Genomic DNA, 72,089 nt, shown 5'->3' on the forward strand with positions numbered 1-72,089 from the left:
GTCATATGTTTTCCTATTTATTTTTTATATTATAAACTTATAATAACAAAACACTGATCTAGTACAAACCTAAACATTTTTTTATTTGTTTTGGTGCATCAGAGCATTTTGTGTCAAAGAAGTATATAGCAAGATGGCAGCAATTTGCCTCACTGTAAATAATCGTCATTTCAGAGGAAAGATAGAAGAATCACACTCTCCCCTTTTATATCACAACATGTGAATCTCTTCATCTGTTTACAGCTGTAATCTTAAGTACATTTATTAGTTCAGGTTCATAAAGTTCACAGGGAAAGATGCAAGAATTCTTTAAACATGCAAGGATGTTGGGTCACCTGACACAACCAGTTAAACCAGTAAGATCCCATAAAATGATTATACCCAGTGGAGTCTAATGATCAGAAAGAGCTCAAGCTGATTTGTGGAAGAGCTCCCCAGGATGAATCCAACTCTCAATAGTATTATATCTTCTCTGCAGAGAAATGGAACATGTATTAATTCTTTAATTGCTGCTTTGACTATTGCTGGACAACAGCTGTTCTCTTCTTATACATTTGGATGTCCCTGTCAGGTGGGAAAGAACTTCTATTATGGTTCTGCTTTTTTAGTCATTCCAACCTTGATTCTTCTGCTTGTTGGCTATGCTCTGAGAAGTCAAACATGGACAATCACTAATGAATACTGCTGCAAATGTGGCTCTCGACACCAGAAAGTCAGCCCCTTGGAGCGCAAGCTGGCTTGCCTTCGATTCTTTGGCATCACTGGAAGGGCACTTGTTGCTCCATTGACATGGCTGGCAGCGAACTTGCTAACAGGTAATTACTATGAATGTGCTGCAAGTGAATTCACATCTGTGGACCAATACCCGGTGTTTGACAATGTCAGTGCTGACAAACGGGAAGAAATGCTGGCTGAGTTTCCATGTTTCACATCAACTGAGTCTGAAGATATGACCCTGGTAAGAGATGACATAGCCCTTCTGCACAGATACCAGTCTCAGGTAAGTTCTTATTTTTTCTTTTCCTCTTATGCTGTCCTAGGCTAGCCATGTTACTTGGAAATATTTTAAATTCTTCCATTTATCATATATTCTCATCATAGAGTACAAACTAGGTACCATTCATTAAAGTGATTCCTACTGAATATCTAGTGAGGGAATTTGGCTTTGGAGTTCTTAGACCTGGGTTAGAACCTTGCTTGACCATTTTTTTTCTCTTTTTGGGTCACCCCCGGCGATGCACAGGGGTTACTCCTGGCTCATGCACTCAGGAGTTACTCCTGGTGATGTTTGGGGGACCATATGGGTTGCTGGGAACTGAACCCAGGTCGGCCGCATGCAAGGCAAACACCCTACCTGCTGTGCTATTGCTTTAGCCCAGCTTTGTCATTTATTAGCCTGGAAAATTTTGAGTAAATCGTGTCATTAATATGAGCATTACTTTCCTCAAGTGCAAAATTAAAATATATTAACAATATCCACTTCGCAGTTTTGGTAAAAAAATAAAAAGCAGAGCTAAAACATATTTGGATACTCCACCCCCTGCTGAGTTATCTATTTTTTTCTTCTTACCCAAATGTTTCACCTCACCCTTGCTTCTTTTGCTTTGATTTTGGAGAGATGTGGGGAAGTTTCAGACACATCTAGCTGTACTCATGGTTTACTCCTGCCTCTTTGCTCAGAGATCATGCCTGACAGTGCTCAAGGGACCATATATGGTGCATGCAAGGCAAGCACCTTATTCCTATATTATGTCTCCAACCCTTTGTTTACTTTTTTAAGTAAATGCTTGCTGTAAACTCTTAATAAATAAACAAATAAAGTGATCAATACTGTTCCAAAAATCTATATTTAAAGGAATGAATGAAAAGTATTGTGGGGGCTGGAGTGATAGTACAGAGGGTAGGGTGTTTGCTTTGCACGTGGCTGACCACCGTTCAATCACTGGCATTCCATATGGTCCCCTGAGCACTCCCAGGAGTGATTCCTTAGTGTAGAGCCAGGAGTAACCCTTGAGCATCAGGCGTGATCCTAAAAGCTAAGGAAAAAAATGTAAAAGTATTGTAGTTACTTTTATAATATTATTAAATGTGTATTCTTCAACATGTATTCTTAAACAAGTATTCTTTAAAAAAATCCAATGAATATTAGAAGCTTAGTTACAATTAATAAATAAACTTCAAGTATGGTTCTAAACTTAGTGTTTATAAACCAGTTTTTTGTGAGATACCTTGGTAGGTAAGGAGGAAAGAGGGCTGAACGAATTTGAATTTGCATGTCAAAATTTAAAGTTATAAAAGTTAATTTTTGTCCATAGAAAAGCATCAGCCTTTATTTATTTCTCCAAGGAATTTTTGAGAAAAACACATTTTCAAGTCACTTGATACAGTAAAAGCTTGTTATTTGGGGCTGCAGAGATAGTACAGTAGGTAAGGCACTTACCTTGTACATGGTCGACCTGGATTCAATCCCCTTTATCCCATAAGCCCCCCCCCCCCACACACACACAAGACTCTCAGGAATGATCTCTGCATGTATAACCAGGAGTAAGTGCTGAATGTGGCCCCAAAACAAGAAAGAAAAAAGCAAAACAAAAATAAAGTTTGTTATTTGGACATTCCACTCTTAAATTTCCCATGTCTTCGTTGCGTGTGTAATTCCTTTCTTTCACTTCAGGGGGCTCTTTGTTCTTTGTGGAGGAGCTCGTGCTCTCTCTTGAGCACCTTTTCTTTTCTTTGATTTTAAATCAAATTCCTTATTTCACACACATATTCTTTTTTGGGGGGAGTAGTAGCACTTTTGGCAGTTCTTGGGGCTTACTTCTGACTATATACTGAGGAATTCCCTCCATCATCCCTGGCCAGTACTTGGGTCAGCCATACGCAAAGCAAGCGCATAAATTCCTGTATCATCTCTCAGGTTTCACAAACTTGTCATTTTTAAACCACCTATTGAAAAGTCATACATTTATTTGTTTTCATAGAGGTTTTAAGTTACCAAATTTAGAAGTTAGCTATTCATTTCATTAAAAAAACTTAGCAGAAAATCACAGAATATTGAAATTTTGCAAAGTTAGACATTCCATTAAGATTGAAGTTGTCTCAATGTTTTTATGCACTAGTCCTAAATAAAATTCAGACAGATGACTTCTGTGAAGATAGGTGAAAAGTAAAGAAAATAAAGTGGATGACAATTTTACTTTTGAAAGAAGTTCTTCTTTAGTATATATCAAGATGTTATGATCAATGATAAATTTATAAGATTTTTATAATGTCAAAATAAAATGCTTTTTAAATATACTCACAGATTTCAGTAAATGCTTGAAAATTTAGACAGGTTTTCAGTTAAGTGCCATTAGTCAATGGATTTCTTGGTATAGTGATTTTAAAAAACTGAGTTTTATTGAGATATTTATCATATACTATATAAAAATTTCATATAGACTCTAACACTTATAATCTAAGAGGTATGCAATTTTTATTCTATTTTATAGATGAGGAAATGAATCTCAGAGACTCTGTATAGCAGAGTTCTTTGGTCACAAGATATTGAAAGATCACGCTATTTCCATTTTACCAGGATACTTTTTTGCAGCTAACTGTACTTCAATCTCTATTTAGATTTGGCAGCTGTGGAATATATCAAAAATTTCACATCTGCATCTCCATAGGCAAGCACCCTATATAACATATGATTGGAGGTCAATCTGGGGCTTCAGAAATGATAGCTGACAAATTAATGAGTATCTGAGGTGGTCTTAATTCTATGTGCTGGTCTCTACTATGCTACCCTGTGATGAATCACTCTGTAGGCTTTTCTTCCCATAGAGTGCAGCATCCCTGCTTTGCACACATGGGTAATGGCTGACCTGTAGTGAGTCACAAACTGTATAAAAGACCTTCACCTCCCAGACTGTGATTGCATACTGCTGGCTTTGCTAAATATGTAGAACCCGTCTCTTTATTAAACCTGCTAAATGGTTAAAAGAATGATTCAGGTTTTTTAATTGGAAACTGAATAGTTACAAACAAAATAAAGTCTAGCTCATTTCCCACTCAAAGTATATTTCAAAGCAAACTCGCAAACTCATCAGCAAATGACTGAAGGGGAAGGGAGATGAAAAGGAAAGCAGTCAGGTACAATTTGTTTAGTTATGTGAAAGTCTGATCACTGACTTCCTTCTGAGGTCACAAAAAAGCAAGGAGCAATTCAGGAAAACATGTCAATAAATACTTGTTGGCACATCATTGAGGTACCTTAGGAAGCCACTATTATTATATATAATTTATCATATAATTTGCTTCACCATCATTATCAAATAATTATTAAGTGCTAAAAGAATTCATGAACCTATATCTGAGTGTTGGAAAGTAAGGTTGAATTAAAAGTTAAGAAGATAATGTGTGTACCTTATGCAACAGTAATTGATAGGTGATCATACCTGTGACTCCCAGCACAACACATAGAATCCAGTCCGAGTTAACCAAACATTCAAAATTCTTTGTAACCCAGAACCCATGTTTAAATGGTTGGGTCTACACCCTTCATCACACCTACATGCATATATGCTCACCAGCACCTTGTAAATATGTTAGACTAGAAAGGAAAATTTTTTCCCAATTATTAGCTTTCAGGTTTTTAAAATTTTTTATTAATCACTGTGATGTACAGTTACAAACTTATGAACTTTTGTGTTTGCATTTCACTCATACAGTGATCGTTTATCCATCCCTCCACCAGTGCCCATTCACCTCCATCAATGATCCCAGTATCCCTCTCACCACCCCCACCCCTAGTTTTCAGTTTTGTAGGAAACCCTAATGCCATAATTATATCTTGACTGTTCAATGCATTGACATTCTCTGTTTTCTTTTAAAAAATTATATGAAGATGCTGGGCTGGATTTTGATCACCTTGGCAACTGTTGCTATCCTTATCTCCCGCTGTGTGGCAAGGTGCTGTACTCCCTTCACCTCCCTGCAGTATTACTACTGGGACAACCACCTCCACAATGAGCAGGAGCTCTTTCAACAGGCTGCAGAGCAGCACTCGCGATTCCTCATCAGAAAGCGTATCCAGAAACTATTTGGTTTTGTCCCTGGAGATAAAGAAGTCAAACACATCCGTATTCCTTCTTGTCAGGACTGGAAAGATATGTCAGCACCCAGTCTTCTCTGCATGGGTGAGGACTTTCAAGGTCATTATAGCTTCTTAAGAGACAGGGTGGATGAAGAGAATGAAGAAGACAAATCAGAAGGCATTGAATTAAAAGGAATGTAATAACACTTGATCACATACTGTTCACAATTCAAGTTGCTTAACAGATTATTTTATGATGGAATTTAAATATGTTAATATTTTTCTCTCTTTAGTTATTTGTATATATAAATTCATTCAAAAGTTCTATTTTCAAAATGAATTTGACAATTATGTCAATTTTTCTCTCCTTAAAATTTTCACTAATGCTCTATTAATGTCTATTTTAAACAATATGATATTTGAAATTGCATAGAAATCTGAATTTGGCTCTATTACTTATTAGCCATGTGAAAATTACTATTTTTGAATGCTATTTTAGTATTTGCGTGTAAGAGCTACTTGATAGGGCTGCTGAGGATTAAATGTGGTAATATAAGCAAAGTAGCCATTACAGTATCATTAAGAAGTTAGTAAATGTTACTCTCTGCATTTCTCTTTGCTTACCATGTCTACTACAGGGATGACCTACTTTTCCAGTCACCCCCTAAATAACAACCAAAAGCTTTTTACTTCTTGCATTTATCTAGATACCTGACATTTTAGGAATAGGGACAAAAAGCTAAACTGACAACATGTAAAGAGAAATTCCATACATGGTTTGTATCATCTTATCATACTTAAGAGAAGATGATGGAATATTATATCATTAATATAATACATTTTATTTGTAGCACCTCCATATAGGATTATTTTTATAGCCACAACATAAGGAGTTTATTCCACAAAGCTGCCTTTCTACACTCCACCTCAATAGCATGGTGTGTCTTTTATTACTGATTGGCATCTTTCTACTCAAAATCTATTTGGAGAAGCAAGACTGCCACCTTTATCTGCTTATCATTATCTATAACTTAAAAAAAGCCAAACAACTGACATTTTCCTGTGCGAATTTTTATATAGGGTCTTGTGTCTGATTTTGAACATTTTCCTTTAAGCAACTGGTATATTGAACAAGAAGCAAGATTAGGGCTTTTTTTTTTTTTAGCAAAACAATAACTGTTTACTGGGCAATGGCTCATAGTTAAATTCACTCAAAAGTCAATTTTAAGAAGTCACTTTACTGACTATATAAAATGCAATCAGTTACATGTTTATCTAGTTTTGCATAATGTTAATAGAAAAGAAAAAATTATGAAATCTACTTTTTTGGTGAAGGGGGCACAACCTGCATATGCTCAGGTGTTATTTTCAGCTCTGCACTCAGGAATTTCTCCTTGTGGTGCTCAGAGGACTTTATGGGATGCCAGGATCAAACCTGGGTGTGCCTTCTGCAAGGCAAATGCCCTGCCGATTGTACTATTGCTCTGGCCTCATGAAACCTACTTCAAAAAAAAAATGAGACGACACAAACTGTATTAATTTGTTAAGAGATCTTTCTTCCTTTCAGTTATTTATTGGGTAGCTCTGTAGCACTGTTATTTCCTCTATAAAACTATAAAATAGTGATGATAACTTGCTCACTAGGAGGCAAGGTACTGAATCAAATAAATGAATAAGGTCCCTTCTAAATCTTATTATTTATTTTCATATATTTGTAGGTCAATGTGTTTTGGAATGGTGGTAGTCCCAGGTTGATTCTAATAATAAAAGAATATGACTGAGGGTCAGGGATGTGGCCCAGTGATAAAGGGCTTGCCTACTATGTGTGAGGTCCTGAGTTCAATACCTGGTACCATACACACAAAACCACATAGTTTGATTCTGAGCCTCCAATAAAAAAAAAAAAAAAAAAACCCTCTGATATTTCACTGTTTTTGTTTTGGGGCACACCTGGCTATTCTTAGGGCTTACTCCTGGGTCATTCCTAGGGATGCAAGGGGAACCATATGCAGTGCAGGGTAATCAAACCAGGGTTGGCTGCATGTAAGGTAAACACCTTAACCTCTGTATAGTATCTCCAGCCCTGATATTTCTCCCTCTTAAAAAAATGTCAATATACTTTTTCAAGTGGTCAAGGAAAGCTTTACAATGTTACCACCTAAGTACTGACATATATTACAAAAGGAATATTTATTTTTCAGAAGAGGAAGCTTAACTAGCAACAACAGCTTAGTAACCCCTTAGACAAGAACTTAATGTCCCCATGATGAGATACAACAATGTTGACAAATTTTCTTCTACAGAACAATTTTTTTGACTATTACATTAACCATTTAATCGTAACAAGCAATATAAATTATTGTGGGGCCTGCTATAGAGTCGGGTTTAAAGGGTGGTTGGGAAAACGAAGACAATGGTGGAGGGAAGGTGACAGTAGTGGTGGGATTGGTGTTGAAATATTTAATGCTTGTAACAAATCATCATGAAAAACTTTGTAAACCATGGTGCTTAAATAAAGTGGGGAAAATACAATAAAAACAAAATAAAATAAATAAAAAGAAAACTGTGAAAAGGAACGAGGGTCCTAGTTTGGCTCTGATTTAAATAAACTGTGTAGATTCATAGCCATGGATTAGGGTACTGCTTGTTGCTTTCATCATTTTGTCCCAGGGTTAGGATCCCCCCTTCCCCCCTCCCCTGACACACACACACACACACACACACACACACACACTACTTCCTGCTATGCAAACTGTTCGTTTCTTCACCTCCACATACCTCACAGTGAGCATATAATGACATGGTAATCCTAGTCCCCTAGCTACACAAGAACACACACAAAAAATTCACCTCTAGACTGCAAAAGTCACAACAGGAAAGTCACGCAGAACCCTACTAGGCTTAATAAATGAAGATGGTAGCCCAGAAGGTTCAACCAGCAACAAGGAGCTACATCATCTCTTTGATAAGCACTTTAGAGGGGAAATGTTGATGATATATAAGCTCAAAGAAACAATGGAACAGGTTTCCAATAAAGCATGAGGCTATGAGAGCAGAAAAGAAGAAACTATAAACAGAAATGACACAACTGATAAAATTAGTAGGTGAAATGGAAACTTCACTGGAAGGCCTTACCAGCAGAGAAACAGCAGCTGAGGAAAGATTCATGAGCTCCAAGATGAGATGCAGAAAAGCTGCAGACAACAGCAGAAGATGGAAAAGAGCCAGGGTCACTGTGTGATGCTGGGGTGAACGGTGTGGGTGTATATGTTGTCCTGGAATTGGAGTTGGAACTAAGCCTTTTGGTATTTCTATGACCGCCCAGCAAAATTGTTTTTCTCTACTAACCACCACTAGGGGCTAGAGTGATAGCACAGTGGGTATGGTGTTTGCCTTGTACACGGCTGACCCGGGTTCGATTCCCAACATCCCATATGGTCCCTTGAGCACCGCCAGGAGTAATTCTTGAGAGCAAAGCCAGGAGTAACCCCTGAGCATCGCTGGGTGTGACCCAAAAATTAAAAAAAAAATTGGACTGGAGCAATAGCACAGCAGGTAGGGCGTTTGCACGTGGCCAACCCAGGTTCGATTCCTCCGTCCCTCTGGGAGAGCCTGGCAAGCTACTGAGAGTATCACGCCAGCAGGGCAGAGCCTGGCAAGCTACCTGTGGCATATTCGATATGCCAAAAACAGTAACAACAAGTCTCACAATGGAGACGTTACTGGTGCCCACTCAAACAAAATCAACAGTGCTACAACCACCAATAACTTCTCTAATCTCTGTATACCAGAACTTCAATATTGCTTTCTCTGCTGCCCCCTAGTGGTACAGAGATGGTGATCCCTAGTGGTAAAAATATGTAATGCTTACTCTAAGCCAGTTACTTGAAGCCAATTATTCGAATTATGCCTTACAACAAATAAGTAAATAAAGTCATGTATTGTAAATAATTTGTTAAAATTAAATTTAAAAACAAAATATTAAAAAAAATATTGAACCAAAGCTGTTAAGGTGTTTAACAATCCGGACTCAATTTTCAGCACCCCAGGTGGTTCCCCAAGCTCTGCCAGGAGTGATCCCTGAGTGCAAAGCCTGAGTAATTCCTGAGCACCTTCATGCCTGGCCAAACACCACTCTGTCCCCCACCCCTGACAAATAAAATTTAAAACACCCCGGACATATGAAGAAATTTCGTTTAAAGTCATACAGAAATGAATGACTTTCCCATTCATATAATTATTTCAGAGCCAGGAGTAATTCTGAGTGGTTCCAGGTATAACCCATCCCTCCCTTCCCCCAAAACTAATAAAACAAAATATGAAGAAATTTTGTGTAAAGTCATACTCAAATGAAATGCTACCCTATTTATGTAATTAGTTAGCTGGAGAGCTGTTGAATCATGGGGCATAACTGAAATCAGATCCAGCCTTATTGTCTACGGCCATACCACCCTGAACGCGCCCGATCTCGTCAGATCCAGCCTTATCCTTCAAACTGAGTCCCCATTTTATCGATGAAGTTACTGAGATATGAAGAAGCCAAGCAATGTGCTTGTAGTGGTGGTACCAGAAACCTGTGTTTCAGTCTGATTTATGACTGCGCTCTACAGCAGAGCTTCAGAACACAACAATGAAGCACTTTACCCCAGGGCCTTGGATATGTGAAGACTGTTGCACTCCTATTAAAGAGAATTACAATATTTGTGTTCCAACAACAAAGGGCTGTGTCACAGCTGTATACTTCACTTTTCACTTCCGCTGTACCTGAACACAAAAATTTGTTAGCAAAGTGATTTGCCCATTTTACCTAGGGTATAACTTTGGACCCGAGCTACTCATAGACTAACTAGCTATTTAGATACATAGATTGCCCATGTACCACAGGCATTCTCATTAAGCATGAAGGGAGTGTGCAACATCACTATGTAGTCTGCAAGTTTGTTCTGAATAGGTCCAAGAGAAAGGACCAAAATCAGGACCAGGTAAAGTCTCCCATCACTCATATGGCTCATATAAGTCAGTCTCTCTTACGTAGCCAGAAAAACTGTGCATATATACAAATACAAGCTCACATTCTTCAAAATTTCCATATTAAGGCAGTCTAAATAATGGCCTCCTCGAAGATTTTTGTGTACTAATCTCTGAAATTTGTGGATGCAATCTTAGTTTATATGGCACAACAGCCAAAGCAGATATGGAAAAACTAAGTATCTGGAAATGGAGAAACTACCGTGGTTTGTAATCAGAGTCACTGAGGTAAAATGATCAGAGAAGAAAAATGTTGAGTGAGTGATGCATGAGAAATGCAGTTATGGCTTTGAAGATGAAGGATCTAGTCCAGGAATGCAGGCAACCTCTAGAAACAGGAAAGGGCAAGAAACAACTCTCTCCTAGAGCCCCCAGAAGGAACATAGTCTGCAAGGTACCTTCCCTTGACCCACTGAGGCCTGTCTGACCTTTGTCAGAATAGTTGGAAACCTATTCACAAGGTTACAGAACTATAAAATAGTGCATTTATATTGCTTTAAGTCAATAAATTTGTTACAGGGGCAAGAGGAAACCAATACACTTGCCAAACTTATAAACCCACGAGCCATTCAAGAGTGAAACACTGTAAAATTATGACTCTTTCATAATAATTTTTATCACATGCATTCTATGATTCTGTATACAATGGCCAAGGAAGAAATCTTGCTTCTGGAAAATACATTGTAATAGAATATATTACAAATACATAAAGTACTTGTTTTCTGATACTTTTTTTTTTTTCTCTTTGGGTCACATCTGGCAATGCACAGGGGTCACTCCTGGCTCTGAACTCAGGAATTACCCCTGGTGGTGCTCAGGGGACCATATGGGATGCTGGGAATCAAACCGGCGTCGGCCATGTGCAAGGCAAACACCCTACCCGCTGTGCTATCACTCCAGCCCCAGATACATTGTTTTAAATGAAGAATGTTGAATATATTTTATATGTACAAATGTTTCAGCCAAAACTACAAATAACATTTAAATATATTTTTCTTTTGTAGTTGGATAGAACTAAATGACTTATAGAGTCATCCAAATGGGTTTTTCTGCAGTTTTGCATATATAAAAATTAATCCAGGCATTGTCTTAAAGGAAAACCTTGTACTGCATATGGTCTCATAATCTCATGGATTCTTCTGTAGCTTCTCCTTTTCTGAGTCCACCCTTCTCTGAGTGGGTCCCTGGATTTCAGCATCTGGGTGGTGACTCAAGTTTATCTTTTTCAAAGAGCTCTGGATTTGTATCTCAAAGGATACCAATGCCTGTGGGCTACACTGCAGAGCTAGGTGATCCTGCTACACTCCACATCAAATTTAATTCATTCTACCATTAAAACATATCCAGGGGCCGGAGCGATAGCACAGCGGGTAGGGCATTTGCCTTGCACGTGGCCGACCTGGGTTCGATCCCCGGCATCCCATATGGTCCCCCAAGCACCGCCAGGAGTAATTCCTGAGTGCAAAGCCAGGAGTAACCCCTGAGCATCGCTGGGTGTGACCCAAAAAGCAAATATATATATATATATATATATATATATATATATATATATATAAAACATATCCGGATCTGATCTAAGTTGACTTTATCTTTTTAATTTTAAATCTCTGAATGGTTTCCATGCTTTCAGACTTTGTACTTCTTAAATACATTCAAACTCAGTAGCTGGTGTGGTCTTCCTAGAGTAATAGTAAACCATGATATGTAAACTATGCTCCACTCCTCACTTCTGTATACCATTTCACTATGCCATCAGTCATGATGGCTTTGAGATACCAAGTTTTTAGTCACCTCAAGACCTTTGCAGTGACTGTCCCTTCTGCAGAGAACCTCTCTTCTGGGTAACAAATTATTGATCCTTCTGAACTGATAATGCACAGAAAAACGGACACTTTATTTCTGCAATTCACTGTCACTGTCATCCCGTTGCTCCAGGTCGGCCACGTGCAAGGCAAATGCCTTACCCTCTGTGCTATATATTTGTTTCTGTTTGCAGGGACCACATGTGGAGGAGCTCAGGGCTTGCTCCTGGCTCTGCATGCAAGGATCACTTCTAGTGGTTTGGAGGACCGTCAGAAGTTGGGTAGCTAGGGGTCTATCCCAGTCAGCTTGAGCACGGAAAAAGGACCTACCTGCTGTACTATGGCTCCAGACCCACTTCATTCATTTTAAATTAAATCATTACTGTTGGGTGAACTAGCACTTTCTCAACCTAAACGTTTGTTTCCTCATATCAACCCTTAGTACTTAAAAAACATGTTCTCAGTACCAAAGTAGATAAATAGTGAATATGTTCATTTTAATATTATATTTTGCTGTAAATTAGCAATGTTTTCCAATATAAGGTCAAAATAACTTATGGTCCACTGGGCATCTTCATTTTAATAAGAGAACATTTAAGAGCTTTCATCGTTAGTGAGCTTTTTACTATAAAGCTTTCCCCAACTACACAAGTGACACTATCTTTAAGCGAGAAAAAAAATAATTCAAAGAAAAAAATTAAATTGTCAAATGAGCTTTTTTCTTTATCTCCCACAACCATGTTAGTTTACAATAAACATAATCTAAATGCCTAATAATTTTCCCATACAAGTACATTTATTTGGCCAGAATCTTCGCTTTTGCTATTATAGCCCCTTGAACTGTTTGTAACTAAGTTGCGACGAACACGGAGGCGACAATGTATTCTTTTCTCAATTTTATTCCCTTAAGTCAAAGCTTTTACACTTGACCAAATGTCCCACCAAACTCTCCACCCTCTTTACCCCCCATTCACAGACATCTTTGGCTCTCTGTCCAGTTGCGTTGACTTTACAAATTCAAAAAAGGGAAGCCCAAATAAAGATCTCAAACTAGAATCCAGAACTTTAACAATCCAGGATTTCTGACTGGCTATAATTCTCTGATTGGCTATTAAGTCATTGGGCCGATCGTTTTGGGCCGACCCCGTGAACAATCTTCCGCGCCCACCGGACTCTACACAGGTCTCTCGCCCAACTCCCGTGGACCCCAAGCTGCGAGGCTCGGGAACGGCTAGTAGCCACCCGACAGCGACCACCACCCGACCCTCAGACCAATTTCGCGGCACCTCCCAGGAGCCAAAGAGCCACAAGGCGGAAGTCGGGATCCACGAAATTCGCTCGAGCCTCGAGCATCCAGCGGCTAGTGCCGCTGTCCCCACCCGGGCCAGCGAGGCGGGCCTCCAGCCCAGACCAGTCGAGTGACGATGCTGTGCTGAAGGGGCTTCTCAGCTTCAGGTCCCACAAAGTCAGCAACCCCATCGTAGGTGTCTGCAGCGAATGCCGGACGGCGGATCGGCACCACGCCGGCGAATCCCAAGCGGGCGTGGTACAGGCAGCATATCAGTGACTCCGTAGCCAGACCTAAGAAGCCGAGCACAGAATTAGGGAGCCGGCGCAGGCCGGCGCGGGGCTGTTGCTCAGCAGGCCCGGCCAGGCTTTGGGCCCCGGGCCTTTTTGCCCGGGACTGTGCGCCTGCGCCCGGCCGGCCGCCGCCTGCTCTCCCGGAGCGGCCCCGGCCCCTGCTGCAAGCGCGCCGCCTGCGTGTCTGGACGATCCATGGGCAGCAGCCAGGGCCAGGATGACAGATTACGTCGAGGAGCAACGCAACGAGCTAGAGGCTCTGGAGTCCATCTACCCCGACTCCTTCACAGGTGACTTCCGCGGCCGCGGTCCTGGGTTGGAGCAGCCGCCGCCCTCGGGCTCCCGAGCCGGGATGGAGAAGGAGTAGTGGATAGCGAGGCCGCGTGGCAGTCTCGGCCACCATCCTCTTGTCAAGTTCTTCCACCCAGCTAGTAATTCCGCAGCTGTTTCCCTTTTTCCGCCTATGTCCCGAAAGCTGAGTCTGGGAGAGGTCGTGGAGGTCCAGGGAAAGTTGGGCCTGGGATGAGTCTGGGGCACTTGGAGGTGTGTGCAACTTACAAGCAGCCCGGGGAAAGGGGGGGAGGGGGACGTGAAATTGACAATTAGCTGTTCCTCCCGGAGGCTAGCACTCTCCCGAGACTCAGAGGGTGTTAGTTCTTCACATTTTCACCCCTAAAGAGACTTTTTTTTTCTTCTTACGTGGGGATTTTTAGAATTTGTGGGATTCAGCATGCAGTCTTCAGAGTTGCCCCGAATCAGTTTGAGTATGACTTTGACCCAGAAGTTTGCCGATTTCTTTCTTTCTTTTTTTCCCCCCAACCCCATCATTTTGTAGACTTCCTAGTGACCGTTGAATTCCCACTTCACTTTCATTATAGAGTCGCAGGTTTTTAGACAGGAAGAGATAGGTAGACATCAACCAGCCTGAACATCACTTGCTGGGTAATGGAACCTGGAGGGTACGTGGCTTGCTTTGGGTCCACCTGCACGCAGGTTAGCGACATGGTTGGTACCCGAGTTACTTCTTTACCTTCCGGCCTAGTGGAATTTGGATTCTCCTTCCACCTGGGATGAAAGGAGCAAAAATTACTTGTTAAATTTGGGCGCGTGTCAGATAAATTAGTAGATCTTAAAGGAAGAGTTCTGGATGAAGCTCTGACGCAAGCGGTTCCGAAAATGCTGCAAGATAACGATGTTAATGTGACTTCTCTTGTTGCTTCCAGTTTTTGGTAAATGATCAAATAAAGCCAAGAATAGTGAGTAGAGCCTGGCTTTGTGAGACTCACATTCCCCATTTCTTCCTTAGAATGTTCATTATGCTTGTCAGAAAGCAGAGAATATGACGTTATTTAAATTCATAAATTCCAGCCACTCTCCTCATCATTGTTTAGTTGAGCTTGATTTTTTTTTTTTTTGGTTCCATCTTTTCACCATTGCAACGGTAGCAAATTTTGTTCTGCTTTGCCAACAGGCAGATGTCTCTCAGCTACCCCCGTATAGCTCCAGTCCTGTTCATGTTCTCTCTCACCAGCAGTACAGCTGTGCTGTGAGGATATTAAGGGGATGAGTGAAGAGGGGTTTTAAGTGTCATTAACTGGGTGAGTGTGTATGGAGTCTGGCTCCCTTCTCTACCTTTGCTTAATACTAATGTCTAAGTCAAATAGAGGGTTGTTTGTTGGATATATTTAAATCGTGACACTCAGTCCTTTCTATCCTTTGGAAGTGTAAAAGGCATGAACACTGTAGGCAGTCAATAAAGCGTAAGATAAGCTGGTTTTCTTCATTTAATACTATGCATGTAAACACTTGTAAAAGTGATCCTTTTGTGTTGTTTTGTTTTGGGGCACACCTCTGCATTCAGGAATCACTCCTGGGGGGCTCTGGGGACTATCTGGGATGCTGGGGATCTCGCCTGGGTGGAAGACATGTGAGGCAGGTGCCCTGTTCTGCTGGCTCAGGCCCCAAAAGTGATCATTTTAAACTCAGTTCTGTGCTTCTTCCCAATTGTAGTAGGCTCTGATATGGTTCAGTGCTCTTGTCAGATGAATGGCCTTGTTGCTGAGCCAGGATCATAAAATAGAATTCATAAATCTTTGACACAATCTGCAGTATCAGTAACCCATCCGTGTCTAATTCTTATCAGCATTCCTTCACTTTTGGCAATACATAAAATGAGGTGTTTTAGTTTATACTTTTGCTACTTGCCTTGCTCTCCTTGATCATGTTCATTCTGAAACCTCCTGGAAGAGGCAACGTTTTTTGGAAAAAAGTGTTTCATGTTCGATAGTTTGAAATCTTGAGGTTTACAAGAGCTTGTTTCAGTTTGCCAAGGAACCCCAATTGATAGTTTTCTAACCTCATTTTGAATCAGATCTTTTTTTTTTTCTTTTTGGGTCACACCTGGTGATGCACAGGGGTTACTCCTGGCTCTGCACTCAGGAATTACCCCTGGCCGTGCTCAGGGGACCATATGGGATGCTGAGATTTGAACCCGGGTCGGCCGCGTGCAAGGCAAACGCCCTACCCGCTGTGCTATCTCTCCAGCCCCTTGAATCAGATCTTATATTAGATTTGGTAAATGCTTAGAATTGTTGGTGAAGGAAATAGTTACACTTCATAGAGGAGGGTAGGTAGCTGAGTTCTTGATAGAGCAATAGAGCTGACTTTGTGGCTTTGTAATCATCCTCTTATAGTTGCTGAAGAAATAATCCAGCCAGCCCTTAGCCATAGGCACTAAGATGTAGCCCAGCCCTAGAATTGATTGTCTTATTTGCAAAGAATTTTTGGTCCAATGTCACTTTTTTTTTTTTTTGGTGAAATGTAACAAGTCGTAGTACAGTTTATTTTTTATTTTTATTTTTGGGAGGGGGGATGCATACCTGGCTGTACTCAGGGCTTAGTCCAGGCTCTATACTACTCAGGGATCACTCCTGGCGATACTCGGGGGACCAAATAGAGTGCTGAGGATCAGACTGGATGGACTGTGTGCAAGGCAAGCACCCCACCTGCTATATTATCTCTCCAGACCAATGCAATTTGTTTATTTATTTATTTATTTATAGAACTTCAAATCATCCTAAAAACTAGTTTTACAAAATATGAAAGGACTCAACAGATACTACGGTCTCCTTTAGTAGTGCTTCACAGTCCTACTGAGTGGTATAATTTGGTTTTCCCATCTCTGTATCAAAATCTTTGACTATTTTGTGTAGTCAAAGTTGTGCAGTTGGAGCAAATTGGTTGCTAATCAAGCTTACTCTAAGCCAAGTTTCTTTAACTATGTTTGGTCTTTCATAGTGGGGCAACATATGTATTTCTTTGTTTCAGTATATTAAAGTAACAACCTGCAGGGATTAGGAGTTACATCGCATCTTACAGAGACAAAGGTCAATTTATGCACAGTAGTTCTTCAGGACAACCTTAATGTTATTTGTGTATCCCTTTGGGTATTTTTCAACTACTATCTTCATTATCTCTTTTCTTGACAAAATCATATTTTATAGTTTGCTATCTTTTGCCCTTAATGTAAGCCAACACTTCAGTTTCCTCTAGTTCTTTCTCTTATGCCATTTCACTATTTATCTTTGATCAACACTCAGGAATTAGTTTTTCTTTTTTTGTTTTGTTTTGTGGCCTCCCTCACCCATCGATGCCCAGAGCTTATTTCTGACTCTGCTCAGGAATTAACTCCTGGTGGTGCTTGAGAGACCTTTTGGGATGCCGGGGATCGAACCAGGGTCAGCTGTGTGCAAGGTAGGCAGGCACCCGATCCTCTCTACTATGCCTCTGGTCCCAGGAGTCATTAGTTTTCAAGTATAGTTGAATAAATTTATCATTTCTTTTAAAATCGCTTCCAAACTTTGGAATACAGTTCTTTTTTTATTTTTGTTAAATTGGAATATACAGTGACAACAACCCACAAACCAGTGATGTTAAGAGGATAAAGGATGGTGGTAGCACTCTGTTCCAGGAATTCCTTGTGAGTACAGGCGGCTATTTGATCTCTGTCTTTAAGATACAAGACTTGCTCTTCAAACTCTAGCTTTCCCTTGAACATGTTCCTTACTTGCTTTTTTCTCTGACTCTTTGCTTGATTTTTTTTCTGATTTTTCTAATCTAGAGAATCACGTATTCTCTTTTTAACATGTATTCCTCTCTATTCTTCTTTCACATCTTTCTAAGTAAATTTCATTCAGTAAGAACACAGAAATAAAAATACATACATGCATACATATATGCACATCATATATGATAACATATGCATATATATGTATGCTCCCATATACATATATATGTATGTATATATATGTATGTATGTTCACCCTCTTGGTCAAGAAGGATATATTTCCAGATTATAGGATAGAAAAAAGAATGGAAGAGAAGAGTGGGAGATAAAATAGATAAATAATTTACAATGTGGGAACCCCTCAATGGAGTTTTGTGTATTATGCAGCTGGAACATAGGGACAGGAGAAGGCCTTAGTTGTTTTGTAGAACTGAGGGGTAATATGGAGAAACCAAGTGAGTGGAACTAGGGGAAGAACACAGCACGTACAGAAATTTGACTGAGCAAAATTTGTTCAAAGAACTATTACTTGGTATTGCTAGAAACAATAGAGAAGTGAAAGTCGTGGAAGATGAGACTTGGACAAGTAAGTAGGGCCAGATCACAGAGGGCTTGGTTGGAAGTTACATGTATCTTTTGGACCATTGGTTTTTTTGTCTTCACCCCTGCCCCCCTCCCAACACACACACACACAGGTTTAGACAGTGCACACTGCAGACATTGTCACATTAAATCCAGATTTCAGTATCTGGGGTGGTGTCGTAGGCTTCTGGTTATGGATGTTTTTAGTTGGCTATAATGACCCCATCTCTTTCTTTTTTTTTTTTTGTTTTAATTTCTATTAAAAACACCTTAACGTACAGAATTGTTCATTATACAGTTGTTTCAAGCATTTAGTGCTCCCAACACCACCAGTGTGACTTCCCCCCATCAGTATCACCAGTTTCCTTTCCAATCCCAACCTGCCCCCTTAAGCACATAACAAATTTAATTTACATCGTTTATCCCAACAAAACTTTAAGAAATAGTAAATAGAATGGTCAGAAAATAAATTCGTAAGAGCCAATTTGTGATTATTGTATAATTTGGAACTATGTAAATAAAATTAAAACCATTTAATACTGTATATTAGAATACCTATTCTCATTTGCATAATGTTTTCAAAACTGGAGTCTAAAGTATATTACATTGAATTTTATATTATATTTGGATCTCATTATGGTAATCATATTTCACCTGTCATTAATAAAACTTTAAAGCTATTCTGTATTAATATATTGTAGAGTTTACATGGGCTGGAGTGATAGCACAGTGGTTGGGCGTTCTCCTTTCATGCTGCCGACCGTGTTCGATTCCTCCGCCCCTCTCAGAGAGCCCGGCAAGCTACCGAGAGTATGAAGCCCGCACGGCAGAGCCTGGCAAGCTACTCGTGTGTATTGGATATGCCAAAAACAGTAACAATAAGTATCTCAATGAGAGACGTTACTGGTGCCCACTCAAACAAATCAATGAGCAATGGGATGACAGTGACAGAGTTTATATGAAATTGGTAAGGCTTACTTAAGTAAATTTTTCCCTTACACATTATATAAAACTGATTACAAAGTTGTTTATGACGATTTGTTACAGGCACTCAGTACTCCTACACCAATCCCACCACCATTATACCTTCCCTCCACCATTGTTTACAATTTTCCCAATCACCCCGTAAGCCTGCCCCTATAGCAGGTCCTCATAATTTATTTTATATTGCTTATTATCAATAATTTGCCAACAGAACTATCAAAACATGCTTTCTTAGAAGAAAATTAATGTAAATTGTATCTCTCCATGGAGACATTAAGTCCTTGTATGAGAGATTACTAAGATGTTGTTTTAGGTTAAGCCTTCTTGTTTATGTTTTGTTAATTAAGATTAGTTGGCTCCTACATTATATCCCATCCAACCTGGTGTGCTATTACTGGTTTATCAGTGTTATAGAGTTTGAGGTGTCCAGGAAGTCTGGAATTTTTAATGGGTGGTACATTTGGAGTTAAAATTTCAGTTGGGTGGTGGCTTTGGGGTATAGACATGACTACTGGGATTCCTGGAAGTACAAGGAGGTGGGGGTAGGTAGCCCATTCCCACATTGAGAAACCTGGAGATTTCAGTCACAGAACCTGCATATCTGAATTTTCAGCAGCTTAATTTGTTGGTGGTTAGTTTTGAGACAGTGGAGTCTGGCCAAGGGCATGGCAGTGGTTTTGGAGTGTGGAGCAACTGGCTGCGGGTGGAGGGGCTTTTTGGGTGGGCACTGGGCTAACCTGCCCCCGTGGGCTCTCCTGCCCCCGTCGGGACAAAACACCTCTCTCTTACAACCAACCCCAATAGCACTGTGCATAAAGAGCTCCTTCTATAGGCTAGTCATGATGTGACAAAATCTGCTAGAAAAATATCTGTGGTGCGAGGCATTGGGCAGGATTGCGTGGGATGGAGAAAATTATTTCTTGTTGAAACTCTGCTTTTGGCTTCCATTAACCCTGTTGTCTCTAGAGGATGTTTGTAACTCCCATTACTCCTAATTTAGTCTGGGTGCTTTTTCCTTTTACTTTGTTTTCCAGATTTAGGATTACTTTTAGAGCCAGATGAGCTTCTATTTCTGTTTTCTCTTGGGCTTCCTTATAGCTTTTGTTATTGCTTCTCTCTGTAGTGCTCCTTGCCCATTTTTGATTGCATACTTTCTACGGAAATTACCCACTGTCCTTCAGATATATCATAGCTGGGGATTTTTGTATGTGTGTGTTTGTGTGTATGTGCATGTTTTCTTTGTGTGGATGTGGTTATGTATGTACGTACATGTATGTAACTATGTTTGGGCCATACCTGGCTCTGCTCAGAGCTTACTCCTGGTTCTGTGCTCAGGGGACCATATGGGGACCATATGCAGTACCAGGGATTGAACCTGTGTTGGCTGTGTGCAAGGCAAGTACCTTACCCTTTGTACTCTCTCTGACCCTGTGCACCAATATTTTAATTTTTCTATGAACTCTATATAAAACTATATCAGTTCAGCTAGTTACTAGGTAGATAGACTTGAGAAAATTATTTCAAAACTCTTTTATCTCAGGTTGAACTTTTATAAAACCAGGATATTATATTTTATTGGTTACAAGGCATTTTTGCATTTTAACATCTGAAATATCCATTTGTTCTTATAATTGATAATGTGACAGTTTCCTTTTCCTTACATGTCCTGACTTTCATAAACTTGGGTTCACTTTATTCTTCAACTCAAATTTGGCAAGATGCAGTACTCACAAAATCATGGACTTAGTTAGAAAATTAAAGGCTCTTGACGCAAATACACAGTACAGTGCAGTCACAGAATAATTAATAAATGTTAGCTGTTTTTATTGGGTATAGGTGGCCCCCAAGCTTGATGTTTTATGGACCTATAGAATTTGGTAGTACTTTGTCATGTTGTTGAACCAAACTTTTATTTTTATAGTTGTACTGCTTAGACCTTCATGACATGCAAGCATTATTGTTGGGCTTGGAAAAAAAAAAAAACAGGGACTGAATTGATCAAATATAGACACATTGATTAAAAGATAATCCCAATCAGAATTATAAAAGATGTATCATAATCACATTTCAGGGAGTTTTCAGCATGAGCTGCCCCCTTTCTATCCTTTCCCCTCCCCGCATGCTGTGAGTGCATGCTTTGCATGCAGGAGGCCTGGGCTTAGTCTCTGACACTGTATGCTTCCTTGAGCATTGCCCAGTGTGACCCCTGAACACTGCCAGGTGTGACTCGAAAGAAAAAGGAGTCCAGTGAGTCTTTTCCTGGTAAACTCGTTTCTAGTAGTACCAGATAGTACATTGCTTCAAGTAAATGTAAACCACTTAAAACTAAAGGCCTGTATTTTGAAAACTTGATAGATGATGAATATCTATTGACTTTAGAAGCTCTTGAGTATGAAAAGCTGAGTCATTTTTATGGTGAAACTTTCCATTCTTCAAAGGACATTTCCATCAAAGGGCTGGAGATGTACTTAGTGGTAGGAACAGATGCTCTGTAGGTAAGAAGCCAGAGTTTGCTCTCTGGCATACTAAAACCAAAAGGGGAATTAATTATTTTAGTTGATTTGGTAAAACTCAAAGAGGGTTTTTTTTTTTTCTTTTTTCTTTTTGGGTCACACCTGGCAATGCACAGGGGTTACTCCTGGCTCTGCACTCAGGAATTACCCCTGGCCGTGCTCAGGGGACCATATGGGATGCTGGGATTTGAACCCGGGTCGGCCGCGTGCAAGGCAAACGCCCTACCCGCTGTGCTATCTCTCCAGCCCCCTCAAAGAGGGTTTTTTAACTCTAGTATTTCTTTCCAGATTAAAGAAAAACCTAGGTTAAAGTAGAAATATGGAGGCTTTTTTGTTTGTCTTTTGGACCACCATACCTTCTGGAATTCTACTACTTCTGGCTCCTGTTTCAGAGTTGCTCCTGGCCCTGCTTGGGGGACTGCGTAATGCTGGGGGTTGTACCTGGGCCTCCTGCATGAAAAGCTTTGAGCTCTCACCTTGGCCCTTGTCAATGAATGTTTTTATCATTTGAATGAACTATTAAATCTGTATAGAAATGGAAATACAGGCTAGAGGTGAATTTCTAAGACTGCTTAGTAATTTTGCTAATAAGGGAAAGCATGTGCTTAGGAAATATTTTTATAACTGTGTGTATTTCCTTGCAGTATTATCAGAAAATCCACCCAGCTTCACTATAACTGTGGCATCTGAGGCTGGAGAAAATGATGAAAGTAAGTTTAATCCAAAGTACTTCCTTGAGGGTTTTCTTAATTTTACTCTCCCAGGAATTATACTTGTTCTGCTGCTGTTCTCTTGACTATTGAGATGTCAAGGTGCTCAAGTTTTGATAAGACTCTGTAGGGACTTGATTGAGCCAATGGTAATATTTTTCCTATGTCTAATATTCAGTACCTTTCATTCACTTTAAGGAGGGTTCTAAAAAAATATGACTTGAACTGGAGAGTTAGCTCAGAGTGCTACTGTACATGCTTTGCTTGCTGGAGGCTAGGTGTTTATAAGGTCCCTCAGAGCACTGTTGGGAAGGACCCTGAGCACTGGGCTGGGAATGAGTCCCTAAGCCCCCCTGGGTGTAGCTTCAAGGACAAAAAAGCAAAACAAAACAGATGAAAGAGAATGACTTTTGTCTCTTCTTTCTTAGACTTGTAATGTGCTTAGGTACTGATAAGTACTGAGATATTTATATGCTTGAAGTGATTTTTGGTTTTCCCCTAGTTTACTTTCACTTATTTTTATGGTACTTGTTGTTTATGTTGCTGGTTATCTGGTTCCATTGTAACATGTTTTTTCTTTGCAGGAAAATTTATTTTGGTACTTTCCATTGACATATTTTGAGTTAATTACTAGTTTAGCATGGTGATGACCTCTCTGTAATTTGCATTTTAACATGTTCACATCACAATCTTTTATCTTTAGCTGTCCAAACTACACTCAAGTTTACATATAGTGAAAAATACCCAGATGAAGCCCCCCTTTATGAAATATTCTCCCAGGAAAATCTAGAAGATAATGATGTCTCAGACATTTTAAAATTATTAGAATTACAGGTAAGTAAATATATTTTATGTTTTATAATGTATATTTTGTTGGTTATCTATATTACATGAATTTTAAGAGCAGGAAAAGTTTGTTACATATTTAACCATATTTACAAATAATTCATTCTGTATACACACATATGTATGTACACACATGAAGCATTTATTTTTATTTTTGTTTCCAACTGTTACTTTAAAATTTTAGTAAGTGGGCTCACTCAGTTGTATAGAGCACTTAAATTGCATGTTTGAGGTCCTTGGTTTAATTTACAGTACCGAAAAAATTACCCTCGTGATTTTTGGTGAATTAATTTTTTTTAAATTTTTGCTTTTTGGGTCACATGCGGCCATGCACAGGGGTTACTCCTGGCTCTGCACTCAGGAATTACTCCTGGCGGTGCTCAGGAGACCATATGGGATGCTGGGATTCAAACCCTGGTCGGCTGCCTGCAAGGCAAACGCCCCACCCGCTGTGCTATTGCTCCAGCCCCTGGTGAATTAATTTTGATAGAGGGGCCCTGTAAAAAACTAAAGCACGCCAAAGGGTGTGTGCACTCGCTGGCTCCCTGGGCGGTTCTGTCTCACCACCCGTGTTCGGTGCTCTGGAACCGCTGTGTGTGGCTGTTGGTCAAGGGCAGGCGATGGAAGGAAGAAGGCCAAACTGGTTGCTTGATCAGTTTATTTCATTCTCTCTCTCTCTCTGCTTCTCTCCTGGTTCTGCATCTCTCTCTGGATCTGTGGATCTGGCTCCCCAACCCCCTCTTACAGCCTAGTTAAATTCCCCCCCCCCCCCCCCCCCCGCATGAGGGCTTTGGGCATACACAATCTATAGGGGTAAGGTTCCTTTCCCTCAGGGGATGCTTCTCCAAGGACTGATTCTCTTTCAGCTAGAGGATCCACCCAAAGGCGAAGTCCCATGAGTGTGTTACTCTTCTCCTCATCCAGCAAACATATAAGCATTCATAATATTAATCATTTTGTATGGACACAATAAGAAATGCATTAAAGCTTATAGAATTGCTCTCCTGGGGCCATCTCGATCTCAGACTATAGTGCTCAGGCCTGATCAGTCTTTCCTATCCCTAGCAGGGTCCTAGTCTCGTCATTACTTTTGGATCATGACAGCATTTGTCTATGATCAAGCTCTTAACTTATAGTTAAGAATTAGGCACTTTGGCCAGGCCTATCTCGATGCCAGGGTAGCACATAACTCACCACTTGCCCTGGATCTGTCCCGTCCCTCGTCAGGACCCTGATTTTGGGGTGGGAGGAACTAAGGGCAACTGAGGCTTAAGTGGAGAAAGCAGATACCCGAGAATGAGTAATATTCGAAGCCAGTTAAGTCCCAAGTTACAAAAGCATAATATTGTCTTCTTGTGTCTATACAAAAAGGACATTGCTTTAAAGTAAATTATTCAAAAGGCATAAGGAGAGGAGAAAGGCAATATTAACTTATAAGTTCACTATCCTAGGAAGGTCTGACTTTACAAATTAGCAGAGTCATTTTTAGGGGAAAGCTGATTAACTCTTTTGGAGAAGAGAGCTTAGAGAAGTGGTTACAGATAAACAAAGGGATGGGAGTGACTCGGGAACACATTGATGGGTGTGACTGGGGTAAGCTTAGACTCCAGAAAAACAGGGATGAGCTCCTTGTGGCAAGGGGGGGAATGGACAAAGTAATGTCATCCTACAGGGCCCCAGGAATAGACTTGAGGTAAGGCAAGTGCTTTGCATATGGCTGCAGTCACCATAACCATGGTTTGCATTGCTGCTATCACATAGGTTCCCCCAAACACTGCCCAGAGTTCTCCTGAGTATAGAGTTGGAACTAGTCCCTGAGCACTGCTGGATGTGGCCCAGGAGCCCCTTCAAAAAATATAGTTTCTTTTCGTAGTTTTCTATCTGTGCAGTAATGGTGTCTCTGTACAAAAATAATTCCTGGACAATGGGAACAAAACCATCCATGTATAATTTTTTTGGATGGTGGATGTTGCTCAGGCAGTTCTCTGGAAACCCCAGGATCACTCCCAGTGAGACTCAGCCAATGGGTCTAGATTGCTGCTGGTGCTGAGTATGCAGTGGTGCCCCTGGATCCAGACACATACAAAGCATATACCCCTGACTGCTGAGTTAGTTCCCCAGTCTATTATATAATTCTTTGAACACTCTTTTATTTTACTGCCTTTAAATCCGTACAGAGGTGTTTCGATTGATCTCTACTATCTGGCATAGAGACAATCAGATACCTTTTGAATAATTGAATAAATTATTGATGGTTATATTAGCACAGTGATCTCTGGAATTTGGTTTGCTGGGTTAAAGTGTATGCATACTAAGGGATTTTATATGCAGTGCCAAATTGAACTACAAACTTGGTTGTGCCAAGTTATGATTTTTCTATTGTCATTTGTTTGTCCGTATTTGCTAGCACTAGAAAGTTTTATTTAGAATGAAAAACATGTCAAGATAAAGATAGTCATATTATGAAATTTTGTTTTTATGGAAATGTTTTGGTATGATTTCTAGTTGTGTAGCCCCCGAATGAATCTTATTTTTGCTTTTCTGTCAGAACAGTAAACTTTTAGAAAAGAGATTATACTGAGATTTGTTTTCTGAAATATAACAAGCGTTCAGGTATGTGACTGTGACAGATACCATTGCACTTACATAAATTTTATATTATGGTGAGGAATATGATTAGTGAACTGGAAGTCATTTATTTATAAGGAAAATAGGGTGGCGTCGATACTATGTGAGTGGACTTAGATTTGAGGTATTGTGGTAGTTTTCAGGAAGCTGAGATCTGAAGAAAGAGTTTGCCAGACAATAAAGGGAGTAGAAGCATTTCATAGTAAAGATCCAGCTTATCAAAGAGTGAAAGTTGAGGGAAAAGAAGAGATTAGTATTTTCCCTTTTTTTGTGGGCGCAGAGGAGTTGCCCACTACATGCAGTGTTCAGAAGTTACTCCTGGCTCTGCACTTAGAAATTACTCCTGTAGAAATTAGTCCTGGGGGGGCTTGGGGGAACATACAGAATGCTGGGATCAAACCTGGGTCTACTGCCTGAGAGGCAAGAGCCCTAACTGCTGTACTATTGCCTCGTTCTTGAGTCTTACTTCCTTCTAGAACTTCTCATCATACTAAGAACTTAAGCTTAGAATTTGAGATTGGTGATAATGTGTGATAGAATTAAATAAATTACTTCCAAATAATATATTCTTTTTAAATAAAAAGATGAGCTTATTCCTGATTAAGGTAGTTTTAAGGAAGAGATCCACTAGACTAGTCTTATAAGTATATTGAATGGTTAGAGAAATTGATATCAGGAGCAACAGATCAGAGTTTTTGTTTTTTGTTTGTTTTTGGCTCTTCTGGGGATTGAACCCAAGGTCCAATGCACGCAAAGCATGTTCCATACTTTTGAGTCACATTTTGGCCCCAAGACCAGACGTTTAAGAAAAGCACTTAGGAATTTCTTATAATATTCCAAGTTGAAGATCTTGGTCTCCAGGGTAAAGGTAATAGCATAGTTGATAGTGAACAGTAAACTAATTTAAATGGTAGTTGAGAATAGATAAAAGGCTGTGATGTGAATGTTCAATCTAAGTGGATGATGGTATGGTTCTCTGTGGAGACAATGATGAATCCAGTGTGATGGTATATACAAGGCACTGAATAGTGGGCACTTTCAATATGTTTTGGTACTCAGGAGAGGAGGCTTTTTAAAAAATCATACTTAGGATAGCTATCTTAGTTCGTAGGGAAGTCCCTTTGAAGGTTTTGGGGCCTAATTTGAAACTTAATACTCATTGAGGGGACCCTCTGCGCCTAAAAACTTTGATTCCAGAGATCTAACACATTCGGGCATCCAGCGCAGCATCTAATAGCAATGCACTGGGACTGAGAACTGGGCTACAACTCTGTGCTACCAGGGGGTGGATTTTTTTCCTCCCCACCCTGTCTTCCTGCACGGAAAACAGCGGGTTGGCGGCACCCACGTGGTAGGCGCCATCTTCTGAGACTCCAAACCCAGAGGTATTCGGTTTTTACTTTTGGGGCTTCCAGGAACTCATGGGAAGGGGGCGTAACCGGCACGCCCTCGGCCCAGATAAATCTGGAGCCGCTGAGCGTGAAGTGGACCCTCTGCGCCTAAAGACTTTGATTCCAGAGACTTCTTACAGCAATGCACTGGGACTGTGAGCTGGGCTATGCAATTTCTGGCAGAATTTTCCCTGGACTTTATACAGAAATCCAAAACCGCGCGGACGCAGTTGCGTCCGTGCGACTTAACATTTATAATTGTCAGCAATGTGAAATGGTTCCTTTTGAACAGGTCTGACTTGGGGGGGAAACTCCAAATAATAACAGTAAGTTCTTGTTGAAATATTGAAGGTTATTAATGTAGCAGCCACCTCTCTGGACTGTGAACTAAGCAAAAGCCCCACGCTGCCGACGCGGCGTGGCGTACACCATACTATGAGGCGTGGGAAGGGGGATGAGGGGGGGGGGAAAGGGAAAAGAGAAAAGGAAAAAAAAAAAAGAGAGTTATGTACTTGTAGCAGTGGGGCTACATATCTCTTCATTTCCAGCAATGGAAAACTAATTATCAAATGCTTCCTTGGTAGTAGGTCTGTCTCTCTTGGGTGGAAACTCCAACAATGATAGTGAGTTTTGTGTTGAATTATGGAATGTAATCAAGGTAAAGAGAAAATGAAGTGAAATTCATTAGTTATACAGTAGGGGGTGGAGGTGGGGGCGGGGCGTATACTGGGGTTTTTGGTGGTGGAATATGGGCACTGGTGAATGGATGGGTGTTTGAATATTGTATAACTGAGACATAAACCTGAGAACTTTGTAACTTTCCACATGGTGATTTAATAAAAAGTTTTAAAAAAATACTCATTGAGGGCCTCAGACATGAAATGCTTCTTCAATTTTTGGAAATTATTTTTACTTATAGACATTTTGGATTTTATATTTTGGAGGATGTTTTGTCTTTTTGTCTCATTGAAATCCTCGTTTTTATGGATGAACAACGTAGCACTGTAGCACTGTCATCCCGTTGTTCATCGATTTGCTCGAGTAGGCACCAGTAATGTCTCCATTGTGAGAATTTCTGTTACTGTTTTTGGCATATCGAATACACCATGGGTAGCTTGCCAGATTCTGCCATGTGGACGGGATACCCTCGGTAGCTTGCCGGGCTCTCCGAGAGGGACAGAGGAATTGAACCTGGGTTGGCTGCGTGCAAGGCAAATGCCCTACCCGCTGTGCTATCGCTCCAGCCCAAGCTATCTTGTTTTATTTTACTCTGCCTTCAAATGACCAACTTCCAAATAACTTTGTGTGTCCCTTTCATAAATTAGAGAGGTTTTATGTTTGGCTTAAACCCCGTTCATACTGAAAGAAAGAAAACACATACAAAATAAAGATAAGTTATGAAAGTCTCTACATTTTATATTAACCAATTTGGAAAATCACTTTGACTTCAGAGTGTAAGTTCATTTTTATTGCTCTTAAAATACTCATCAAGAACAAAAATAATGAAACCGTGCTGAAGAATTAGTGGTATTATTTGCTGTAGGGAAAGAGTTTATAAATCCTACTTGTAGTTTTATTAAACAGAACATACTGAAATAACTTTATGATTGATTATTGAAAATTATGAGACTTAAAATTTAAGATGTTATATACCATATATTCAAATATTATATGGCCATTTATTGTCTGGATTTGAAACATGCTAAATTTGTAATCACAAATGTATAGAGTGATTTATGTGAAATATTTATTTTTATTACTGGTTTTATTCTGAGATGTGCATTTCTTTTGTTTTTGCTTATATAGGCAGAAGAAAACCTTGGTATGGTAATGATATTCACCTTAGTGACAGCTGTACAAGAAAAATTAAATGAAATTGTAGATCAAATAAAAACTAGAAGAGAAGAAGAAAAAAAACAAAAAGAAAAGGAAGCAGAAGAAGCTGAAAAGGTATATTTAAAAGTGAATTTTCTCTTAAATCTGTTTTGTTTTACTATTTGGAAATTTCACTAAATTTCTTTGAAATTACAAGAATAAAATTAATTTCAGCAAACCTTTTCACAAGCTAAAACTTAAGAAGTTCCATATTTGGTTGGTGGCATAGATGGGGAATAATTAGTAATCTGTAAATTCATGCAAAAAGATAAAGAACTATAAATTATTTTACCAGGGGTGTAGAGTTGGATTATAAAGCTTCTTGCAAAGAGATGTAGATATTTAGTAAATATAAAGAAAACCCCAATTTCTGAAAAAGTATAGTTAGTGAATTTCTTGTATATTTTGTTTTTATAATTAAAAATTTAAAACGTGCTTTTTCAGAGTAAATTTCAAGAACAGTGAAAGTAGGGGCTGGAGTGATAGTACAGCGGGTAAGGCATTTGCCTTGCACGCGGCCGACCAGGGTTCGATCCCCGGCATCCCATATGGTCCCCCGAGCACTGCCAGAAGTAACTCCTGAGTGCATAGCCAGCCGGAACCCCTGAGCATTGCTGGGTGTGATTCAAAAAAGTAAAAAAAGAAAAGAAAAAGAAAATAAAAAAAGAACAGTGAAAGTAGAGTACAGAAATCAGATGAAATATTTCAAAATTTTAAAATATTAATTTTTCTGTGTTTTTTTTTTGAGTGGTTATGTTCTTTTTTCTAGAAGGTCATTGAGTTTTATTCTATAAACTTGTCTCATCTGTTAATTCATGTCTTTTTATTTTCTAAGCAATTATTTCATGGCACTCCTGTTACAATTGAGAATTTCTTAAGTTGGAAGGCCAAATTTGATGCAGAACTCTTAGAAATTAAAAAGAAACGAATGAAAGAAGAAGAGCAAGCAGGAAAAAGCAAATTAAGTGGTATGATACACATGTCCTCTTATCTCCAAACACTCTTATATTTATTTTTTATATTGCAAAAGGATCATTTGTAGTGATTTCTGTAAGATAGTAATGTTCTTAGTCATTTAAGTCAAAGAGTGGAAACATTCTTTCTACATGATAATGTTTCTTCACATGATATTTTGTAGTGCCAGGGATTGGCCTCATGCACTGCAGATACTCTACCACTGAGAAGAGTATCTACCTGACCCTAATAAATAATTTTATGTCTTATCTTTGATTTAGAGTTTCCTGACCCTAATAATTTTATGTCTTGTCTTTGATTTCAATATTGCAATGGGGAATAGGAGATATAGTATGACGAGTAAGGTGCTTGCCTTATATGTGGCCAACCCAGCTTTGATCCCCAACATCGCAGATGGTCCCCTTAGGAGGATCAGGTGTAATTTCTGAGTGCAGAGCCAGAAATAACCCCTCTGCATCACCGGGTGTGGCCCCAAACCCAATAAATAAATCAGTGTTTCAGTACATAGATCTCAATATATAGCTACCATAACTTTGAGGATTAATGTTAGAAGAGACAGAGCCAAACAGATTTGTTTTTTCAAGGCTTAAGTAGGCATGTTTCCATTTTCACTTGTTCTCTTTTAATGAAAATACATTTTATATGCATCATAGCTGAGTCCCCAAATTTATTGAACTTCAAAGAAAATCAGGTTTCACACTTGTTTTCTTGGGTTATTCTACTTCTTAAAGGGCTGTAGGGAAGATGAAGAACTGAACTCATTTCCTTATTTTTTTCAGGGAAACAGCTATTTGAAACAGATCATAATCTTGACACGTCTGATATCCAGTTCCTGGAGGATGGTAAGATAACATTAAAACTCTACATGTGCCACCTATGTTTTTTTAATGGTAAATCATGACGAGGGCTGGAGCGATAGCATAGTGGTTGGGCTTTCGCCTCTCACGTGGCTGACCCGTGTTCGATTCCTCTGCCCCTCTCGGAGAGCCCAGCAAGCTACTGAGAGTATGGAGCCTGCACGGCAGAGCCTGGCAAGCTACCCGTGCGTATTGGATATGCCAAAAACAGTAACAATAAGTCTCAATGAGAGACGTTACTGGTGCCCACTTGAACAAATCGATGAGCAATGGGATGACAGTGACTGACAGAAATCATGACAATCATAATGATAATGTAAAAATTTCTCCCAAAGCTTTATAAAGAAATGCATGTGCAATAATTAATGCGACATTTTGCTCAGTTTACACCTTAACCTACAGCAGTGTGTTTTGAAACATCAGAGATAACAATAGAAAAACAATTGGTTATAACCTCTAACAACTAGTAAACCAGACTCTTCCGGCTTGGATGACTTGTTTTCCTCAAATTTCTAGTTAAACAAATCTTGGAAACTATTCCATGATCTGGCATGGCACTCTTTAAAAACATCAACTCTGGAATGCCTGTCATGCTTTCTAATCAAATACTTTTTCATGTCATACTATTTTTGCTGTTTTGGGACATCTAATCACTTAAATTTCCTTTTTTTTCTTCACCCTTAACCTCTTTCGGTCTCACATTCCTCTGTTGTCTATACATCCACAAATATTTATTTCACCTCTACTATAAGACAAGTGCTATTCTAGCTGCTGATTATACTGCAGAGAATAATAAAGACAAACTTTCTGCCCTCATGGAGTTTATGGGGTGTGTGTGTGTGTGTGTGTGTGTGTGTGTGTGTGTGTGTGTGTGTGTGTGAGAGAGAGAGAGAGAGAGAGAGAGAGAGAGAGAATGTTTTATTTATATATATATAATATATATGTACACACGTATATGACATATGTATAAGTATGTATGTTTGTATATATGTGTTTAATGTGTGTGTGTATATATATACATACACACACATATATATATTTAAAAAAAAAATCTGGGCTCTATACTCAGCCATACTTCTCTTAGCACCCCATGATTCTGTACTTGTTAGACCAGCATCTGGCCTCTTTAACCTTGTTCCCAGACTGTCTGCTAGAGAAGGTTAAGAGAAACTGCTGAATTGGAGGACATATTTGCAGACCATTGATTGACAAAGGACTAATATCCATGATAGATAAAGCACTCACAAAACTCACCAACAAAAAATCCACAACCTCAATAAAAAAATAGGGAGAATAATGAACAGTTTGTTGAAGAGGAAACAGATGGTCAATAGACATGAAAACCTGTTTTTCATCACTTGTTATCAGGATAATGCTGGTAGTAGGAAAATGTCATCACCTCATACCGGTGAGAATGTCCGTTATTAAAAAGTCAGGAATGCAGCAGTGTCAGTGAGGTACAGTAAAAAAGAAACTCTGATTTGTTATTGGTGTAATTGTCATCTGGTTCACCATCTGTGGAAAAGAGTGTAGATTTCTCAAAAACTTGAAAAATGGAACTCCGCCCAAATGACCCAGTGATATTGCTCCTCGGCATCTATTTCAAGAAGATTGTCATTAACTCAAAACGATGTGTGATTTCTTAAGAGCCAAGATCTAGAAATAATCCAAATGTCCAAAGATAGGCTAATCAATAAAGAGAATGTTGTATGCATGTAATGAATAGTATTCAGCTTAATACTATTCCTCTGGACTGGAGCGATAGCACAGCGGGTAGGGCATTTGCCTTGCACACGGTCGACACGGGTTTGATCCCCGGCATCCCATATGGTTCCCCAAGCACTGCCAGGAGCAATTCCTGGTTGACCCAGGTTTGATTCTTTTGTCCCTCTCGGAGAGCCCAGCAAGCTACCAGAGAGTATCCCACCCGCACGGCAGAGCCTGGCAAACTACCCATGGCATATTCGATACACCAAAAACGGTAACAAGTCTCACAATGGAGACATTACTGGTGCCCACCTGAGCAGATCAATGAACAACAGGATGACAATGCTACTATTCCTCTATAGTTGCAAAATATATGGAAACAGAACGAGGTTAAGCAACATAAGTCAGAGGAGAAAGGACAAATACCAGATGATCACACTCATCTAGTGATATCACAAAGCAAGGGAATGGACAGTGTTTAATGATAGCAAACTTTGGGACTTTGTAGAACTGAGATTACCAAGTGGTGATGGTGGTAGGGGTTTGGGAATGGAGAAGGAAGAACAGACTAGAAGTGGCATAAGGACAGAGGTTTTGGGCTACACCTGGCGCTATTCAGAGGTTACTCTGGGTCTGCTGAACTCAGGAATCACTCCTGGTGATGCTCAGGAGTTCATATGGGATGCTGGGGATCAAACCCAGGTTAGCCATGTGCAAAGCAAGCATTGTCTTACTCGCTGTACTTTCTCCACCCCAAGAAGCTTTGTCTTACATCCTTTTGCATCCTTTAGAAGTTTTACTATCCTCATAGTCCTTTTGTTTGGTTTTTGGTTTGGGGGCCACACCTGGCCGTGGTCAGGGCTTACTCTGTGGGATCATTCCTGATTGGCAGGGGTGGGAAACCCTATGGGATACCAGGAGTAGAACCTGGGTTTGCTGCATGCAAGGCAAAGGTCATACATGCTGTGCTATTGCTCTGGCCTTTATCCTCTTATTTTTGACTTCTTTACCTGTTTAATAGATCAAATGTCTCTTCATATCAATAGCTTACCCCAAACTGTTGATTTTTGCCTCTGAAATTTCTTTTAGCTCTTTTTCCTCCTGGTTTTTATCAATCTTCACTGTACTATTGTAGTAGCTTCTTTCAATATTTATCTGCGTCAGTATTTTCCTCCTTCTAGTGCTCTTACCTTCTAGTACTCTTACCTTCCTAGTAGTTGCCTCCTCCGAGGTGTAATTTCCGGTATCTTATATTAATTGTAGCTTTTCTATTTAAGATTCCCTGATGATCCTTTATTGCATAACGGAACAAGTTGATTCACAAAGTTCTTCCATTTGTCCTTCCTCTGGTATCTCTCTAGGTACTTTTTTTTTTTTTTAAGTCACACCTAGCAGTGCTCAGGAACTACTCTACGCTCTGTGCTTGAGGGGTTGATCCTGGTGGTGCTCAGGGGACCATATGTGGGGTGAGGGATTGAACTCAGGCATGCCACCTGCTTTGTGTGTGTTCAGCTTACTGAGCTAGCTCTCCAATTTCTTTTTTTTTTTTTTTAACTGGGGGTGTCAACTTTATTTTTTTTTTTAAAGAAATATTTTATTGAACCACTGTGAAAACAAGAAAAAAATACAAAGCTTTCAGGTTCAAGTCACAGTCAAATACTGATTAAACCACCATCCCTTCACCAGTGCACCTGTTCCACCACCAAGAACCCCAATACACCCCCCTCCCACCCCACCCCCCATTTAAGTAGCTAATGATATTCCCATTATTCTCTATATATTGAGTACATTTCATATTTCCATACAGAACTCACTATTATTGATTGGAAATTTTCCCCAACAATCAGGCCTGCTGAATAGGCATCATCTAATAATTTCTCTTCATTGCTAAGAGTGAAGACTTTAAGTTTTGGGTTTTGGGTTTCTAATATTTTAGCTCAGTTCACAGTCAAAATGGATGGCTGCAAGAATCCGCTCTGGTGCCAAAATGGGTTAGGAGACCTCAGAATCACAGTCAATAGGCGCGGAGGCTCTGCTTCTCGAGCCGCGGCTCTCGGTTCATCTCTGGGCGGAAGGCGCGCCGGGAATGCCCCCCCTCCCAGGACCACCTACAGGCTACGTCACTAAAGAAAGTCCTACCTCCTGGTGGAGGGGTCTTAGAGGGTGGCTCTCACCACGTGGCTGCTGCCGCTGCCGCCATTTTCGCTCAGAAAAATGGGGTGGAGAGGGAAAAAAATCCCTCCCCGGGCTGCACGAGGTTGTAGCTCAGTTCACAGTCAAAATGCATGGCTCAAGCATCCGCTCTGGTGCCAAAATGGGTTAGGAGACCTCAGGATCACAGTCAATAGGCGCGGAGGCTCTCTCTAGGTACTTTTTCTTAAGATCTTCCACTAGGTCACTGGGGATATGGCATAGTGGTAGGTTTGTATGTGTGAGGCTATATGTTTTTTATTGCCAGCACAGCATGATCCCCCGAGCACTGTTGGGGGTGACTCCTGAACACCAAGCCAGAGTACCCCTGAGTAACAGCCAGGTGTCTCTCCCCCAATCCTCTGACCACAGCAGGTATCTTCTTCCCCTCCCCCCAATTGTGTTACTGGGTCAGGGAGCTGGCTCAGTGGATTGGGATGCCAGGTATGTGGAGACCACCGCAGGTCCTGTTTCCAGCACTGTGTGATTCTCTCCTCATCACTGGTGGTCCTGGGGGCTCCCAGTTCGCTGGATCTGAGCAACACAAGGCTGAGTATTGCTGGGAGTAGTTCCTGGAGTTCCTGATCACTGCTTGGTGTACCTCCTCCCCAACTCCCCAAGAATCTTTTTTTTTTTTAATTTTTTATTTTATTAGTTTATTTTTAATTAGAGAGTCAACGTGAGGGTACAGTTACAGATTTACACACTTTTGTGCTCATGTTTTCCCCCATACAAAGTTCGATAACCCATCCCTTCACCAGTGCCCATTCTCCACCACCAGTAAACCCAACATCCCTCCCACCCTCCCCTGTCCCATCTCCCCCCACCCCCCACTGCCACTATGGCAGGGTCTTCCCTTTTGTTCTCTCTCTCTGATTAGGTGTTGTGGTTTGCAATAAAGGTGTTGAGTGGCCATTGTGTTCAGTCTCTAGTCTATATTCGGCCCGCATCACCCTTCCCCCACATGACCTACCACATTTTACTTGGTGGTCCCTTCCCTGAGTTACCCAGAATGAGAGACCAGCCTCCAAGCCATGGAGACAACCTCCTGGTACTTATTTCTACTATTCTTCCCCAAGAATCTTTTATTCTGGTTAGAAGTGTTCAAGGTCTTATCTTTTCTCTCTGCATTTGCATATACGTCTATGTAGAATTACTCATCCTTTTTATCTTGGTGAAATCAAGTTTATGCAGATATTTTAATGTTACCTGCTTTGAGAGGCCTTTTTCAAACCTCCCAGACAGATTTGGTTTGGGCCAAATTTACTAGCAAATGGTACTTTATTTCTAGTTGTTAATAAGCATGATGCAAAACTCATTGAGTCAAGTGTCAGTGGGTTGTGTGAGAGGGAAGGCAGAGAAATATTTTTTTGCTGATTTAAGAGCATAGCAATATCCTACCTTATATAGTCTATCTTCACATGCTCAAGACTGAAGAATCAAATTGCTTAATGTAAAATCTGGGTATTGCTTTTTATTGACATTTGGAATCTTGTAAAAGTGTGATGTTGCTTTCAGGGGGAAACTAGGAGAGCAGAAAGATCAAATTGAATTTATCAATTAAATGGCAAGTGGAATTGAATTTAAGTACTACAACTGTCACTAGGGAGAGATAAACTACTTGTATGGATCCCGTGCCCACTTAACATCAGCTTTGCATAACTGGGACATACCATCATTGTCTTTAACTTACCGTCATACATAATTCATCTTGAAAAGCTTTTTTCTTTCCTTAATAACTTAATTTTTTAAACTATGATCTTTGAAATTCTCTGGAGACGATGGTAGCTTTTGGATTCAAAGTGTTTGGGGTTGATTCATATAAAATAAGAAATATTTTTAAAATAAAAATAAAATGAAGTTGCTCTTATAATTTGGTCTGGTAGTGTGCTGATGCGCTGATATGTCAGTTTCTCCTGAGCAAAACAGATCACTTGTTAGAACTTGCAGTAGAATATTAGAATGTAATTTGCACATCATAGGCTTATTTAGAACTTTCTGTTTGGTACTGTCTGTGGGTTGTGTCTTTTCCTGAATATTACACTGACTGAAATTTTGCGTCTTTTGCAGCTGGAAACAGCGTGGAGGTAGATGAGTCTTTATTCCAGGAAATGGATGACTTGGAATTGGAGGATGATGATGATGATGATCCAGACTACAATCCAGCTGACCCAGAGAGTGATTTGACTGACTAATAGACTACTCTGTAGACAGGCTTGACTGCCACAGCATCTGTGGCTATCCTTAGAGGGTGTTGATTTTTCTTTCTTTTTTTCTAAGAAAAAAATAATTTTCAGGAGAATATTCTTCTGAGAGCTTTCATCATTGAACTTAATAAACTGAGCTTAAAATTTCAAATATAAATGGTTTCATGCCTCTAATTATTAAGGAGATGGTCACATATTTATCATTATCTAGTGTCTAATTGTCTACTGCCAGTCTACTAAGACTTGAAGATAAGGCCATTGCATGTGGATTTATATTTATATTTGAGTGGTTGGATTTATCTTTGACTTGGAAGTTCCTTCTGGAGACAATGGTAACTTTTGGATTCTAAGTGTTGTCATTCAAAATATATGCGTAAGATGAATAGAGCATTTAAGACATGAATATTTCACCTTTTGTCATGCAAAAACCAGAAGCTTATGTTAAGAATAAAATGGATGTTAGCTTTATATTTGAATTAGATTCATCCGTGGAAATAAATTGTATATACTTCTAGGCCATTCTCAATTTAGGTTAATAATCAGTAAGCCTCAATCTGAATTTTGAAACAGTAAAATCATATATTAGTGACACATGATTCTCATGCACATTCATGTTAAGAACCATTCTCCATTCTTTTTAACAGTTATGAAGTATATACTCATATTCTCCTACCTTTGTTTCCCTTTTTTTTTCAGCCACACTTTGCAGTACAATTCCTGGCTCTGCCCTGGGGAATCATGCAGCACTGGGAATGGAACTGGGTCTTTTATGCTGTCCAACCCTTTGAGCTATCTCCCTGGCCTACTTCACAACCTGGGGGGATTTGGATTCTTGGATTTATACACTGCTAGAGAACCACAGATAACCCACATTTGTGTATGTGAGACCTCAGTAATTTTGAATGGTTTACTTGGGGAGCTCCAGGTAGAGCCTGAAAGTATCTACATCTTACTTTCTTAACCCCAATAGGAAATCACTTTGTGCCCTTACAAAATAGCTGTCTCCATTCAAAAATAGATATTCAGAAGTACAGTGATAATCATTCCTATATTTATTCTTGAAGTCAGATCTGGTTAAAATTAAAACTATCATTGGGGAATTGAATATTTTCACTGCCTTTGATCCCAGATCAATAAAAGGCAGTAGCAGTATGTTCTTTCAGCACTTCTAAAAATTTGCATTAAATGGAAATTTGGTTTTCCTAAGAAGAGAGTCTTTTTTGAAGTAGATTGGCAGGTGCATAAGAATCTCCAAAAGCAGTTCGACTAAGACTAAGCAAATTGTAATACTAAAGTAAATGACACACATTTTTTAAAGTATTGAAGTGAATTTCCACCTTTGACATTTCAGAGTATGGGCAGAATCTATGGAATGAAGACAGTATGTCAGATTTGTTCTAATGAGACTCCCACATAGTTCATCCAGAGTACATATTAACTTTACTGTTCACTTTGTGTCCTGGGAATAAACCTGAAAATCTTCAGACTGAAGCACATATATTGACAGAATGTACAGCAACATAGCAAGTGGTATTTGGAGTACTAGTTGGTCAATGGATCATTGTATTTTTTCTACTCTAAACTTTATGAAATTTCCAGTTATTCAAATAGGTGTTTTCATTGCTCTGCTCTGTAACAATACCTGGGACAGAACAGTCACCTAACATATGTTGAGTGAGTGAATTATGGTATATAGCAAACAATTTTCATTCATTTAAAGCACAATAATGGCAAGCTAATGTTTTAATTGTCATCTAATTGTCACTTGTAACTTTAATGCTTCTAAATTCTGCAGTACTTCACATATTTTGCCAACAAGAATGTCTGAAGAAAAAAGTGTATAATTATTGATGGAAGGCAACTGGTCTAAAAGGTTACATAAACATTTCCTGGGAAAACCAAGAGTAGCTGTTAGAAAAAAATTCCTGTCAACAAAAAGAATGAATTCCTTGACTGTACCATAACAAGCCCTGTAAAAAACATAAGCGCGCACACAGAAGGGTTCAAAGAAGTGTGTTCACGGGCTTGGGGTGGCTATCTCTCTCTTTCTCTCTCTCTCTCTCACTCTCTCTCTCTCTCTCTCTCTCTCTCTCTCTCTCTCTCTCTCTCTCTTTCTCTCTCTCTCTCTGCTCACGTTCAGTGCTCTTGAGCTGCTAAATATGGACCGGGTCAGGATGGCTCCTCCTTTGTGCTCTGCTTCTGTGTGTGTCGCTGTGCTCTCTTCTGTCTCTCTGTCTCTGACTCTGTCTCTGTAGTCTCTCCTCTGGTCTCTTCCAACCTTTCTCTGTCTCAGTCATCTCTCCTCTAATCTCTTCCAATCTCTCTTCTTCCAAACTCTCTGGAGCCCTTCTGCTTCTCTCTCTGGAACCCTTCTCACTATCACTTCTGACTCTGACTCTTACTTCTGACTCTCACCCTTATTTCTGACTCTGACCCTCTCCGCTCTTACAGCCTTAGTTTATATAGCAATCACATGGGGTGGTGACACAAAGGTGGATTGAACATTAACAAATCAATAAAGAGGGGTAAGACCACTCCTCCAGGAGATGAATTCAAGGATAAAATCTCTTCTAAAGAGATTACTCCAGATTATAGGAGATCTGCTTAAGGGCGGGATCCCATCCAGGGTGTGTCTCATCCAGGGTGTGTCACTTTCTTCTTTCCTCAGCTAGTAATCCACTTAATTAGTTGTAGTAAATCCACTTCTAATATTTCTAGCAATGTCATTCTGTATGAGCACAGTAAAAGATATATCAGACTTAGTTTGGTTCTTTCTGAAGACATTCACTATATATTCCAGACCATAGTCCTCAGGCCAGTTTAGTCTTTCTAACCCCAGCAGGGTCCTAGTCTCCTCGTTACTTTTGGATCATGATAGTATTTGTCTATGACCATGCTCTCAATTTATAGTTGAGTATTGTGGCGCTTTGGTCTGGCCCATTTTGATGCCAGGGTAGCTCACAGCTTGCCCTGGGTCCATTCCGTCCCTCATCGGGATCCTGCTTTTGGGGTGCTAGGAACTAAGGACAAATGAGTCGAGAAAGCAGATGCCAGGGGTAAATATTCAGAGTCAATCAACTCCCAAGTTATAAGAGCATAGTATTAACTTTCTTCTTGTGTCCATCAGAAAGGACATTGCCTTTGTATAACTGAGACTTAAACCTGAAAGCTTTGTAACTTTCCACATGGTGATTCAATAAAAGAATAAATTAATAAAAAAAAAAAAAAGAAAGGACATTGCTTTAAGGTAAACTAAGTTCCCTGCAGGAAGGCTGAAAGGACAAACACAATGTTATCCTACAAAGCCCCAAGTTAATTTTGATATAAGGAGTATTTGAAAATCAAATGAGATTAGTTTTAGGGAAATGCAGACCTTTTTTTTCTTCTATTTTTTCCCCCTCACAGCTTAGTCATCAAGTCCAATTCCTTTCTGGATCATGTGAGAATTAAATGAGGTTATAAAAGTCTTGGCTTGAACTTCAGTGTGCTGTGGGGTGACTCCTTGAGAGAAGTCAGTCCTTCAGGTAAGGCATAAACATTGAGTATTATTTTCTAAAGATACCTGGAAAATCTAAATAGCAAAACAAAAAAATGAATAAGGTGTGCTGGGAATGGTGTGAGAGATTTGTAAATAAAGCCCTGTGAAAAATTTCACTGATCAAGAAAAGCAGTTGTACTCTAAAAGGTTACTAGAATTTATGCTGAAAATGAGATGTTTCTTTTTTAAAAAAGACATAAAAATTAAAAAAAAATATTTTTGTGATTTACACAGCTGTTCATAGTTGAGTTTCAGGCATACAATGTTCCAACACCAGTCCCACCACCAGTGTCGATTTTCTTCCACCAGTGTCCCCAGGTTCCTTTTCACCCCTCCGCCTGTCTCCTTGACAGACACAATTTTATGGTTGGTTGTTGAAGTTCGAATTATGCTTACAGTATTCTTGGTTCTATAATTTACGTGTGTGTGTGTGTGTGTGTGTGTGTACCGTACCTCTGCATTATTAATGTGCCCAAGGCCCCTGATCCCTACCCATTACCTATCTGTCTCTTAACTCCCCCTTTCAATTCCTTTTCTTCCCTGTCCACATTTCCATAATCTAAGGTTAAAGGTAATTTGTGTATCCCCACTGCCATACCTTGCTTTCCCTTCTGTTATGCTGTATACTACAGATAAGTGAGATTATTGATATTTCTCCTTACTTCACTTAATATGGTATCCTCCAATTCCATTCAAATTGCAATAAATTGCATTATTTTATTACTTCTTGCAGCTATATAATTATTCCATTGTGTATGTACACCACAGGAAATGAGCTTCTTTTTGTTGTGTTTTTCTTTATTGCAGTTACATTTGCAACAGTCTTCACATTACTGTTTTACATTTGCAATGGTTCTTCCTCACTAAGAGTGTCAGTAACCCTCCACCACTGTCACAGGATCCCTTCACCCATACTCACTTTGCAGTCTCAGCTGGCTGTTCTGTCGGCAGTATTCATGATGTTTCCTTTGGCAACACTTTAATCCCTTATTTTCATTATACTACAAACTTAAGCACATGCCAATGCTTATTTGACATAGCTATATATGAAAGGAATGAGATATACTGGGAATTTCATTCTGAATTATGATATGATTATACTACCATTTTAATAAGAAAATTTTTGTTCAGGGGCTGGAGCATTAGTACATAGTAAGGTGCTAGCTAGCTTTACATGTGGTCGCCTGTGTCCTATCCCCAGAACCCGATATGGTTCCCGAAGTTGGCCAGGAGTGATCCCTGAGTGCAGAGCCAGAAGACCTAAGTATAGCCTGTGTGATACAGAAATTGGTTCTATAGCACCACCTTCTGGAAAATAAAAGCCAAGCTTTTAATTGCTATCCATGGATCTCCAAGACAGAAAAGTCTTCAAAATCAGGAAGCGGGAGTAAAATTGTTGCTATCTGCAGATGGAATTGTGTATATGTATATGTGTATATATACAGATGACTGCATAAAGAAGCTGTGGTGTATACTGGATAGAACACAACTTTGATATTAAAATAGGAAATTGTGCATTATGAGATAAAAATAGCTAGAAGTTGAGGTGATTTTGTAAAATAAAATAAGTAAAGATTGAAAGACAGTTACCACGTGGTTGTACTCATGTGGAATATAAATTATGAAATTAAATGAACTGGTAAAAGCAAAGAACAATGTTATTGCTGACAAGATATTTCAACTGTCCAAAGTTAGAACCCTTCATGGTCCTTCAAACACCACCAGATATAACTCTCCGAGTCCCTTAGCACTGCTGGGGTGGCCCTAGTGGTCTCCAGCACTTCAGGGCTGAGAATCTCTGCATTCCTGCAACCAGAGTTCAGTCACCTGGTCCAGATGTCCACCAGAACAATGGTTCCGGGTTTTGCCTGGCTACTCCCCTCCCCTCCCCTCCCCTCCCCTCCCCTCCCCTCCCCTCCCCTCCCCTCTCCTTCCTTTCTCTTTCTCTTTCTCTTTCTCTTTCTCTTCTCTTCTCTTCTCTTCTCTTCTCTTCTCTTCTCTTCTCTTCTCTTCTCTTCTCTTCTCTTCTCTTCTCTTCTCTTCTCTTCTCTTCTCTCTTTTTCTTTCCTTTATTGAATCACCATGAGCTAGAGCATTACAAAATTGTTCATGATTGCTTTTTAGTCATACAGGTTCCAACACCCACCCCTCCACCAGTGTAATTTTCCAGGAACAGTGTTCCCAGTTTCCCTCCCAACCCTTAAAGCCTATCCCAATCCCAGCCTGCCTCTACAACAGGCACCTCTCTTTCTCTTTTCTTCTCTTTCTCTCATTTTAGGTCTTACGGTTTGCAATACTGATGCTGGAAAGTTATCATATATATCCCTTTACTTGCTTTCAACACTTCCTCCCCTCAGTTCCCACACTGAAGTTAGTTCTCAGGTTTCCGATCAAGTGATATACGAAGGGTCCGATTGGCTGTGCCAGGAAGAGGGGCAGAGACTTCAGCAAATCACAAATCTAGGATCTTCCTCCCCCCCCCCCAACCTTCTTCGTAGTCCTAGCAACAGGGGTAAGCTTTGTTTATCTAAAAGGAATTTGCCTGGGGTTGCTATGGAGATAAGAGGCAGCAACTAGCAAAGTAGCTAGCACCCAGAAACTGATCAACAGACTCAGTAAATTACCTAACCGGCATTGTTTCCTTTATAGCTGCACCCCCCCCTTCTTCCAGAATTCCAGAATTCTACACCTGCTCCCCATTTCATGGAAGACTCAAGCTCCCTGAAGCAAGAGATAGAAAACCATGAAGATCAAGCGGCAGGTTCCCTCTGGGTAAACACAGCCACCGTTTCTTCTGAAGAACCTGAGCCTGAGTTTCCTGAACCTTCGAAGTCAGAGCTGCAGGAGCTTGAAACTGCACCTCAGCCCAGGAGCCCCCCTCCTCCAAGCCCGAGCCCTCAGTCTGGAGCTGGCAAGTTTTTGCATGACCCTACAGGACCAAGACCACCATCTGTACCAAGGCCAGCTCAGGAACCTTCTACTCCACCAATAGTGCTGGCAAGACTGGACCTTGCAACACCATCCCCAGCACATTCTGACAAGGATGCCCACGTGGTTCCAGAGGCTGGGACACCTCACTCCTCCAACAACCGGCAACATTCACCTGATGAGCTGGAGGGAAATGCTTGTGAACTGTTTCAGCAACTTGAACTGCGCCAACAAGAACAGAGCAGTTACGCACACAAAGAGCTTAAATTTGATATTCTTCCGGTGGAAGATTCGGGCAGTAACTGTAATCCGAGCCTGCCTGAGGATGGGGTCTCTGAAGTGACTCCTGGCATGTATGAGATTGCTGTTCAGAATGCTAAAGCTTACCTACTGAAGACCAGCAGCAAGTCAGGTTTAAATCTGTAAGTCTCAGGAAAAAGGCCTGGGAAAGAAAAGGGGGTATGAGTCTCTCTGGGTAAGAGTGTATTTCTGTGGGTGAAAGAAATATATTTGAAAATACTAGCAAAAGCGTTAGTGATAAAATAGCTTTTTTGCAGCACTAAACTGAAGATGGATCACTGGTAACAATCTTCTGGAGTCTTTAAAGAGTCTGGCACATAGAAATAAAAACTAGAAACTAAGGAGTCATGAGTTTGAGAAAAAAATCATAAATATGGTGAAAATTAAGCATTGCTCCAAAAGAGTTGTAGAAAGTAATGAATTTATCTACCAGTGATAGCGTACACACATCTCTACAGAAAGATGGCTCAGTTTTTACTGTTTAGTTTTGAATTCACCCTCAGGTTAAGGCTGAGATGACCATTTCTGTCAGCTAGCCTGGAACTTCCCTGCTTGAGCACTGAGAGTTCTTCATCTTCCATGCTGGGTTAACTAGGATAATCAGTCCCTGTAGAGGGTGCAGGAGGACATGATATTTTATGCATATCTCTGTGTACAAATTATATATATATGCACACATGCTCAGACACACATATATGTATGTATGCATATACTTAAAATGTGATATCCAATGGTCCAGGTATGTTTCTGGCCAAACCCTTTTAGTTCAAATTTCTGAACTTAAAACTGAATTTATATATATTGACTATATATACACATATATATGACCGAATATCTAGAAATATGTGTGTATATATAATCTTGTTTCTATAATCTAGGCTCAACAGAATTTGGGGATAAAAGCTATTTAGAAGACATCTAATACTTATTTGCACAAGAATCAGTTTGCACAAGATTTCACCAGCTTACACGCCTCTGATTCTTACCTGTTTCTCACCATTATGTTTCAGTCACAGTCTGTCCAGTTCCCTTATTGTTCTGTCCAAGGATTCTTCCCTAAATCTTTGAGTGACTGGCTCCTTGTCCTTACAACTTTACTATAACACCCTTTTCTTTCTCTTTATAGAAATAAATGCCACTTAAAATCTGATATAGAGGTATAGACCTATATTTAAATGTCTCTGACTAGTTGGCCATTACAATGGCAGATCCCTTGTGTGCTGTGAGTTTTATACCCCACTAACATATTCAATACTTAGCAGAGTACTATCAGCTATTCATTAGATAGTGGATTAATGACTAGCAACATAGAGGAATCCTGACCCTCTGAATCTAGTTCAGTTCTCATAATCTGCTGAGGTACATACTAAGTACTCAGTAAACATAACTGAATATACAATATATGGCAAATATTAAGTGCAAATTTATCCCTTTAAAAAAATCCCTATTTCTAAAACCTAATAGCAACTAGGTTTAAAAATAGGGAAATGTTGAGGTCTGAAAAAAAATTTAATGTTAATATTTATTTGGGGGGCTCCAAGGAAGTACTCTGGCTCCATAGAGTACTAATTTATAGCCAACCAGGCCTGAATTTCAGTGCAAGGACCCAAGGATGTGATACTACTTGGGTCCTGCAGTGCTGGTGCCTGGGATATCCAGGTCATTTGGTGGTTCTGGGAACTTCTAGAATTACACCCCATGACACTCTGGGGGGCATATGGTGTTGGGAGTTGAAGCCAGATCAGGTGCATGTTAAGTATTTGTCCTAATAAGAATTCCTCACAAAACTTAAGGTTGACAATTTGAAATATTATTTATAAATTATTGCTTTCAAATTCGATTTATTTAAGCTTCAAGGATATGATATGCTACTTAGTACTGGGTTCTACTTGAATTTATGATATAAACTTTTCATCATAGAACACAGTATTAAATTAAAAGCTAACTTTACAAAATTTGTTAAAATTCCCAAAGAGCTCTTTATAAGTACTTAAGAGTCCTTTAACAGTTAAAAACTCAACATGAAAGCAGTAAAAAAAAAGAAAATTTCCCTTCTGAATTGTTATCACTTAACATCACTTAAGTACCTAAATTTAATTTCCAAATGTTAATCCCTAGTAGTCATAAATATCTTCCTGAATATTTACACTTATCTTTTGATACTTTAGAATCTACAATTAAAACTTGTTTAGTAAATAATGACTTTAACTTCTTTTTTAATATGAATGTCTAATTTAATAATCATGTTCTTCACCTTTATTGCAAACCACAACAGCTAATTAGAGAGAGAGAACCGAAGGGAATGCCCTGCCACAGTGGCAGGGTGGGTTGGGGGGGAGATGGGATTGGGGAGGGTGGGAGGGACGCTGGGTTTACGGGTGGTGGAGAATGGGCACTGGTGAAGGAATGGGTTCCCGAACTTTGTATGAGGGAAGTATAAGCACAAAAGTGTATAAATCTGTAACTGTACCCTCACGGTGATTCTCTAATTAAAAATAAATAAATTATTTAAAAAAAAAAAAAGAGAGACCAAAAAAAAAATAATCATGTTCTTTTCCCAAAAGAGCACAGTCTCATACTGATTTTTACAATGTTGAACACAACTCCTACAGAAAATAATTACTTCTTTTTTTTGTTAACAATTACATTGTTTTTTAAAAAAGAATAACAATATTTTAGGAAGTAAGATGTATTATTTTTTGCATTTTTACATCTTATTAAAGCACCGTGACTTACAAATTTATTCATAGTTGAGTTTTAGACATACAATATTGCATCACTGATTCCACTACCAGTGTCAACTTTCCTCTGCTAACGTTCCCACGCTCCCTCCAAATCCTGTCTACATCCAGCCTTCCCTCTTGACAGGCTCCTTTCCAAGTTCTGTTGTTAAAGTTTGGGTCTTTTGATTTCAGTGTTGTTGACCCTGTGGTTTGGCTATTTGTCTCTATCATTCTTTAACACCACCTTTGTGCCTTAATCCCCTGGGACTGGCCTCGGTGCTTCTCATCTGTCTCTTCTCTCCTTTCCTTCTCCCTATACTCTGGGGCTAAGGTTGATCTGTGCATCCTTCCTTTTAAACCTTGCATTCCCTCATCTAGTAATTCTAAATATCACATATATGTGGTATCGTCCTGTGCTTATCCTTCCTATTCTGGATTATCTTCTGACTTCATTTAACACGATGTCTTCAAGTTTCATCCAGGTTATTGTGAATTGCATGATTTCATCAATAATATGCATTCTAAATATATACTTAAATGGCTATTCATATTTTTTACTCATATAACATACATGTTTTTCATATAGATGTAGATATGTATATAGGAACCATATCCAGTGGTTTTGTGGGTAAGTACATAGGGTATCCTGGGGTTCACTCCCAGTAAAATGTTCAGTTTGTGATGTGAACTGGATGGTTTAGTGGTCAAAGATCACAAAGGTAATGGCAAGTCATACTGGCCCAGGGTGGAAGTGTGTGCAATTCCAGAGATCAGATTTAGGACTTCACTCATGTTAGGTATATACCCTACCACTTGAGTATATTGCTGGTCCTCTAGATACTTTTCAGCATCCCTTAGATGTTTTTCAGTATTGATATTAGAAAACAACACATAGGGTTAATTAAAATAAATTGGCAATTATATTGCATCAATTTTATTTCATGATGGTAAGGAAGGAGGCAGAGTAAACACAACAACCAAACAGAAAAATAAATCTCATTTAAAAAAAAATTTTATTGAATCACCATGAGATAGTTACAAGCTTTCATGGTTGGGTTACAATATCACAATGATCAAACACCCATCCCTCCACCAGTGCACATTCCCCACCACCAATATCCCGGGTATACCCCCCCTTTCCCACCCTCTTCCTGCCTCTAAGGCAGACAATATTCCCTATACTCTCTCTCTCTACTTTTCGGCATTATAGCTTGCAACACAGACACTGAGAGGTCATCATGTTTGGTCCATTATCTACTTTTGGCATGCATCTCCCATCCCAACTAGTTCCTCCAACTATCATTTTCTTAGTGATACCTTCTCTGTTCCATCTGCCTTCTCCCCTCCGATCATGAAGCAGTCTTCCAGTTATGGGGCAATCTCCCTGGCCCTTGTATCTACCGTCCTTTGGTGTCAGCCTCATTCGATGCTACCATTCACTCCACAAATGAGTGCAGTCCCTCTATGTCTGTCCCTCTCTTTCTGACTCATTTCACTTAGCATGATACTCTCCATGTTTATCCATTTATAAGGAAATTTCATGACTTCATCTCTCCTAACAGCTGCTTAGTATTCCATTGTGTAGATGTACCAAAGTTTCTTTAACCAGTCATCCATTTTAAGGCACTCAGGTTGTTTCCATATTTTGGCTATTGTGAACAGTGCTGCAATGAATATATAGGTACAGATGTCATTTCTACTGTGCTCTTTTGCATCCTCGGGATATAGTCCCAGAAGTGGTATTGCGGGGTCATATGGAAGCTCAATTTCTAGTTTTTGAAGGAGAAAATCTCATTTAAACCATGGTAGAACAAATTGCAGCTGCTGAAAGGTGTGCATGATACAAAGAAGTTTGTCTGTGATCTCAGAGAAGTTGACACTAACCTCTAGAGGAGAGCTTTTCAGGAATAACTTGAGTGGTAAGGTTTTGATGATAAAATTGACTTAGGAATTATTTTAAAAAACTTTTGAGAAAAAGAAAAATATTTATGGGACACAGCTAGCAGTGACTTGTAGATAGGATTTCTCAATGACCAAAAATAAATTTTAGTAAATTTACCTTACTAGCAAAATTCTAATTGAGTTCATTAATTGTTAGAAATAAAATTGTAAAAATGTATAAGAGAAGCAATTTATGGAAGTTTTATATTGAACAAAGGAATTGCTGCTTACCCTCAGAGCAGCACTTTTACAAACACTTTTGACTCTTGCAGAGTTAAACTTTCTTTGTAAATCTGGTATTTTAGGGGCTGGAATGATAGCACAGCGGGTAGGGCGTTTGCCTTGCATGCGGCCGACCCGAGTTTGATTCCCAGCATCCCATATGGTCCCCTGAGCACCGCCAGGAGTGATTCCTGAGTGCAGAGCCAGGAGTAACCCTTGTGCATTGCTGGGTATGACCCAAAAAGCAAAAAAAAAAAATCTGGTATTTTATTTTTATTTAGTTTTTAGTTTTGCAGTTACATCTGGTGATGCAGAGGGGTCACTCTTGGCTCTGTGCTCAGGCATCACTCCTGATGGTGTTCGGAGAACCATATAGGACGATAAGGTTCAAACCTGGGTTGGCTACATATAAGTAAGCACCTTACCCGCTGTCACTTGGCCCCAAATCTGGTATTTGAAAAAGCAGACTCTAGTAGTACAGTATAAAATGTAATGAATTAATATAAGATCAGAATGAATTTCGCTATTTGAGTTATAAAATAAAAAACTAGGGCACTGTTTGTAATTTGTTGCTGGGAGCCAATGCCTGGGAACCACCAGGAACCAATGCCTGGAACCAATATGTCGGTACAAACTGACCTGTAACTAAGAAACAACTGCTTCTTGGGAAAAAATCAAAGTACCTTTTGAAGGTTGCAGAACAATGCCCAGGGTAACTGCCATCAGGGTCCACATCCAGTTTCATTAAACATTTGCATTCTTTGCTCTTCTCCTATTCTGCCCATTTCCTCATATAATCAATTATAAAAGACTAGCTTAGGAGAAATAAAATTGGACCTTGCTCCCATTCTTCTTGTGTTCGTCTCTTTCTTCTTGTGTCTGTCTCATTCTTTTGTTTCTGTCTGTGTCTGTCTCTTTCTTCCTGTGTCTGTCTCCTTTTCACTCACACACCCGCTCCCGGCTACCCACGTTGACCAAGTCCCGTGGGATGGGACAATTTGTGGACAGAATAATATACTACATAACATTTAGGAGAAGTGAGAAATATTTATGAAAAATTTTAGTAGTAGGTAGTTAGTAGTTGCAATATGGCATGTATTTCTTATAGATTTAATAAATGATGAATAAAAGTTGGGTTAGGAATAAAAAAGGAAGAGCATTAATCTTTAAAGACTTAATAGGATTTAGAAGTCAAATAGTGTTTGGTGAGGGTGGAGGAATAAGGGGAATAAAAATAAGTTAAGGTAAAAGAATGAATATGAAGGTTAATCACCTTTAAATTTAATCAAGAGATCTGAGATTCATAAAAGTAAGAATTTACCTGCTGTAGAACACATACCTTTCTATGATTTTATGTAGTAAATTAGACAGTTATAACTTATTTGAAACATTTTCTAACTAAAATTCTGGACTAATTCTTTTTGGCAGTGGTAGAAGTTACTATAAATGTTTACTCACTTAAAATTTCTGAAGGCTTCCAGTTTTCAAAGCTTCTTAGAAATCAACTTAGTCTGCATGAAAAAAATTTAAATAATTTTGATCCAAAAATTTTCTCCAAATATATATTTGGCTAGATATGATCATCTTTCTAATATGCTGACCAAGATCTTAGATGAACGTCCTGAAAATGCTGTAGACATCTTTGAAAATATTAGCCAAGATGTGAAGATGGCACATTTTAGTAAAAAATTAGATACACTTCAAAATGAGAATGAGATGCTTCCGACTTATGAAATAGCAGAGAAGCAGAAGGCCCTTTTTCTCCAAGGAAATTCGGAGGGAGCTGACCAAGAACTGGAAGATGAAATAGTAAGTCACTGATGTTATTTTGAATAGTTCAACTTCGGAATATTGCTTTTTTTCCCCAGGTGAATAGTATGTGGCTTTTAATCCTAATGAAAGTTGTAGAAGGATATTCACAAGTTGGTGGTAGATATGGTGTAGAAACATTGTAGTATAATATAATATTAATAAAAATCAAAAAGAAGAAAAATGAATAAATTTGTAAAAACTGTCACTGTCATCCCATTGCTCATCGATTTGTTCGAGCGGGCACCAATAACGTCTCTCATTGAAAGATTTATTGTTACTGTTTTTGGCATATCCAATTTGCACGGGTAGCTTGCCAGGCTCTGCCGAGCAGGTTCGATACTCTCGGTAGCTTGCCAGGCTCTCCGAGAGGGGCGGAAGAATCGAACTCGGGTCAGCCGTGTGAAAGGCAAACGCCCAACCGCTGTGCTATCAATCCAGCCCTTGTAAAAACTACCTTTCATAATTTTTTATACAATATTCACAACTTCAACTCACACTATTTTTCCTTTGGCATTTCATATGTTTTTCGTATTAAGTTTGATATTTCATAGATTTAGCTTCTTTTATATCTTTGTGGGGTAAGCTCAAGATAGTAAAGGGGCAACCTAAACGTTTTTATAGAACATGTGTGTCAAATAATACTTGTCATGTTACTAAAATATCTAAAATGCACTCATACCAGCTAACACAGTGAGTTGTATGAATCAGTAGAATCTAGTTATAAGTAATTATGATTATTATTCAGAAGTTCTTAGAGTTTAATCTGAGACTCTTTTCCTCTTTGGGGGATGAGGATAAGGTAGGTGTCATAACTTAAATTTTGAAAGAAATGTTGAAAAAATAATGGGTAAAGTAGAGTTGGTAGAAAAGCAAGAAATTATCTTATGGATAAAACATTAACAATAGCATTTGTATCTTTAGGCAGAATCCCCTCTTCCAAATGTAATGGAATCAGCCTTTTATTTTGAACAAGCTGGAGTTGGTTTGGGCACGGATGAGACTTACCGAATTTTTCTTGCCCTCAAGCAGCTTACTGACACACACCCCATCCAAAAATGCAGATTCTGGGGAAAGATCTTGGGGCTGGAAATGAATTACATTATAGCTGAAGTGGAATTTCGGGAGGGAGATGAAGAGGAGGTGGAAGAGGAGGATGCAATTGAAGAGAGAGAGAATGGAGATAGTGAAGCTGATGAAGATAATGAAGATGAATTACCAAAGTCATTTTATAAGCCCCCACAAATTATCCCCAAAGAAGAAAACAGAACAGGTGCCAACAAATATGCTTATTTTGTTTGCAATGAACCAGGAAGACCCTGGGTGAAATTACCATCAGTTACACCCGCACAAATTGTTATTGCAAGAAAAATCAAGAAGTTTTTCACTGGGCAGTTGGATAGTCCCATTATAAGCTACCCTCCCTTCCCAGGAAATGAAAGTAATTACTTACGAGCACAAATTGCCAGAATTTCAGCAGGGACCCATGTCAGCCCTCTAGGATTCTATCAGTTTGGTGAAGAAGAAGGGGAGGAAGAGGAAGAAGTTGAAGGTGGACGAGATAGCTTTGAAGAAAACCCAGAATTTGAAGGCATCCCAGTGATTGATCTAGTGGAATCCCTATCCAACTGGGTTCATCATGTCCAACATATTCTCCCACAGGTAAGGGCTATGCAGTTCTTAACTCATTAGTCACTTAGCAATTACTTATTAAATTCTCTCTACAGTGCAAAATGTACATACAAAACAAAGACCTCTAGCCTTTAGACTAGTGATGGTAAATGCCCAGGCTGTTGGTTATAACCTTGAAATCATGTGACCTGACCCTGGAGCATGATGGAAAGATACACTTGCTTCTCATTTCTGCCAATTTTGTGTTATCTCTGAAGGATGCTATAAATATCCAAAAGGTCATTGAAAGAAAGAATGTTCCACACTCCTGGTTGAGACAGAGAAAGATCAATTAAAAAATCAAATGGGGTTGGAGCTGTAGTATAGTAGGTAGTATGTTTTCCTTGCATGTGGATCCCTGGCACCTTATCTAGTTCCCTATGCCCACAAGGAGTAATTTCTGAGCATAGAGCCAGGAGTTAGCTCTGGTCACAGCTGGGTATGGGCCATTCTCCTTTCCATTACCAAAATCAAATAAACAAGGGCTAGGGGGAGAGTTCAAGTATAAGATGCTATACCTAGTATGAGCAAAGGCATGAGTTTTATCTCTGCTAATATATTACATGGGCTCAGGGCCCATGTGTGGTCCTGAGGATCAATTCCAGGTCATCTGTGTGCAAGGCAAGTGCCCTATTCACTGTACTGTAGCCCCATGTACACAAAATATCTGAATGGTAACTCAGATACCATATCTGAATGGTAACTAAGAAACCTGGTGAAGAGCTCACTTCATTTTTAATGCCAAACATATATAAATCAGTGTACCTGGGTCCCTGATAAACACAGTAGGAAAATTACAGAATGGAAAGTTTCAGTGGCTCAAAAGAAATGATCTGAACTGAAGAAATCAGAAAAGAAGTCGTCCATTTGACAAACAGGCCAAGACTTTCTCTATTTCAGTTCTATAAGGAATGAGTACATTTCATGGTTAGAAATGACATACAAATGGAAAGCTTGATTGATGAATAATTGTTTTAATACAGTATTGTAAGTGATCAGCAGACTGGGTGCTATAATTTATTTATTTGTTTATTATTTGAGTCTCTGGGCCCCACCTGCCAGTGCCCAGGTCTTACTGCCCAGGTCTTACTGCTAACTCTGTTCTTAGGACTCACTCCTGGTTGTGCTGAGGAACTGACCATATACTGCTCTGGATATTGAACCAGGATTGTCCAGTTGCAAGTCAAATGCCTTACCCCACACTATCTCTCCAGTCCCTGGATACTGTAATTTCTTAGTCAAGTATGTGACAGGATTATGGCAAAATAACTTTGAGGAATTTTATTTTAATTCAGAGAAAGGACAGTTGGTGATGAGATAAGTAATAGAGAGCCTAGCTTCTTATACAAACACACACAAAAAGAATTTAACCTTTCAAAACTTTGTTTTAAATTAAATTTCTTTATAATATAATACCAGTAAATATTTGTATACCTACATTATATTAAACAGCCAAAAGTTAGGTATGTGGTAGACACACCCACAAACCACCTCTGGCTCAGCTATATAAACTCAAAGTCTCTGTCCCTCTTGGAGAGCCTGGCAAGCTACTGAGAGTATCCTGCCCATACGGCAGAGCCTGGCAAACTACCATGATGTATTTGATATGCCAAAAACAGTAACAACAACATGCTCTTCCTGTTCCTGGAGTGAGCAGATGCCATTGGGCTATACTAGCACACAACAGGGATGAATGGAGACATTACTGGTGCCTGCTCGAGCAATTGTTGAGCAACGGGATTACAGTGATGACAGTGACAGTGAATACATTACACTCTGGACATTACCAAGTGTTGTCCTAGCAGACACCAACTAGTACCAGGAGCCCTTAGTGGATCTGGGTACTGTTGGTCTGCTCAAGCATCCCCAAAGTGGTCCTGAACCTGCTTCCAGCATCACTGAGTTTGGTCCCTACTAAAATGTATTTCAGAGTACTATATAATTTCCAAGTATTATAGACTTGTTATCTTCAAACAAAATGCAATATTTCTATAGACTACTTGATACTTTATGAAAAATTTGAGATTTACAAATCCTGTAAAACTTTATTATATAATGGTACATTCATTTTGAGACTCCACCCATCACTTTTATTGTAGTACTATGATTTACAATAGTTTTAGTGATAGTTCTACACATATACAGCACCACACCCACCACAGAGTTTCCTCTTCTCTCCACCAATGTCTCAAGGATCCTTCTTATCTCTCCAAGAAAAACTCAGTTCTGTGGATAGACCAACTTTCCAGTTCTGTTGCCTTTGGCCATTTGTTGCTATTTTATAGTATTTATTTATATTTCACATATGAGAGGAAACATTGTGCATCTGTCCCATCCTCCAACTTCACTTAACATGATACTTTCTAGTATGGCATAATTTCATCTTTTATTACATTTGAGTGGTACTCCATTGTGCATATGAACCATAATTTCTTTATCCAGCCAGCTGTTCTTTGGTACACAGGTTGTTTCCAGGTCTTGGCTGCTGTAAATAGTGCTGCCATGAACATAGGAGGGCAAATATCTTTTTGAAATATTTTTGAGTCCTTAGGCTATATTCCAAGAAGTGGAATTGCTGGGTCGTATTGGAAACCCAAGTCTTAGTTTTTCTTAGAAGTGTCCATATTGTTTTCCAGAGAATAAACCAACTAACATTTCCACCATCAGTAGATGACAGTTCCTTTTTCTCTACTTACATGCCAACCCTGATTTTTTTATTGTGCCAATATCACTAGTGTTATCTCATTGTTTTTATTTTAATTTCTCTGATAAGTAACAGTTCATATTTCATAAACCTCTTGACTATCTGTAGGTCTTCTTTAAGGATGTGTTTCTTCATCTCTCCCAGTTTTGTTAGTTACTTTTTCCCTGTTCTACAAATGCTTTATATATTTTGGGTACTTTTTTGTCAGATGAGTGGTAGGTAAATATTTTCTTCCATTCTGTAGACTGTATTTTCATTTTTATCATTGGTTCTTTTTGTGTGGTACAAAAGTATTCAGCAGTATTGTTTGCTTATAAAAATACCATGGATTTCTGCATGTTGATTTTGTCTTTACTATACAATTTTATTGTGTCTAAAAATCTTTTGTAGGTTATTTAGGGTTTTCTAAATAGAGTATTATGTCACCTACAAATAGTGGTAGTTTAACTTCTTTTCCAGTATGGATTCTCTTGTTATCTATTTCTTACCAAATTTCTATAACAAGGATTTCCAATTATATGTTGCAAAATGGTGAGATGGAAACCTTATCTTTTTGCCTGATCTTATATGGAAAGCTTTCAGTTTTCACATCTGAATATGTTATTAGCTTTGGATTCATGGTTAGTCACTTTAAGTATATGGAGGAAAGTTCCTTCTTTCCCTGTTTTATTGATATATTTTTTAAAAATCATAAGTGAGCATTGGATCTTGTCAGATGCTTGTTATGCATCTACTTAAATATCACATGGTTTATATTCCCCTTGTATTGATATGGTGTGTCATGTGGATTGACTTGCAGATACTAAATCATCCTTGTATTCCTGGAAAAAATTCTACTACAATCATGGTGTATGATGTTTAATGTACCGTTGGATTTTACTATTAGTATTTTATTGACTTACTAGTATGTTCTGTATCCGCTGTTCATCAGTGATATTGGTCTTTAATAGTTTTTAGGGATGTCTCTATCTGCTTTCGGTATTTCGATAATATTTGCCTTGTAGAACCGTTTTTTTTTGGAAGATTCCTGCTTCTTTCCCTTTCTGGAAGAGATAGAAGGATCAAAATTAGTCTTCTTTGGGTGTTTGGATGGGCTTGTTAGTAAACACATCTGGTCCTGGATTTTGTTTTGGCAGACATCTTTCTTTTGTGTAGTTTGTTTTGTGTAGTTTCAGTTTTCTTGCTAATTATCCACCTGTACAGGTGCTCATTTCCAAAATAGTCCTCCTGTTGTGGAAAATTATGAGACCAAGAATATATCCACTTCGAAATGAGTCAAAGAGAGAGACATAGAAAGATTGCACTCATCTTGGAATATAAAATAACAGAGTAGGAGACTAACACCCAAAAATAGTAGAAATAAGTACCAGTAGGTTGGCTCCATGGCTTGGAAGCTGGTCTCACATGCTGGGGAAAAAGACAGCTCAAATATAGAAGGGAACACCAAGTAAAATGTGGTTGGAGATCCCACCTGGGAAAGGAGATTCATGCTGAATGTAGACTAGAGACTGAACACAATGGCCACTCAATACCCCTATTGCAAACCACAACACACAATTGGAGAGAGAACAAAAGGGAATGCCCTGCCACAGAGGCAGGGTGGGGCGGGTGGGGGAGGAGATAGGATTGGGGAGTGGGAGGGATACTGGGTTTATTGGTGGTGGAGAATGGGCACTGGTGGAGGGATGTGTTTGCGAACATTGTATGAAGGAAAAACAAGCTTGAAAATATGTGAATCTGTATCTGTACCCTCATGGTGATTCACTAATTAAAGAATAAAAAGAATTAAAAAAAAGAATATATCCATTTCTCCAATATCATTGCATAAAAATTTTTATATTATGGGTTGGAGTGATAGCTCAGCGGGTAGGGCGTTTGCCTTGCATGCGGCTGACCCGGGTTTGAATCCCAGCATCCCATATGGTCCCCTGAGCACCGCTAGGAGTAATTCCTGAGTGCAGAGCCAGGAGTAACCCCTGTGCATCACCGAGTGTGACCCAAAAAGCAAAAAAAAAAAAAATTATATTAGTCTCTTATGATCCCTTGAATTTCTGTGTAATATATTCCCTTTCATTTATAATTTGGTTTATTAGAGCTTCTTTTTTTCTTTGTGAGTTACTTAATGCTAGTCAATTTTGTTAATTTTTTAAAAATAAAAGCTAGCATTTTATTTCACTGATCTTTTTTGTTTTCTTTTTCTTTTCCTTTCCATTGATTTGTTCTAAGTTTTGTTATTTCCCCTCCTTCCTCTTACTTTGGATTACCCTTTTTATTCTTTTTCTAGTAGCTTCAACTGTTCAATTATGTTATTTATTTGGACTCTTTCTTATTTTCTGATGTATGCTTGCATTGATATGACCTTCCTCTTAAATTTGATTTTTTCTGTGTCACATATGTTCTGATAACTCACATCTTAATACTCATTAATTTTCAGGAATCTGTTCATTTTTTCCTTTAATTTTTTGTTTAACCCAGGAAATTAGTTGTTTCGTTAGTACTTTCATTTCCAAGTATTTAGATTTCTCCCCCCCCAGTTACTGTTTTATAATTAATTTTTATTTTGAAAGCTGTGGAAGACTGACTTGTTTCCATAAGAAAGAAACAAATTTTGTTTTTGGCTGTGATACCCAAAATATGTGTACTCACTTGGCTATTTTAACAGAATGCAAGATGCCAGTGGATCAGTAAAGAATGTAGCTAACCCTTTTTAGTTCCTGCATCAATTGATTGTCTGACTATTGACTGTTTGACTAACTTAACTGATTGTTTGACTACTTTATTTTTTGTTTTACTACTCTATTTTTGGTTTTTGTGTTAATCAATGGATTGTTTAGCTAACTGCTTTCTTTGACTTCTGTAAATTTGCTTGCTTGCTTACTGAAATTCCAAGATATTATTTGGGTCTTCAAAAACCCCCTGCATTTTACTCTCAGGGATGCCTCTCTCATCCAGGTTGGTCTTGAGAAAGCAGTTGCTGGCCAACTAATAAAGGCTCCTTGATTTGAGACAAAATTCTGACTTTGTGGCACATTTTTGTGGTGCCTAGTCTATAACAAAAACAACAAAGTCTGAAGAGGTTGATGTGCTTTCTATCCTTTTTATTCTATGGAGGTACGTTTTGTGTCCCTGCATGTAGTCTATCTTGCAGACCGTCCCATGTGCACTGGAGAAGAATATTTACTGTACATTTTTGAGATAAAGGTCCCTGTATTTGTCTGTTAGGTCCATCTCTTCCATTTTTTCCCTATGGCTGGTGTTTTCTTGTTGAGATTTTGTGAACTTGATCTACCTATCAAGCTGTGAGGAGTATATTAAAACCTCTTAAAGCCTAATTCTCCCTCTTGGAGAAACTGGCAAGCTACGGAGGGAGAGCTTCTAGCTTGCACAGAGAGCCTGGCAAGCTCCCTGTGGCATATTCATATGCCAAATACAGTAACAATGATGGGTCTCATTCTCCTGATCCTGAAAGAGCCTGAAAGAGCTTATTACTTATAGCTATAGTACTATATCTATTTTCTGTTCCTCTCTCATACTTATTTGTGTTATTTTGCTGTACCATTATTTTTTTTGCATGCATTAATTATCTTCATCCTGGAATCTTTAGAGTCCTTGTCTGAGGTTATAAGCTAATTGGGGCTAGTAGATCTTTGAGACCATACTCTCAAATCATTAGCTTTGTGGCTTCTATTTGTTCACCAATATAACTGCTGTGCTCTGAGAACTATAGATGAGGCTCTAGTTTTGTAATTCCTAATATGTTACCCTTGCCCTTTTGCTTTAGTCTTTAGGCTTGCAGTCTTGGCTTTCCAAGATTACAGAGAAATTTTGTTTGACCTTTGTCCAGAATTTAAGGCTCTGGGAGGGGGTAGGGACAGGCTGATGCTGCCGTTTGTAATTGTCTTCCTCTATCTAGTGTCAGTAACCTCAGCTGTTTACTAGTATTTCTCTGACTACATAAGCTATTGTATGCTTCTGATCCTTTTCTTGTTCTTTTCTGAGATCCTATGAGTTGCTTTGTCAGTTTCCCAAATAGACTTTTTGATGTTGAATCCCTGAATGCTCATGGAGGGGAGGTGTCTGGGATCTATGGTTTCACTGCACTTTTTAGGCTATGCTGTGGGTTTCTGCTACTAGCCTCTGAGGATGGGCTTGCTGCCTCTTTGCAGTTTTTCTGGTCCTCCCTCAACTCAATGGCTCATGATTAGTAACTCACTTTATTACTGTTGTTCCTGTGCATACGTTTTCTGGGTTGCTGTATGGAGTTTTACACTCTCCTCTGCTGAGTCTCTTAAAGAACTGACTTCTATTTCTATTCTGGTCATTTTGTCTTCCGGTGATGTTCACCATACTCCTTTCTCCAACATTGTTGCTTGCTCTCTCTCAAGAAGAGTTTTTAAAAAATCTATTTTCATATGTAGGAAAGGATATCTTATCCCAGGAACAAAAATAAATAAAAATAAAAAATAAAATAGTGTCATATAGGATATATATGTGTATCTGTATATATATGTATACATACATATATACCAAGTGCTTTTAATAGCATTGTATACATGTTAATATATTAAATCTTTGCAAATATATGAAAGACTGCTCTTTTGACCCTTATTTTATAGATGAGAAAATTGAGGCAGAGATTTAGGAAACATGTAAAGGAAATACAACTAATGAAAAAAGGGTCAGATATATATGGACATAAATAAAAATTCTTGGACATAATAAAGTCCATTCTCTTCATATTTATCATAATCTGACTCACCTGTAGATATAACATCTTTATTATATTTTGACTTACATAAGTTTTTTCCACATATATCTAAATCACAGTTAATTAGATAAAATTATATCCTTAAACCCCCCTAACTAATCTTATTATCATATTTTAAATATTATTATGAACAGTAAGTTTCTTCCCATGTCATATAAATTCTTGATTATAAATTAGTAAAATTAGCACAGCATCTACCCCACTTCTCTGAGCACAAAATGGAGAGACGCACCCAAACGCGCGGCGTGGCTGGCGGGGGATCGAGGGCGGGGAAGTACCAGTCTCCGCCCACATCGGACACTTAAAGAGAGTGCAGCCATGTGGGCTTTCCCATTTCTCCGCGCCCGCACCCCCAGAATGACTGACGAAGAGGAGGAAGCTGCTTGGGACACCAGCAGCCCACCAGCAACCTGCAGTATGTGACTTGAGAGTTTCCGCCAGGTCCCCCGTGCAGAAATCTCTCTCTCTCTCCTTCAACTTTTTCCCTGGACTTTAGACAGAAACCCAAAACCACGCGGCCGCAGCAGCGGCCGCGCGACCTAATGTCATCTTAGTATCAGCAATATGTAATGGTTCCTTCTTAATGGGTCGGATTTTTGTGGGTGATCCTAACAAGAATAGTAAGTATTTTGTTGAAATATTGAAGGCAATCAAAATGGTAGCCATCTCTCTAGACTGAACTAAGCTATATCCCCACGCCGGCTGAGAAGAAATATCCTTCTTTCTCGGGAAGAAACGTGGTGTGGTGTCAAACATAGTGTGATGTCCATTAAGCAAACAGACCTGGTGGCGTGGGAATGGGAAATAAGGGGAAAAATTAGGTACATGGACCAGCGGGACGCTGGTGGTATCTCGAGCCGGAGCCGATATCAGCGCAGGACCTTTGGTTCCAGAAACTGCTTGCAGACACTCTACTAGACTGTCAACTAAGCCAGAGCCCCACGCCGGCTGATGACGGGAAATAACCATCCTCTTCGGTTTTTTTCCCTTTGTCAGACAGCGTGGCGATTACTAAACAGGCGTGAACTCGGTGGCGCGGGGCAAGGGGGAAAAAGAAAAGTTATGTGACAAACAGCAGGACTTAATATCTCTATATTCTTAGTAATGGAGAACTATCAAATGCCTCATTGGCAATAGGACTGTCTTTTTTTGGGGGGGGCTAAACCCCAGCAACGGTAGTGAATTGTGTGTTGAAACATGGAATGTAATCGAGATAAGTGCGAATGAAGTGAAACTTATCACGTACAAGGGTGGGGACTGGGGAGGTGGGAGGGGGCGGCAGATATACTGGGGGGGTTGGTGATGGAAGATGGGCACTGGTGAAGGGAAGGGTGTTTGAATATTGTATAACTGACATAATCCTGAGAACTTTGTAACCCTCCACTTGGTGATTCAATAAAAAAATTAAAAAAAAAATAAAAAAAATAAAAAAAAAGATAAAAAAAATAAATTAGTAAAATTATTATTATAAAAATTGCCATTTTAATTAAGATAGTGCTAATTTTAATGAAAATTCTCTCTAAATTTAACAAATGTTCATATTTTTGAAATAAAATGGTTCTCTTTTATGCTTGAAATGATTTAAATCAAAATAGTACTTCTAGTCCAGGCAAATATATCTGGTGGTAGAGCATATGCCTAACTTGTATGTGTGAAGCCCCGAGTTCAATTAGCAGCTTTAAAGGGCCTCTCCAGAATTGTTGGAAAGGGCCGGGGTCCCTGGAACTGTGCTTAATATGACTCCTATAAATTTATTCTCAAGTAGCACTTATGATATTAAATGAATGAATGTCTAAATGAATGTCTAAATAAATCCCTACATAGTATGCCTTCTGTCCAATATTTGCTTGAATCCAAATGAATATTCTGATATTTTAAGGTCATCACATACTTAGTCTTGGAATATTCATTTCCAGGGTCGCTGTAATTGGTTCAACCCCAATCAAAAAAGTGAGGAGGAAGAAGAGGAAGAAGACGAAGAAAAAGAAGAAGAAAAAGGAGAAGAGCCAGACTACGCAGAGCAGGAAGTGGGACCACCTCTTTTGACACCAATCTCTGAAGATTTAGGTAAGTATACTCAAGCTGGGACTGGAGCCAGAGAACAAAGGGTAGAGTGCTAGCTTTGCACGTGGCCTACCTGGGTTTGATCTCTCGCATCCCATTTGGTCCCCTGAGCACTGCCAGGAATAATTCCTGAGTTCAGAACCAAAAGTAGTCCTGGAACATTGTGCTGGGTGTGCTTAAAAACAAAATTTAAAAATTATACAGAAACCATGTACTGTATATAATATATAATGCATATAGTGTAAATACTATGTTCATAGCATGTACATATGTATATATTATATACTACAGCACTATATATGTATATTATATAGTAAAAAGCCTGGAGAACTGGAGGCTTCTAAAAAGTAGATAAGAATCAAGGACTCATTCCCTATCTCCATCATAAATTCTGGAATGGTGCAGTCAAATGTGTAGCTGGTCACACCACCAACTTTCTTTAACAGAAGTTGAAATAGTTACATGGGAAGAAAATACAAGCTGGCTATAATGTACTGGAAATGCTGACCATGATATTGTGTGCAATTTAGGTCTTGCATTTCACAGATGACAAACACTTGACATAGTTATAGAAAAATATCATTAAAAGTATTTTTAAAAATTTATGCTCTTCATATTTTTGTTTCTTCACATTTGGCTTATGACATTTGTCCTTATAACCTTTGACATTTCACAATAGTGATTTTATCTTTTATTTGATCATTAAATATTTTTCCCTCTACCACACAGGTCTACTCTCCCTTAGTAAAATGTCCCTTATTTATTGTGCAAGTGGACACACATACAAATATTTGCATTTCCTTGTTCCAAATCATTTAAAAATACCTTCCTTATTTTATCTTAAGCTGCTGATGTTTTAACATATCTTCACCATATTTGTGTGTTTTGTGAGGCGGTCCTCCCAAGCTTTGCATAGGAAGTCTCACCCACTGGCAGTTCTTGACAATCAGATGTTGATTTAGCTAAAAGGCATAAGGATGTAATCCAGTGCCAGGAATACCTGGGCTACCCAGTGTTGCTCTGGAGTTCACTGATGATCCGGGGAATATGTGATGCAGGAAGCAAACCTGTTTCTTTTTGCATGACACGCACTATCTATGGGGTCAGTCACACATTTTTTTTGGTTTGTTTGTTTTTGTTTGGGTTGTTTTTTTGGGGCAGTATTCGGAGTTATTCCTAGCTCTGAATATAGGAATCACTCTTGATTTGCTTTCGACCATATGGTGTACTGGAACGCAAACTCAGGTTGGCCACAAGTAAGGCATGTGCCCTATATGCTGCACTACCTCTCTGAACCCACCTGTTTTTAAGATTTATAAGAGTAGCTTCTCTTTTACAGAGCAAATCTTTATATTTAGGACCAACTTTTAGCTTATCTTTGGTTTACAGAGTTCCAGAGTACGCCACCTTGGACAACACGGCTATCCTCGAATATCGTTCCTCAGTATGCCATTGCAGTGCTGAGATCCAATCTTTGGCCTGGGGCATATGTCTTTTCCAATGGCAAGTAAGTGTCTGGCAAAGCCATTGTAGCAATGATTTAAATTCTAGAAATTATGATTTTACTGGAATATTAAGATACATTTCAGGGTTTTTTTTGTTGTTTTATTTATTTGTTTTTCCTTTTCTCTTTCTATCCCTTACTTTTCTAAGTCTTCCATGACTTTTCATGTTATGAGGTAGAACAGAGCTCAGGGGTCAGAGAAACTGAAGAGTGACAAACATGGCTGTCTGATGTGGTTGCTCAGCCCTTTATAGTAACTTGGGGAAGACTCCAGTCCAGACTGGGATAGGGAAAAGGGTATGTGATAGGCTGCACAGTGTGGGAGGGGGCTTAGGCCATGAGCCATATATCATGCCCCAAAAGTGTACCTGTTAGCCTCGGATTCTTTTCTCAATTAGGAGTAAGTTCCTCATTTCAGATTAGGAAATGACTGGGCCAGGATAATGTGAGGAATAGAAGGCTGGAGGAAATTGATGAGTCTTTACACCAGACTCTTTACCCAGATCAGGTGGACAAAGTTCCATTTCCTATATGGGATTCCCCCCTGCACTGTTGCAAATGATTAAGCTCTTTCCTCTCTGACATCTATATCTGGACTAAGCCCAACATAACAAATGATCAGGAGAGAGGAAGGGGCTTATCTTTAACATGTTAAACCTATGCAGCAGTTTTATTCAAATAAAGCTAGTTTAACATAATAAAGTTTCAGATTTAGAACCTTGGCTACCTCAACTTCTTCCCACCATCTTATTTATCCAATTAATAAAAATAAAATATTAATTTGGGAGATAACTTTAAAGCAATTAGATATTAATTTATTTAGTAGATTAATGAGGAATTCTGAGCAGTGTTTTATTTAGTTTAAATCTCACAGCATTCATTCTTGTTGTTTATTTTGATAAAATAGTAATACATATTATTTGGACTATTGCTTTTAATTATATGTAATTATCATAATTATATAATGTAATATAATTAAAGAGGCTCTTAAATGTCTCTTTATTCCTTACCTAGAACATACATTTCTAACTGAAGAATAGTCAGAATAGTCCCTAAAGATGTCAGAGTAGTCATTAAAGCAAAATGTCAAAAATAAAGCCATCAAGTCTTTAATCATTTGCTGTGATCATGTAAGGAAATGAAAGTACTGACTTCCCATCCCTGTTCCATCCATTTTGTCCATGGAATAGTGGAAGGTCATGTGGATGAGCACAGATGTGGGAGTCAGTCATAAACTTGGGGTATATGGAAGACATTTTGCTGATGCATGGGCAAGCCCCAATCTGAATCTTTTGAAAGTCTGTGGATTCTGGTGACCAGGAAAAGTGAGGAATGGCTGAAGGTATAAAAGCATCTGGTTCAGAGTTGGGGAGATTTTCTTCTAAGATTCCTGCTGTACTGGGGAGGGAGCTCTAAGAGGTCATAATCTCACCTGTGCCACTTTGAAAGCTCCAAAGTGACTTTCCTCAATCTCTCAGTGCCCATAAAGAGGCTTTAGGAGAGGTCAGTTTCTAAGAAGCTCTCTGTTGAGGCGCAAGGAAGAGACTTTAGGAATAAAGGGCATGTAGGCACTAGATGCGAAGATGGAAAGGAGGATGGTGGGCAAGAGGGACCAAGGTTGACCACAGCTTCCAAGAGACCTGGGTACATTGACTACATGCATTAAATATGGCAGGGAGAGAACAGTTCCCTTCCACACCTTCTCAAGGTGGTCCTGCTAAGCCTAGTATCATCCTGAAAAATGGCACCAAAGTTTTCAGTAATAGCTTCTCTCCTCACTCAGTCATTGGACAGGTTTTCAACTTTTATTATTTTCTAAGGAAGATAGTAGCTTTTAGGCTCTTATTTATTATTTTGCAACAGAAGCATCTGAGGGACTTTATGTGAGTGACTTTACCAGAAAACATGACTCAAGATGATGGGGCTTAGAGTAGATACAAAGTGGCAAAGGTCAGTGTTGAGAGAATAAGGGTTTTAGGAAAGAGAGAGGGACATTCAGGAAAATAGATGGGAGATGTGCTATTTTGTTTCTTATTTGTATATTTATTTATTTAGTCATTGTGAGATGCACAGATGGGTTTCAGTCATACAATGTTCCAACACCTATCCTTCCACCAGTGTACATTTCCTACCACTAACACCACCAATGACCCCAGTTTTCTTTCCCTCCCATCCACCCACGTCAGCCTGCCTCTCTCTCTCTCTCTCTCTCTCTCTCTCTCTCGCTCGCTCGTTTGCTCTCTCTCTCTCACTATCACTCTCTCTCTCGCTCTCTCACTTGCTCACTCGCTTGCTCTCCCACTCTCTCTCCCTCCCTCCTGCCCTCCTCTCCTTTTGGGCATTATGGTTTGCAATACATGTACTGAGGGGTTAACATGTTTGTTCCTTTACCTACTTTCAGCATGCATTCTTATCCAGCATGATCATATCCAACCGTCTTTGTTTCGTAGTGGTCCCTACTCTGTCCCAACTGCCTTTTGGACACAGTGGAATACTATGCAGGTGTTAAGAAAAATGAAGTCATGAAATTCGCTTATAAATGGATGGACATGGAGAGTATCATGCTAAATGAATTGAGTCAGAAGGAAAGGAACATAAAATGATCACACTCGTTTATGAGATGTAAATAGACATAATATGAGACTAATAGACAAGGACAGTAGGAACAAGGACCAGGAGGATTGGTCCATGGTTGGAAGTCTTATTTATTTTTTAACTTGATTTAAACACCATGATTCACAAAGTTGTTCAAAATATATTTGTTTCAGGTATTCAGTATTCAACACCAGTCCCAATACCAAATGTGCCCTTACCTCTACCAATGTCCCTAGTTTACCAACCGCCCCTGTCCCCTACCAAGCCTGCTCCCTTAGCATTGAGATGAATTAATTTACTTTATTTTACTTTTATTTTTTTTTAATTTTATTGAATCACCATGTGAAAAGTTACAAAGTTCTCAGGCTTATGTCTCAGTTATACAATGTTCAAACACCCGTCCCTTCACCAGTGCCCATATTCTACCACCAAAAACCCCAGTATGCCTCCCACCCCCAACCCCCACCCCCGCCTGGGTAACTGATAAATTTCACTCTTCTCTTTACCTTGATTACATTCCAGATTTCAACACAAAACTCACTATTGTTGTTGGAGTTTCAACACAGACTCACTATTTTTGTTGGAATTTATCCCCCAAGAATACAGCCCTATTGACAAGAAAATATTTGATATTGAGTTTTCCACTGATGAGAATGAAGAAATAAAAAGTCGCACGGCCACGGTAGCAGCCACGCGGTTTACAATTTCTGTATTTTAGTAATTAAATCCAGGGAGATTAAAGTTGGAAATTGAATCATTTCCCTTCCTGGAGCAGCATGGAGCAAAAGCTTAGTTCACAGTCCGCATACATGGTTGCAAGCACTCGCCGGAACCCCAAGTCTTATAGCTGCCTCTGGTTCCTGCTCGTTCGGCATTCCCGAGGCTGTGCAGAGGCATGGCCACCTGGGTCGAATCTCGGCTGGAGCCCGAGCTCCGGCCCCGGCCCGAGCCTGCCCAGGTGTCCGAATTAATTTACTTTATATTGTTTATTGCAACATATATCTCTTAATGGAGTTGCTAAATTCATGGCCTGAGGATTTATGAGCTGTTAGGTTCAAGCTGGACCTTCTGTATTTCACTCACTGAACTTAGTAGATTTCTACTTAGTTTTCCCATCTAATATTCTTTCTCCTTGGTTGTCACTCTGAAATTTGGAGGTGTTATGCAGCTGCATATGCGGATTCAAGGTCTTTGGAGCTGGGACATTCAAATTCAGATGTCTCTCTGGCATCTCTCTGAGATGGGATGGTTTCTCTGCCAGTGGCGGGAGCCAGATGTGGGTGGGTCGAGAACTGGCCCTTTGTGGGCTGTAGTGGTAGTATAGTGGCTAGGGCTTGCTTTGCATGCAGCTGACCTGGGTTCGAGCCTCAGCATTCCATATGCTCCTCTGAGCACCGCCAGAAGTGACTCCTAGTTCAGAGCCTGAGTGCAGAGCCAGGAGTAACCCCTGAGCATTGCCAGATGTGATAACTACACCCCCTCACCCCCCCACTCACACACACACCATCCCCATCCCACTTCCCCCCAAAAGAACAGGGCCTTTTGTAGTGTGGGGACTTGGTCTCCCGTCTCACCTAAGGTTAAGAGTTCTTGTCCAGATGGTAGCCAGGCCTTCTTAGGATTACTCAGCTGCCATGGTCTCACTGATATCAGTCCTCTAGGCTCTTATTTTTTTAAGTTGTCTTATTTTGGAGGGGAGAACATTAGATGATTAATGACTGTGGGCCGGGTTTAAAGTGACAGATCTGGCCCCAGGGTCTTCTACATCAGTTTAAGGAATTGAATTGTGGTGATGTTCATGATAAAAGAATCACTGAGAAATATTTCAGCATTACCATTTCAAATGTTTTTTTAAATAACTTGGCTATGATTATATAACTAACAGTGAAGATCAATTTTCTTATTGAAAATTTAATAATCTGCCTTTTCCATCTGTAGAAAGTTTGAAAATTTCTACATAGGCTGGGGTCATAAATATAGTCCAGATAACTATACACCTCCAGTTCCACCACCAGTTTATCAAGAATACCCCAGTGGACCAGAGATTACAGAAATGGATGACCCAAGTGTGGAAGAGGAGCAGGCTTTCAGAGCAACACAAGAAGCAGCCACACTTCCAGATGAGGAAAATGGAGAAACTGAGGAAGATGAAGATGAAGAAGATTATGACTAATATAAATTTAGTCCAATCTTATGTGATACTGATACCTGTATACCCTTTTTGTGGAACTTAATGAACATTAAAGATACACGTGTAATATATAAAATTGTATGAAGACAGAAGCATTTATGCAAAATATCACCCCTTTGCAATGTGAATTTTGGAATTTCACATGTGGAAATATTAATAAGAGTTTAAGAATGATGCTCAACAAAATTTTAGAAGTAAAGCAACATTCTTACATCACTTTTACAATTACTACAGATAATAGAATACATGCTATATCCTTTTAAAACAAAGATATCTTGTTAAACTTTTAATATGAAGCATTTCAAGTGCTATTTGACAATATATTTTAATTAAATGATGGTAATAACTAAATATAATCTTTATGAAGGAAAGATTTATTTCACTGTTCAAATATGATCTTAATCACCTATTATGTCTGTTCATATATTCATCTTTCTGCTAGGGAGAGTTATAGCTACATCATCTTAAAGATAGTGGAACATCCAATAAAAACATTATTTGTTGAGAATTCTAAGTTAAACATGAATGGGGAGTTGTCCTTTTAAAAAGATTAAGGTATTTATTCCCTATGGCTGGAGCGATAGCACAGCAGGTAGGGTGTTTGCCTTGCACGAAGCGACCTGGGTTTGATTCCTCCGCCCCTCTTGGAGACCCCGGCAAGCTACCGAGAGCATCCCGCCCACATGGCAGAGCCTGGCAAGCTACCCATGGCGTACTCAATATGCCAAAAACAGTAACAAGTCTCACAATGGAGACATTACTGGTGCCTGCTCGAGCAAATCGATGAACAACGGGATGACAGTGACAATGAGTTTTCACATTTTTTTAAATTTTGTTTTGTTTTGGGACATATCAGGCAATACTCAGGGGCTACTTCTGGCTGACACTCAGGAATTACTCCAGGCAGTGCTTGGGGGACCATAAGGCATGTGGAGAATTAAATTCCCGTTAGCATTTCTCCGCGCCCGCACCCCCAGAATGACTGACGAAGAGGAGGGAGCTGCTTGGGACACTAGCAGCCCACCAGCAACCTGCAGTATGTGACTTGAGAGTTTCCGCCAGGTCCCCCATGTGGGGGCCCGGCGTTTCTCTTTTTTTTTTCTTTAATCTCTCTCTCTTTCCCTCAACTTCTCCTGGGCACAGCACAGCATCTACCCCACTTCTCTGAGCACAAAAGGAGAGACGCACCCAAATGCGCGGCGCGGCTGGCGGGGGATCAAGGGCGGGGAAGTACCGGTCTCCGCCCACATCGGATACTTAAAGAGAGTGCAGCCACGTGGGCTTTCCCATTTCTCCGTGCCCGCACCCCCAGAATGACTGACGAAGAGGAGGGAGCTGCTTGGGACACCAGCAGCCCACCAGCAACCTCCAGTATGTGACTTGAGAGTTTCCGCCAGGTCTCCCGTGCGGAAATCTCTCTCTCTCTCCTTCAACTTTTTCCCTGGACTTTAGACAGAAACCCAAAACCACGCGGCCGCAGCAGCGGCCGCGCGACCTAATGTCATCTTAGTATCAGCAATATGTAATGGTTCCTTCTTAATGGGTCGGACTTTTGTGGGTGATCCTAACAAGAATAGTAAGTATTTTGTTGAAATATTGAAGGCAATCAAAATGGTAGTCATCTCTCTAGACTGAACTAAGCTATATCCCCACGCCGGCTGAGAAGAAATATCCTTCTTTCTCGGGAAGAAACGTGGCGTGGTGTCAAACATAGTGTGATGTCCATTAAGCAAACAGACCTGGTGGCGTGGGAATGGGAAATAAGGGGAAAAATTAGGTACATGGACCAGCGGGACGCTGGTGGTATCTCGAGCCGGAGCCGATATCAGCGCAAGACCTTCGGTTCCAGAAACTGCTTGCAGACACTCTACTAGACTATCAACTAAGCCAGAGCCCCACGCCGGCTGATGACGGGAAATAACCATCCTCTTCGGTTTTTTTCCCTTTGTCAGACAGCGTGGCGATTACTAAACAGGCGTGAACTCGGTGGCGCGGGGCAAGGGGGAAAAAGAAAAGTTATGTAACAAACAGCAGGACTTAATATCTCTATATTCTTAGCAATGGAGAACTATCAAATGCCTCATTGGCAATAGGACTGTCTTTTTCTTTTTGGGGGGAAACCCCAGCAACGGTAGTGAGTTGTGTGTTGAAACATGGAATGTAATCGAGATAAGCGTAAATGAAGTGAAACTTATCACGTACAAGGGTGGGGACTAGGGAGGTGGGAGGGGGCGGCAGATATATTGGGGGGTTGGTGATGGAAGATGGGCACTGGTGAAGGGAAGGGTGTTTGAATATTGTATAACTGACATAATCCTGAGAACTTTGTAACCCTCCACTTGGTGATTCAATAAAAATAAATAAATAAATAAATAAATTCCCGTTAGCAGCCTGCAAGGCTGCTACTATTGTTCTGACTCCCTTAACTCATTCACCTGTCACTTCCAAACAAACTTTCTAGGACTTATGTATCCTATAGAATAGGGTTTCTTTTATTTCATATTTTAAAAAAAACTGTGATTTACAAACTTATTGGTTGTTGAGTTTTGAGCACATAGTATTTCAACACCAATCCCATCATCAATGTCAACTTCCCTCTCCCAGTGTTCCTATATTTCCTCCCCACCCAACCCCACCCTATCCATGCCTGTCGAGTTCACAGGCACATTGCAAAGTGGTTGCAGCTTAGATCTCATGTTTTCAATTTTGTTGTGTATGTGTTTTGGCTACATGGCTGTACCACTCACCTGTCTCACCAGTATAACTGAAGCACTGATGATTGTTCACCTATTGTTTTTTTTATTAAATTCATTATTATTAGTAGTAGTACTATCAGGGTTTTGACCCAGGGTCTTATGCATTCTACCAGTGAACTACATTCCAGTCCCTTACTTATGAAATTTTAGAATTTATATTCTAGCATATGGGGAAATACAAAAACATAAATGAAAAATTAGAATAGACATAATTGGCTATTATAATATAAATGCTACAGGGTATGATAAAACAATATAAATTAATGGATGAGTATCAATTAAAATTTTTCTAATACACTGATATTTTGTTAAACAAAATATAAAGATATTCACAATTATTTCTGAAATTATTTGATCACAGATTTGTAGTTTGCTGGATTACTTTGAAAAACAGAATATTCCTATAAACATGTAGACGGTACATTTAATCCAGACTTGAATAATTCAGAAAACATATCTAGCTGAAAGTATTTCTTAAGGGATTATTTTTTTGGAGGAGGGTCCTGATTTTTGTTTTAGAAACTGCCTCAATTCTATTCCACATAGTCACATGCCCTTGTGGAATCTGAATTTTGAGCAGAGACATTCTACTCTGGTCCCCAAATTTTATAAATGAAGTCATATTCTAACCTCTAGAGTTAGCTTTTGTTTTTGTTGTTTGTTTTGTGGTGTCATGCTTGACAGTTCTTAGGGCTTATTTCTGGATCTGTGTGTAGGGCTTGCACAGCAGGTAGGATGTTTGCCTTGCACGTGGCCGACCCAGGTTTGATTGCTCTGTCCCTCTCGGAGAGCCTGGCAAGCTACTGAGAGTATCCCACCCGCATGGCAGAGCCTGGCAAGCTACCCGTGGCGTATTCAATATGTCAAAAGCAGTAACAACAAGTCTCACAGTGGAGACATTACTGGTGCCCGCTTCAGCAAATCGATGAACAATGGGATGACAGTGCTACAGTACTACAGTGCTTAGGGCTTATTCCTGCAGTGCTTGGGGAATCATATGTGTTCCAGAAATCAAAACCAGATTGACCACATTCAAAGAAATTTCCTTAATTCTGTACTATAGTCTATCCCAAGAGTTGTCTTGATTCCAGCATAGTTATAAGGTTACCAGTAGATTTTGTGAATTTCTGATAACATTTCACAATAAGCCTCTGTTTAAGTTGGTCAGAGTAGAATTCTTATTTTCACCGTTACATAAGGCTCTAAACCACAGTTGTATGGGTAAGAGTGTAAATATTTAACAAAGCAAATCTTGTTTAATTGTCCCTATTAAATATGCCTTTATTAAGGGGTGAAGAGGGAATTTCATTATGTTTTGCAATGTAAAACTTAGAAGTGAGAGTTCTGGGTTCATAC

The 72,089-nt window shown here is 39.4% G+C and overlaps 3 protein-coding genes across 4 annotated transcripts; all 3 read left to right on the top strand.

Moving 5' to 3' along the window:
• The first annotated feature begins 439 nt into the window (after positions 1-439).
• CALHM4 (calcium homeostasis modulator family member 4) lies at positions 440-13,474 on the top strand. The gene is made up of 3 exons (XM_004614028.2): positions 440-1,000; positions 4,889-5,274; positions 13,090-13,474. Exons 1-3 carry the CDS (start codon positions 440-442, stop codon positions 13,472-13,474), a joined length of 1,332 nt encoding a protein of 443 aa, XP_004614085.2.
• On the top strand, positions 12,883-37,487 carry RWDD1 (RWD domain containing 1). 2 transcript variants are annotated; one of them, XM_055137086.1, is made up of 8 exons: positions 12,885-13,778; positions 14,960-15,086; positions 22,278-22,343; positions 23,047-23,177; positions 29,015-29,158; positions 29,919-30,051; positions 30,838-30,900; positions 36,883-37,487. In XM_055137086.1, exons 5-8 carry the CDS (start codon positions 29,033-29,035, stop codon positions 37,005-37,007), a joined length of 447 nt encoding a protein of 148 aa, XP_054993061.1. In that variant the 5' UTR covers positions 12,885-13,778; positions 14,960-15,086; positions 22,278-22,343; positions 23,047-23,177; positions 29,015-29,032; the 3' UTR covers positions 37,008-37,487. The 2 variants fall into 2 exon arrangements, with proteins under 2 accessions (XP_004614067.1, XP_054993061.1); XM_004614010.3 differs by lacking the exon at positions 14,960-15,086 and having other exon boundaries at positions 12,883-13,778.
• A 5,489-nt stretch (positions 37,488-42,976) lies between these two features.
• Positions 42,977-70,166, top strand: RSPH4A (radial spoke head component 4A). Its single transcript, XM_004614011.2, has 7 exons — positions 42,977-43,069; positions 43,229-43,907; positions 50,246-50,480; positions 51,405-52,142; positions 61,540-61,690; positions 63,077-63,194; positions 67,725-70,166. Exons 2-7 carry the CDS (start codon positions 43,261-43,263, stop codon positions 67,957-67,959), a joined length of 2,124 nt encoding a protein of 707 aa, XP_004614068.2. The 5' UTR covers positions 42,977-43,069; positions 43,229-43,260; the 3' UTR covers positions 67,960-70,166.
• Positions 70,167-72,089: the final 1,923 nt, after the last annotated feature.

Source organism: Sorex araneus, chromosome 4 (assembly GCF_027595985.1).
Source record: "Sorex araneus isolate mSorAra2 chromosome 4, mSorAra2.pri, whole genome shotgun sequence".
Classification (NCBI taxonomy): Eukaryota; Metazoa; Chordata; class Mammalia; order Eulipotyphla; family Soricidae; genus Sorex; species Sorex araneus.

Coding starts and splice junctions, on each gene's coding strand:
- RWDD1 (XM_004614010.3), top strand. CDS start 13,706: ATGACAGATTACGTCGAGGAGCAACGCAACGAGCTAGAGGCTCTGGAG. Junction 23,178..29,014: donor TAAAATTATTAGAATTACAG/GTAAGTAAATAT, acceptor TTGCTTATATAG/GCAGAAGAAAACCTTGGTAT. Junction 30,052..30,837: donor AGGAAAAAGCAAATTAAGTG/GTATGATACACA, acceptor TATTTTTTTCAG/GGAAACAGCTATTTGAAACA.
- RSPH4A (XM_004614011.2), top strand. CDS start 43,261: ATGGAAGACTCAAGCTCCCTGAAGCAAGAGATAGAAAACCATGAAGAT. Junction 50,481..51,404: donor AAGAACTGGAAGATGAAATA/GTAAGTCACTGA, acceptor TTGTATCTTTAG/GCAGAATCCCCTCTTCCAAA. Junction 52,143..61,539: donor TCCAACATATTCTCCCACAG/GTAAGGGCTATG, acceptor ATTCATTTCCAG/GGTCGCTGTAATTGGTTCAA.
- CALHM4 (XM_004614028.2), top strand. CDS start 440: ATGAATCCAACTCTCAATAGTATTATATCTTCTCTGCAGAGAAATGGA. Junction 1,001..4,888: donor TGCACAGATACCAGTCTCAG/GTAAGTTCTTAT, acceptor AATTATATGAAG/ATGCTGGGCTGGATTTTGAT. Junction 5,275..13,089: donor GGCATTGAATTAAAAGGAAT/GTAATAACACTT, acceptor GACTCTACACAG/GTCTCTCGCCCAACTCCCGT.